Genomic DNA, 72,089 nt, shown 5'->3' with positions numbered 1-72,089 from the left:
CTTGATAAGATAGTGAAAATCCAAAATTTCATCACTGCCATGATCTAAGCGCATACGTGTAACGAATGACATTTAAGGATTATTAACATATTATTTATCGGCCATTTTTTAAAACATTAGAATAAGATTTGACATATTCCATCAACAATTACAACTTACAAGTATTCCAGTGGACAAATCAATTTAAATAAGAATCAAACTTTTAATCTGGTAAATTTGAATGTGATTATAACCTTATATTATACTTCACACGCACGCACACTAGTGCATTGAGACATGCGCATAAGGGTGTATACATCGAAATTTCTTAATAATAGATTTAGATCCAAATACTTTATGTAATTCTTGATACATTCACCGAAATTCACCGCTCATTAGGTGCTTTATTATCTTAAATTTTGGTATCAATTTTTTTAAGCATTGATTTATTTGTTTATTGTGTTTTTTATTTGGGTTTTTATTAGGGCTGTCATAACGTACAAAAATACCGAATTATAGTATTATATTGATATCGTACCAATTTTTTTTCGATATACATACATGTTTTGGTATATCGAATTTTTTCGGTATCTATAAAGTATCAATATGGATTTTTTCCATACAAAAATTTCGAAATTTTGGTATCAATACCGATATGAATTTTTTTATACCGATATTTTTGTTACGGTATACCAAAAAACCAACCATAGTTTTTATTGCTATTTGTTGGTGGAGCACTGGAGCTTGATGTCGGAGAAAATTGGGTTTTTGTGATTTCATTTTGATTTACTCGTTTTTGTTGCTATTTTTATCGCTTATTGTGCCATTTCTATTAAGCTATTCTATCCATCACAAATATATCAATAGACAAGTGTGTGTTTTTACACATATTAAAAGAGTGTTTGAGAAAGTAAATTTTAAAAATAAATTTCTCATTTTATCCTTATTTAATGAAGATTTTAATGAAAATTTTAAATTTGTCAAAAAAAAATAAGATTTTAATAGAATAAAATAATTATACAAATCATCAATGATATTAATTTAATATGGATACATTGGTAAAATAATAGGAGATATAACATTAAATATAAAAATTAATTATATATTTGGGACGAATGAAAAAGAAAACGTAGCTTAAATGTGTGGAACATAAGGATTATAATAATTGAATGTTCATGTTTTCTTCTTCTTGTTTTGGGACATTTATAACAAGTTTGTCTCTATAATAAGTGATTGTTTGAGAGCTTGATCTGTTTATCTTTCTGCGAAAAATTGGAATGCTTTTTACTAGGAAATATCTGTCGGGACATGGATAAGCGGAAAAAATTGAAGAATTTATCGAGTCTCGAATTGAGGCAATCGCATATTTGTTGTTGTTTGCACATAAAAATTGACGAATTTTGTGTGAATTGCAGGCGTGTCAGGCACGCGAGTGTCGAAATGAAATAAAAATGAACAATATAACATAAATTCTAAAATCAAGCGAATGTGAGCTCCGATTTCATCGTCGGTCTCAATTCCATCGGTTAAACGCCAAAGAACATAAGAAATTGTGAAGAAAAATTCATATTAGTCATAGAAACTCTAACTATGCTACTGAAAAATTCAAAATGACATAGGTTTGCCATAAAAACATAAATACATGGTGCTGGAATGTTCGAGGAACTCAGCAATATGAACTAAAATATACACTGTAAATTTATGAAAACATGAAACAAAGATGAAAGTATGAAAATATGCAGAAAAAGTACTGTAAAATCGAGAGCAACTTTTGGAGTTGTTTTGGATTTGTGTGATTGTTCCCTCTGTGTTATGCATGAATGCCCTTTTTATATGCTGATTCCCGAGTCAATTTCTCAACTGCTCATATCCATTAGCCCACTACCTGCAGCATTAACAACCTCACTAACAGCCCCACTAACTCTTAACTATTTTGACTTGGTCATCCTCTCTAGGGGTGACAAAAATTCCCAAAATCCCGACCCTTTTCGAATCCCATCACATTTTCGTCCCGAAAAAATCCCTACCCGATATTTTTCCTACCCGAACTTTTGGGATTTTTTCCGTTCCGATTAATATCGAAAGAGGGATCGAAAAAAAAATCTTGTCCCGACGGAATTCCCGACCCGTCTATAAATAAATATAATAAGATATTTTATTAATAATTTTATTAATATATGAAACTAAATATTATTATATTTCAACTCATATAACAATTAATTGTGGATTTAATTCACATAATTTTATTTTTGGAACGATAGAATCGTGAAATCACAAATTGACATTTTATTATTGTTATTTTTTTTAAAAAAACAAACTTATAATTTAATTAATTCATATTTATAATTATCTAATTAGAACAAATATGTAGAACAAGAGATCAATTTGACTATATATTTAACAAAATTTATTTACTAATTGTATCCGAATATTTTATTAATAATTACCCGATGCACTTATTTTTCTTACCAAAACCTTGAAGCATTATCCTGAATATATTCGGAATATTTTAATATTATATGTTTTAAGTTGAATATTTATTTTTTATTTAGAAATATAAGTTTTCAAATAATATTTTTTATAAAATAATCACAGTTTTTTTTTTAAAACGAAATCTTGAATTTGAAAAAAATAATTCGGAATTTCCTCTCCCTACCCGACGGGATCCCGAATGTTCGGGATCCCAAATATTTGGGTCCCGACATGTGTCGGGTACGGGATCGGGAGATAAAAATTTCCCCGATTCTTTTCGGGACGGGAGTTGGGTAGGAGAGTTACGGGATGGGTTCCGATCCTATTCCACCCCTAATCCCCTCTCTCATTCTCAGCTTGGTTCCTCGAGTGCCGAAGGTTCTCTGAGTGCCCAACTTCACCATCCCACTACTTGTAACTGTTTTGACTTGATCTTCTCATCTTTCTCTGCTTGATTCCTCGAGAGTCAATCCGGTTCTACGAGTGCAGTAGTGGGTCTTGGAAGTTGTTGACCAAATATTTGTAGTTCCTGTAGCTTTATGGGGCTTTAATTTAACGAAGTCTATCATTAAAATTCTTAATTGATTAAATGATAAATTAATTATACAAATTAAATTATGGGTCAAACAAATGCCCCCAGCAGGCTTTTGGCCCAACGGGCCAATATGACTGGATATAATACCATGCATTGAGCTGAGTTTCCCGCAAGATTTTGGTCCAACCGACCAGCATGCTGGAGAAAACCTGTTATTTGATTTTGAAATGTTGTTCCTTTGCTGGTAAGTATTGCTTTGTGGCCCTCGGGGCATGGTTCCTACTCGTATATATGACCAATTCTTTGATGCCACATTTTCACAATGATATAAAATGTTCCTTGGCCCCTGGGCCATGGTTCCTTTAAGACGTGAGTGGTTCATTAGCCTTCGGATTTTGGTTCCTCCAGGACGTAACTGGTTCCTTGACCTTCGAGCCATGGTTTCCTGATACCTCTTGTACTTAATTTTGTACCTGTACATGAATTGTGTGATAACCAAAGGCTGAGGAAGATATGGTGCCCCTGAGCATTCATAGGATTATTTGCTCGGTTGATGGTTCCACGTAATCCTGCAGAACACTTTTGGTTAATGACAAAAAAATGTTGAAAAACTGGAATCTTATTATTGTACTTCAAATTTTAAGGAGTTATTTTGCACACTTCCTCCTCTCTCTTGGGTGGTGAAGTGTATAGATCAGCATCATTCTCTTGATTGAGATTTACCAAGCGGAGGGTATCGCCTACTGGGGAACTTCCACTTGATTTGATCTTCCTCATCTCCTCCCTGGTTGTAAGGCCCGAGATTATTTAATTTTAATTCGAGAATATTTAATTTGAGAATTTTTGGAGTTTAGATTTAAATTCTAATATTCTTAAATTATTTAGGATTGAAATTGAATTAAAAGAAGTTTCAAGGGCCAAATTGTAACTATTGAAGAAATGAGGGGCCAAAGTGTAATTTTTAGAATTTGAGTGGGACACTTGGATTTTAATTGAGCATGTACGTGTATATACTTGCCCTTATCAGATTTCTACCATCTCCTCCAGCCAAGAACCGAGAACTCCATTGTCTTCTTTGAATTTTGATCTTAAAGCTTCAATATCTCAAGATCCGTCCGGTCGATTTTAATTCGGGCATAGTTCTATGATCCTCTATTCACAAGCTTCGATTTGATGTAAGTATTGATGAGATTCAGTAGATTTCAAAATTATGTGTGTGAAGAACTCAGAATTTGAGAATGAATATGTGTTCTTGAGATTCTATGTGTTGTATTATCGAACTCGGGTCGAAGATTGGATGTCGTTTCTATTTTTTATGAATTTTACAGGATGTATTTCGAAATTATAGCTTCTGATATGCTGGTATATTGATGTATTTTGTCTGGTATATCATGTATTTGAAGTAGATATGAATGATAGATTGGTTAGATTTCAGTTTCGGTTACCGATTCCGTACCGTTACGCCGTCGGTTTGAAAAATGATCAAGTTTGAGTTTAGATTGCTTCAGCTGGATATTGTCTGAGTTCTTGCTGATGTTCTTAGACACATTTGATGTATTTTCAGATTGAAAATAGGGGACTTCAAGTTAAGAATCTTGACTTCGAAACAGATTGACGAAAGAACAAGGTTTGTGACTTGTTAGCCTTGAAGATTGAGAAGAGTATGAGCAGATTTTTGATTGTGTTCTTGTTGTGCAGCTAAATCATATTTGAAGAGTGTGAAACCAAGATTGAAAGATATACGACAACCTTAGAACAAGGGCTTTGTATATTCAAGATAATTTTCTTGAATGCCCTTTTAAAACCAAATACTATGTGTTTATATGTGTTGTAATTGCATACTTACTTGCTTGTTTGAATTATCTTATTATTAGTTGGCTTTTATTATTATTCTTCTAGACTTTGATGCATTCATATTGAGCCAACAACTCTTTGAGATTTGAATGGCAGAATCATCAAAAAAATACGGGCGTTTGGATATATATCGAGTAACTTAGGAGATAGATCGACTTCTATTGCTAGAAACTCGATATAGTGTTTAAAGTCCGGGAAAAGAGCTCAACGCCACCCCGAAAGGGAGAGTAGGTGGGAGATTGGTTGTGTTCTTCTTCCCCGGGATCTCAAGAACCGATATAGAACTTGATAGCAGATTTTACACTCATGCATTGCATTAGATTGGTTTAATGCTTGTTGAGATGTTTATATTCTTATGTTATTAAATGCTATGTTATGCATGATATAGTTGTTTTATACTGGGATTCAATTCTCACCGTAGATATCCGGCTATTGCATTGTTTGTATGTGTATGGCAATAGGTGGGGCAGGAACGAGTCAGGGACGCCCATAAAAGAACGAGATCAAGCTAGATGTGGTGACTTCGGGTTAGAATGGTAGAAGATGAAGCCAAGAACTTATGTTTAGGTTCTAGATATATGCTTGTATGAGCCTTAACAAGAATTTATGTATGGCTTTTGTATAGCTTGAATAATGTCAAATCCTTTAGCATGAGTTGAGATAAAAACTTGTACTGTTTGGAGCCTTAAACACCTTATGATATTCGATGTTTTTTTTCTAGATTTTGATGTTGAATTCATGTCATATATATTAGATGATGTTAGAGGATTCAAGAAGGGGCAAAAATCCAGATTTTTAGATGTGTTGGGTGGATTTTCGTAGGCGTGGCGCGCCTGCGCCTAAGTCTCGCACCATGGGTATGTATAAAAAAAAATTTGGATTGCTTCTTATCTTGTTGCCCTGACTTGAATTAACATAGATTTTATGTTATGAAATTAGATTAGCACCCGAGGTCCCCACACTGGTGTAACTCATAGTGGTTAACATAATTTCACTCGCCTCTAGCATGCGTCCCATGGTATTCAAAATTATTTCATCGTCTCCAATTTCTCAGTGTTGATGAAATCGAGATGAACTGAACAGATCCTCGCACTTTTTGATCCATAATTTTCTGGTGGTTCCTGAGACTCTTTTTCCTGTGCAAAATAATCGTCACCACTTTCGCTAGTGCTTCATTTGGTCTTCGACGACATTGGTCCCACTGGACGTGCCAAAATTATGTTTGCACATAAAAATTGGCAAATTTTGTATGAATTGCAGGCGTGCCAGGTACGTGAGTGCCAAAATAAAATAAAAATGAACAATATAATCTAATTTCTAAAATCAAGCAAATGTGAGCTCCGGTTTCATCGTCGGTCTCAATTCCACCGGTTAAACGCCAAAGAACATAAGAAATTGTGAAGAAAAATTCTTAATAGCCATAGAAACTCTAACTATGCTACTGAAAAATTCAAAATGACAAAGGTTTGCCATAAAAACATAAATACCTAGTGCTGGAATGTTCGAGGAACTCAGCAATATGAACTAAAATGTACACCGTAAATTTATGAAAACATGAAATAAAGATGAAAGTATGAAAATATGCAGAAAAAGTACTGTAAAATCGAGAGAAAATTTTGGAGTTGTTTTGGATTTGTGTGATTGTTCCCTCTGTGTTATGCATAAATGCCCTTTTTATATACTGATTTCCGAGTCAGTTTCTCAACTGCTTATCTCCATTAGCCCACTACCTGCAGCACTAACAGCCTCACTAACTCTTAAATATTTTGACTTGGTCTTCCTCTCTCTATTTCTCGGCATGGTTTCTCGAGTGCCGAAGGTTCCCCGAGTGCCCAACTTCACCATCCCACTACTTGTAACTCTTTTGACTTGGTCTTCTCCTCTTTCTCTGCTTGGTTTCTCGTGAGTCAATCCGGTTTTTCGAGTGCAGTAGTGGGTCTTGGAAGTTGTTGACCAAATCTTTGTAGTTTCTGTAGCTTTATTGGGCTTTAATTCACCGATGCCTATCATTAAATTCTTAATTGATTAAATGATAAATTAATGACACAAATTAATTTATGGGTCAAATAGTTGTCAAAGAATCTGGAAATTCATAACTTGAAGATTTGGGTAATAAGAGGAAAAGGAAACAATTGTAATGAACTATATGAAGGCTTAGCCCTTGAAAATGATGTAGAGGAAGATCTGAATTATATTCAATCACGGGCGGATCTACCTCCCCGAACGAAAGTTTTTAAAAATGTTGTTATTGTTATTTAGGATATATATCATTTGGCCCCCTCAAATTAAAACATCTACATTTGTTTTGATGGTTGAGCCCTTTTAAGTTTTTAGCACCTGTCAGGTTCGATTCTTCCACTAGTCATATTTTTAGTTTTCATTCTCCTCTTATCACATTTTTATGGGAACATAGCTAAAAGCCTAAAATGGTCTTGCAAGTTTTCTCATTTTGTGTTTTGATCTTATAATTATTCAATTTTGGGTTTTGGTCCTATAAGTTAAATTATATTTTGGATTTTCGTCCATTTTTAATGCAGCGTTGGCATGTCATCAGAAAATGCTGATGTGACAACTAAAAATGCTTACGTGGTACTGAGAAATGATGATGTGTCAGTTGTCACGTCAGCACTCAAAATAAAAATGACCAAAATCCAAATTTAATACTTACAGGACTAAAATAAAAAATTTAATACTTACATGAATAAAACACAAAATAAGCAAACTTACATGACTATTTTGACTATTATTCTTATTTTTATCGGGCTGTTACAAACAAAATACCCACTCATCCTAACTTTTCTTATCACATTTTTTGTGGGCTTTGATAAACAATCAGTTTATGTGATGAATACCTTGAAAACAAGGCTTCAAAGTAAAATTTAAAATGATTTTATCTTCATTAATGATATATATTGAGAAAAAAAATTATAAATGTGAACATCAAAACTATTACTGAAGACTTCGAAAATTTAGAAGAACATCAAAGTATTTTTAGTTGGAAAATTGTATTTGATTCTTAATTGAATATATCATTCAAGGAATTTTTGGCATTTCTCTTTTGATAATATACTAATATTAACTCTGGTAATCTATTTGTTTTTTTTTTAATTATTGCATTCTTGTTATTAAAGTTATATGCAATCATATATTAATAATTATTTTCGTCACTTTGTATGTCGACAAAGCCTCCCCAAACATAATATATTGGATTTGCGCCTAGATTCGAGGCAATGAAAGTGGTGATGGCTTTCCAATCATGCATTCTCGACATCGTATTATGACTAATCATGATTTAGTAATGACGTTTGTGGAAGAAGTGACTCTTCTACGACAAGAAGTGGCCAAATTACGTGACTGTAGTAACCCGTATCCTAAATTAATGATTAAAAGATAATGAATCGAATGATCATGTTTAGATTAAGTAAAATATGATTAAGAGATTCCCAAAAGGATCTAAGGAGTTCAAAAATGAATTCAGAACACTCGAAAATGGTCGGGAAGGTTCTGAGGGTTCGGATGCTCCGAACCAGGTTTGAAGGGTCCGAACCTAGAACAGAGCCAATACCTAAAGAACGGACGCTCTGATGAGTTCGTAGGCTCTGAACTCAGATCGGAGGCTCCAATCTTGCATGGCCAGTTTTTCGGAAATAATTCGTCAATGATGATGTCACTAAGAGGACTTCGGACGCTCTGAAGATGGATCGGACGCTCCGAAATAGTGTCGACAGACGTCCTGTAGAAGCTAGACGCATGGTTGGCTGGAAGAGTTTGATCGCAGCAATCGGACACTCCGATCGGGATCGGAGGCTCCGAACGTGGGATCGGACGCTCCGATCTCCGTCTATATAAGGGGCTGCCGAGCTCATTTTCAAAGTGCACCTTTTCCCCTTTCCTCTCTTCTTCTTATTGTATTTTAGCTTTTTAGTGTCTTTCTAGTCGTCCTATTGGCGAACCGGAAGTGGCTAGGCGCTACGGGGCTAGTACCGAAGCTGTGCCTAAGTTTTGAAAAAAATCGCCATCAGCAGATTGACGACGGACGCATGTATAGCTTTTGCTTACTAAAAATATTTAGGAGTATGCAATAGCTTAGTTAAGGCTTTTAGAGCTTAAATATTGATACATGAGTATTTGCATTGTAGAACTGATTATAGGATTGAGAACCTAGAGCGGGACTGCTAGGACTACCTTTAGTAAGGTACGTAAGTACTGACTGAGATGGCGAACATGATATATGATATATATGTTGTATGAGTATGTTCTATGCATTTTATCGTGTTTTACTGCTTTAGCACATGCATGTTTTTATATACTGGACTGCATCCCGTGAGATGTGAGTCATGACAATTTTCATTGGTGATGAGTTACTCCTTATGGATTCGTGTTTGGGAGGCTCAGTCCCTGGTTTTGCTATCACTAGGAGAGACCACGACGGTGCAGTAGACGCTATAGTCGATAGATGAATATACGAGTGCCACGCGGACTAGCTATCCAGCACGACGTTGTATATTCATGGCTCCCTTGAGCAGACTGTTTTACCAGGATTTTAAAGTCATTTATGTGTTGCATATATTTTATATATCATTGCTTCCGTATTGAGCGTAGTCGCTCACGTCCAGTATTTTCTGTATGTCTAAACACCCCATTCGACGGGGCAGGTGTAGGAGCAGATAATGCGCCCAGTAGCTTGGAGAAGTCATTGACCAGTGAAAACAACAAGAGTAGTTGTAGGTAGGGGTGCAAACGAACCGAATCGAGCCGAATAATGATAAAATTTTAAGGCTCGAATTCGGATCGATAAGAGTATATTCGAGTTCGAGCTCGATTCGAAGTTCGATAATTTCAAATATTTTGGCTCGAGCTTGGCTCGAAATGAAGTTCGAGTTCGAGTTCGAGTTCGGATCGAAATATTTGAACGTATTCGTGAACTATTCGGATATTATGGTTCGAAAAGCTCGAAATGTTCGAAAAATTTCGAAATGTATATATATTTATTATATTATTATATTATATTAATTAAATATTAAGGCTCGCGAACTATTCGCGAACTATCGAACATAATAATTTCGGCTTGAGCTCGGCTCGAAAAAAAGTTCGAACATGTTCGAATTCGGCTTGAGTTCGATAACCTCGAATACGAATCAAATATTTATCAAGCGGGCTCGTAAAGCTCACGAACAGGTTTGGTTCGTTTGCACCCCTAGTTGTAGGTCTTATTTATTCGATTGAGTTGTATAATCAAATTTATTTAACCGGTTGTATTCTGCCGGTCTGCATGCATTTAAGTTTTCCGCAGCGTATTTTTGATTAGTGATAATTGCATGCTTAATTTATCTCTAAACTCTGATTATTAGAGGATCCGGGTTGGATTTCTACATTTATTGGTATCAGAGCGCATGCAAAGAGACTTTTGGATATAGTACTAAGAATTTAGTAATCTTTGTAGGAATGATGAGAACTTAAAAGAGATGATGATGAGTCAATTAGGTTGCCCGAAGACTATCATCGTCGGCAGGATTTTTAAAGATTTTACATATGAGATTTCAGCAAGTGCGGACAGGAGCGAAGGATCGTGTCCGAGTTATAGAAATTTCAACTTATGTCGATCCTAGCTTTGGATCAAGTACCAGACTTCGGAGGCAGTGGCAGAGGATTGGTTGGGACACACTTGATGTTTGCGTCCGTTCCACTCAGCCAAAATAGCACTCCTTTAAAGATTCTCCACAAGCAGTTGAAGAGATTGTCATAAGGACCTTGACCAGGGAATTCCTCGAGTAATCAAGGCATGACTGGTAAAATTGCGTAAGGTCTTTAACCTCAGGTAGAAGTTAATCCTGTCAGTATGCTTGTATTGATGCTTTCAGTAGGCAGACGGAAAAATTCATGTTCAAAACATGTGATGGAAGCAAACAAATGAAATCTTGTGCAGAGAAGGTCTGCTGACATGCATTGATACAGAGCATAGCTGGAGGGCTAGTAAAGGAACACAAATCATTTTGCAGGAAGATCTCCCCGAAGGTCCTTGCAGGAGATTGTGCGGAAGAGATTGGTTAGCATGCTAGTGTTGATGCTTGGACAGATGAGAAGCTTCATGCTCAAGATCAAGATGTGCATTACAAACCAGACATGTTTAAATAATGTGTTAAGATTGGTTGTAAACAATATTTCAGTTGTAAGTAATGAATCATCAGACTCTCGTTGTATCATTTCAAGTTATTGGTTGTACATTTTTCAGTGTATTTGAATTCTCGAGATTTTTTATTACATGAAATTGTAATAAAGAAATTGTACATAACTTGAAACACTGATACATGTATTATTTTGAGATTTATTCAGCAATTGTGGATCAGTATTCGACTGCAGTGATTTTGCTAAGGTTTAGCATGGTTCTAGTTGATTAGTGTTCAAATGTTGTAACTTATAAGTTTTGAGTGATCCAATTGTAACTACTCGCCATGTGGTTAGTCTAGGTGTTTTCCTAGGATGACCTAGTTAGTCGTTTGACTATGGTTGGTGTCAGGGATGAGGTGATTTATCAGAGGCATGAGTATTGTTCTAAAGATGTTTCCTTAGAACAGTAGTCTGTTTGACCTTCTTAGGTTGAGACCTTGTGATGATAGGTTTTTCATCAAGAAACCAGCTCGAGTATATACCGAGAGTTTTGAAATATTACCAGGAGTAGACGTGAGGAAGCGCGACCCTATGCTTGTGTACCTGGGAGCCTTTGTGCTTCAGGAGGTGGCAGTGGGAAGGCTACTCCGTCTAGGGATTTGGTAACAGTCACGACGAGGTATGACCTTGGTGTGGATAGGTGCCGAGTTGGGTATCAGTGGTTTAGTTATCGTCTAGCTTTTGTCAGAGATATTGGTTTGGGTTTTCTGCTGTCAGAACCGGTCTTGTAGGGATTTACTTGACGAGTGAATGCTTTGAGCAGGTAGGTTTTGACCTACGAGATATTTCTAAACGAGTGGATCTAGTAGGTTGCCGGATTTCTACCAGTGTTGGCGCGGAGTGTCGTCTGATGTCTTCAGAGATTAAGCGTAGGATTTTTCCATGAGATGGAAATGATCTAGGTTAATAGATCGAGGAGAATTCCTTGGGTTTAGTTTGCCTTGGTGTTTGCTTTGGGTGAACGGAGCAACGGTTAGTAGTTCAAAAATGGCGCAAGATGAGTGCCAATAACTACTAATAGCTATTGCTTGATGCTGTCAAGTATAGATGTGTTGAATCCAACGTGATTCTTGTTATTCCATGGGTTTGGGAATAATAGACTTGTGGCTACTGAGTCAAGGTTATTGATCAAGCCATGTAGGTTTCGAGGATCAGTGGTTGTCTGATTTGATCGACACTGACAAGTCAAGTGCAAGCCACAGTAGATCGACATAGTCGGTAAGTGAGTCCAATCAGTGATGGTTTGGATGTAGTAGATTGAGAAGTACTTGGGATAACATTTTGTCGCCTTGTGCTTAGGAGATTGGTACTTGGTACAGTCTTAAAGCAGTTGGAGATTCGGGTATATCTTGAATCTCTAGGAATGCCAAAGACAGAGCCTTTGGGTTGATACTAATAGGGTATGATTGCAAGTTGACTCGTGTAGTCAAGTTTCGGTGATAACTTAGTTATCAGCAGTAATAAGAACATACAGGAGGAATTGGTAGTTCTACGGAATGATATCTTTGTAAGAAGAGGCGAATTTGATCCGAGTATTGCTTAGTATTAGCAATAAAGAACTCAGGATGAGTGATTAGGATCAAGTGATTGCTCCATGTCGTTAATAGACGAAAATCTCGAGGGATGTTAGCCGAATTCTTTGCTAAGATATTCAGTAAGAATATTTGATTTTTTCGTTGAAAGGAGATCCAACCAGTATTGTGGATTCTAATGGGCATTATCAAGCAAACATTAGTTGCCGAGTTGAGAGATGTGACATTAGCTAAGATCTAGTTCTCGGGATCTAGTAGGTAGGGATGTAAATAAGCCAAACAGTTCGCGAGTTATTCGGGTCTCGGCTCGTTAAAAGCTCGTTCGAGCTCGTTTAATGAGGCTCGTTAAAGCAAATGAACCAAGCTCGATCTTTACAATATTCGGCTCGTTAGCTCATGAACATGCTCGTTAACAAGCTCGTAAGTCATCTCTTAGACGAAAAAATAATAGAATTGATATTTAATTTATAAATTTACACTTTAATTATGAAAAATATTGAAAAATCTATAAAAATTAATTTATTAGAATAAAATTACAAATTTTAATAATAATATTATATTTTTTTTCAAATATATAATTTAGTTTTTAATTAATTTAATGAATATTTAAATTTATAGTTTAAATATATTAAGCTCGTTTAGGCTCGATAAAAGCTTGAATAAGCTCGTGAGCCATGAATATATTCATTAAATAAGCTCGGGCTCGGCTCGGTTATAAATGAATCGAACTTGAACATTCAAAAACTCGGCTCGGCTCGGCTCGGCTCATTTACATCCCTACTAGTAGGGTAGTTGTCACTTTTAAGACCCGAAAATATTAAGTTATTAATTACGAAATTTGAGATTTAAATTCCGAATATTAGAAAATATTACTTTGAGAATTTACGGAAGTAGAGATTTAAATATCGGGTCGAAAATATTTAATTTGAGAATTTACGAATTTTAAGATTTTAATATCCAAAATTCTTAAATTAAAAGATTAGACTATTTGAATTGATTATTTATGGGATTTAAAATTTAAATTCTGAGTTTCGGGAATTAAAGAAGATTTAATTAGAAGATAAAACTCGCGCATGAATCGAATTGAAATTATCAAAGTTTCAAGGGTAAGACCCGAGATTATTTAATTTTAATAAGAGAATATTTAATTTAAGAATTTTTAGAGTTTAGAATTAAATCCTAATATTCTTAAATTATTGAGGATTGAAATTGAATTAAAAAGATTGGTCAGGGACTGATTTGCAATTATGCCAAAGTTCAGGGACTAAACTGCAATTTGGCTAATATATATCACATTATCCACTTGTTCATTACCCGATTCACGTGTAACCATCATAAGAGGAAGGGGAATTTCAGAAACCCATTGAACACCATTTTCATCTTTCTTAAAGCTCCGATAAAAATTGATCCACTCGGTAGAATTTTTGATCGATCGTATATTTGCGATCATAACTCCGAGTGCTACGTTTTGACGTAATTTTTATGAAGTTCTACCATTTTTGAATTTTATGATGTTGTTAGAATTAAGATTTGATTGTTTAAATATGTGTTAGTATATACGACGATAGCATATTTAAGACGAATCGAGAAAAGATCGTCGTTTAAACATGTTTTCGAATTTTGAAAAGATTTTCAGAATTCTGAATTTTGGTGACTGTTTTGTACGTGTATATGCTGCTGAATTGGTGATGAGTATTGGCTTAGATGGTTGAATTAATGATGATGCCTTTAGAAAGACCGACTTCAAACCGTTTCGCTGCCGGTTTGCGTTTTGATATGATATCAGCTATAGATCGAACTTAGCAATGAATATCAGATTTGAGAATGTTATTAAGCATGTTGTGAACTTCATTTCGTTGGGAATTGAAGTTATCGAAGTCGAGTCGTCGAGTTTGAGCCGTTTGAATACTGAATCAGAAATGAGAGCAACTAAGAGCCTGAGTTATCAAGATTGAGAAGATTAGAATTTTGACAGCTTGTGTTTGATTCAAAATTTCTAGAGTTTCAACTACTTGAATCAGAATAAAGGTATGAATAGATATTAGATAAGATGGAAAGAATATCTCGAAGTCGGTTATGATTATCGAGTTTCCTAAAATCACATACTTAAATGTTTATGTGTTCTTATGTGATTTAATTGTTATTGTTGCTTTGAATGATTATGTGATTACATGTTCAAGATGTTTTATAGTATTGTATGATTTAATGCATCAAGATTATGTTTCATTCATCTTGAACCCTACCTTGAAAAGCATAGAGAGTTGATTGGCCTAGATTGCGAAATGACGTTTGGAGGGCTATAGATGAGTGACATGGATTGTAGATTCACTTCCAGAGCTAGATGACTCACTATAGTTGTACCCAAGTCAGGGAAAATAAGATACTTGACGCCACCTCGATTGGGAGAGTCGGTGGTTGGTTTGAGATTTTATTTCTCGGGATCCTAAGAACCTAGATTTTATTTTTATCAGATTTGATAGCCTATTCCTTGAAACATGCATTGCATTTATGCATTAACCTAGAGATTTTTATGGTTTAGAATATGCGTTATAAATTCTAGCATGTTATTATATGTCATTCAAGATGTGAATGTGTTTATATGCTTGATATGAGGTTGCCATAGATGAATAGTTATGCTTGAAATTAAGAATCGATTATGCTTCTATGATTTAAATGTTATTACATGTTTTGTGAAGAATATTATGACATATAGATTTAATATGCTTAAATGATGTATATGCATGTCTTTCATACTGAGATTTATTCTCACCGGAGTTATCCGGTTGTTGATTTGTTTGTATGTGTGCATTGAATTAGGTTGGGGCATGAACGAGTCAGACGTGGCTTCGATAGCTCGAGAAGAAGTCATAGACGTGGAGATTTCGGGTTAAGAATTAGATGTTTGCTGTCAATTTGTGTTTATAAGATTCTAGATTGATTTAAGAATGAAAATAACTAGACTAGAATGATTTGTATCTCATTATTAAAATCATGTATGAGGTTAAGATGTATTGAGTACTATGATTACCTTTGAATTATGTGTTAGAGCAATCCTAGCATGTTTATGAGGTGTTTGTAGATTGAGAAACATCATAAATGCATCTTTGACAGCAAAAGATCAGAATTCAAGTTTCGGGAAGCACAGGGCTAGCTCGAGCGCACGAACCTACGCTCGAGCGAGACCAGGATGAGCTCGGCCAGATCATGGCTCGCTCGAGCGCCTCTAGGCTCGCTCGAGCGAGGTCCTTTTAAATTTTTTTTTTGTTTATTCTTTTGATTACTTAATCAAATTGATTAATTTTTAATTCATGTTGTTTAATAGCAGATTGATATTAATTATGTTAAGAATATGAAATTAGCACCCGAGGTCCCCACATCACTAATCTTCCAGCGTGTGATGCGCGATGCCATTGAGATGATTGAATCATTCGATGATCGACTTAGTTTCCAACAATATTGCCGTTGGGATTGAAGACTTCATAAGATCACGATGAAGCAACTTTGTTCTTTCCAGTCAGCGAGTCACATCAAGTGCAGATTGATTGTCAAGGTTATTGCGTTTCAGCAATGGACAATAGTAGAGAATGTGATGTGTAGCAAGTAACTTCAAGCATGGAGTATTCCTAAGAGTAACTTGGTAACTAGTGGCTCGTGATAGTTACAGGGATGACGTGTTTGTCAGGAATCTCTGTATTCTAGTGGGCTGTCAGGACTGATGCATTTCAGCATGAACATGAGTTAGTAAAAATGTTGAAATCGTTGGGACTAGCTTTCTTTTAGATCAGATGATCAGATCTCGTAAGGATAGAATTAACGATGATGGTGTCAACAGAGACTCCGAGATAAGTTATACAAGGTGAAAATGACTGTCGAGTTTTGAGACGGGATAGGAAGCGTTTCCATATGCCGGTGTACTGTGGAATGTTTGTTCCATTCGAGCATTTTGGTGGAATATTGTCTTAGTCTTGATGTGTGTACAGTGATTGCAAATATGTATAACTATCAGGGGGATGTCCAAAGATAACTGAATCCTGTAGAGAGATTTGACTATCCTATCGATTGAAATTCATGGGTGAGTAGTCTGTGGTCGAGACGATGTAGTTCATCAGAGATGCGATGATAACCATAACGGAGTATGTGTATGGATTCGCAGACCAATGGTTAAAGGAGGACATTGTGACATGATTGTCATGTGATGAGAGTTTCATCATGGCACAATGTTGAGTTATACTATGAAACGTGAACTATGATTTGCACTAGACATGGTGTTTTGAGTTCCCAGTATTGCCTATGAAGCTTGTTTTGCTTCAGGGGAGCATGTGAAGGATGAACCAGTCTGGAAATCGTGTTAAGCAGTTACATTGAAGTATAGCTTTGTGTCAACTGAATTCTCTTGAAGAGAGATTCATGAGTTGCTATATCAGGAAGGTGTTGGGATGGGTATTCTGCACCGAGAAATTTTGGAACCAGTAGATGGTTGGACCTGGTTAGTGATTCGATGAATGTCGCGAACCAGATAAGTTTCGACGTGGGTTTCGTCTGTATAAGAATTTTTCCTTGGGATGGTGATCTTGAGCAAACAGGTGTTTGTATTCTATTTGCTCGTGGCCAATTGGTACAAGATCAGTGCCCAAAAGTTGAGAGTGTTAGCTCGGCAGAAAAATCTCGAAGAGATGCGTTTTAAGGACAAAAAATATATCAGTGTTGTGATACATTAGTGCCAAGGAAGTTTTACTTTCGTGAAGTAGCACAGTAGCTTTTCAGTTTCTGCAAGAGCCAAACTGAGGAGTTTGGGGAGTGCTAAAAGTGGTTCAAAATTAATGGAGCTTGCAGGGATTGTGACAAGAGTCTGAGTGTGTCGAAAGCTATTCGACCAGACATGCAATAAGGGTCTTTAGTACGCTCTCGGTATCTACCATAGATTTTGAGGACGAAATCTTTTAAGGGGGAGAGAATGTAGTAACCCATATCCTAAAATAATGATTAATGGATAATTAATCGAGTGATATTTTTTTATATTAAGTAAAACATGATTAAGAGATTCCCAAAACGATCTAAGGAGTTCAAAAATGGATCCAGAACACTCGAAAATGGTCGGGAAGGTTCCGAGGGTTCGGAGGGATCGGATGCTCCGAACCAGGTTCGAAGGGTCCAAACCTAGAAGAGAGCCAATACCTAAAGAACGGACGCTCTGATGAGTTTGGAGGCTCCGATCTTGCATGGCCAATTGTCCGAAAATAATTCTTCACTGATGACATCATTGAGAGGACTTCGGACGCTCCGAAGATGGATCGGAGGCTCCGAACTAGTGTCGACAGGCGTCCTCTAGAAGCTAAACACGTGGTTAGCTGAGAGAGTTTGGACGCAGCGATCGGAAGCTCCGATCGGGATCGGAGGCTCCGAACGTGGGATCGAACGCTCCGATCTCCGTCTATATAAGGGGGTGCCGAGCTCATTTTCAAAGTGCACATTTTCTTCTTTCCTCTCTTCTTCTTGTAGTCTTTAGCTTTTTAGGGGAATTCTAGTCGTCCTATTGGCAAACCGGAAGTGGTTAGGTGCTATGGGGCTAGTAGCGGAGCTGTGCCTAAGTTTTGGAATAAATCTCCATCAACGGGCTGACGACGGACGCAGGTATAACTTTTGCTTCCTAAAAATATTTAGGAGTATGCAATAGCTTAGTTAAGGCTTTTAGAGCTTAAATATTGATGCATGAGTATTTGAATTGTAAAGCTGATGATAAGATTGAGAACCTAGAGTGGGACTGCTAGGACTGCCTTTAGTAAGGTACGTAAGTACTGACTGAGATGGCCAGCATGATATATGATATATGTGTTGCATGAGTATATGCTATGCGTTTTATCATGTTTTACTGCTTTAGAACATGCATGTTTTTATATACTGGAATGCATCCCGTGAGATGTGAGTCATGACAGTTTCCATCGATGATGAGTTACTCCTTATGGATTCGTGTCCGGGGAGGCTCAGCCTCTGGTTTTGCTATCACTAGGAGCGACCATGATGGTGGAGTAGACGCTATAGTCGATAGATGAATATACAAGTGCCCCGCGGACTAGTTATCCAACACGACGCTGTATATTCATGGCGCCTCTGAGCAGATTGTTTTGCCAGGATTTTAAAGTTATTTATGCGCTGCATATATTTTATATATCATTGCTTCTGTATTGAGCGTAGTCGCTCACATCTAGTATTTTTTGTATGTCTGGACACCCCATTCGACGGGACAGGTGAAAGAGCAGGTAGTGCACCCAGTAGCTTGGAGAAGCCAACGGCCAGTGAAGACAACAAGAGTGGTTGTAGGTATTTGTAGATGTTGGCTCACCAATGTGTGAATATGAATTAACCAAGAGGATACACCAGAATGTCTAGGGAATTGCTGCAGGTGATCAAGACTCATTGGTTTGTTGGTAACTGCTTATAACCGACGGATAAGCAGTGTACCAGCTGGAATAATGTAGCAACTTCGGTTGGCTCAAGATATATAGGTTGACAGACTATTTTGAGAGATATATAGATAGACTCGGTTGTATTGTTGCACTCTACACTTTGGAATTGAGTTGTAAAACTGCATTCTCTGTAACTCTGTAAACCTGTTCTTGGTTATAGTGAAAGATCTCTATGAAGGTCAAGAAGTGGATGTAGGATTTATCCGAGCCACTATAAAATCTTGGTGTTGATTGTGTTCTTCTCATGTTGTTATTTATTCTTTCATGTGTGATCGAATATCGTGTATGATTCTTGTAAACAAAGAGTGATTGTGTGCCGTGAATCACAACAAACTGGTATCAAAGCATTGGTTACGATCATCAATGGGTTCAACAAAGTTTGATATAGAGAAATTCACCGGGAAAAACGATTTCGGATTGTGGCGCTTGAAAATGAGAGCCCTACTGGTTCAACAAGGCATGGATGAGGCACTTCTTGGGGAAGAAAGGATGGCAGATTCTCTAAAAGAACCAGAGAAGAAAACCATTTTGGCAAAAACCCACAGTGCACTTATCTTGAGTCTTGGAGATAGAGTTCTGAGGGAAGTTTCGAAGGAGACAAGTGCTGCTGCGATTTGGATCAAGCTGGAGAGTTTGTACATGACAAAGTCCTTGGCAAATCGTCTCTTCTTGAAACAAAAACTATATACCTTCAAGATGCCAATCGGAAAGGAAATCGAAGATCATGTAGATGACTTTAACAAGATCATCTTAGATCTGGAGAACATTGATATCAAAATCGAGGATGAAGATCAGGCACTTCTCTTGTTACGATCTCTTCCAGACTCTTATGAACAATTAAGGGATACAATGATATATGGAAGAGAGGCTCTAACACTTTAAGAGGTACATGCTGCGCTAATGTCGAAAGAACTCAATAAGAAATCAAAGTTGATGAATGGAAATTCAACAGAGGGCCTATTTGTAAGGGGCCGCACTGAAAAAAGAGATTACAAGAACAATGATAGGCCTCGGTTCAGGTCTAAGTCAAGAACCAAAAGGAAGTGTTTTCTTTGTCACAAAGAGGGACACTTCAAGAGGGAATGTCCAGAACTCAAGAGAAAGAACAAGGACAAAGAAGTAGAATCTGGAGATGTTGCAATTGCAACAGATGGTTATGAAAGTGCAGATGTTCTTTCAGTTACAACAGAGAAATCTGAGAAAGAATGGATTCTAGATTCAGGATGTTCTTTCCATATGAGCCCAAATAAACACTGGTTTTGTGACCTCATTAAAGGAGATGGTGGACAGGTTCTCATGGGAAACAATGTGGCTTGTAAAGTAGAAGGTGTAGGGTCAATCAAGCTCAAACTTGTAGATGGTACTGTGAAAGTCCTTACTAATGTAAGGTTTGTTCCAGGACTAAAGAGAAATTTAATCTCTTTAGGGATGCTTGATCAACAAGGATACACTTTCAAAGCCAAAGATGGACTGCTCACTATATCGAAAGGGGCTTTGGTGTTCATGAAAGGATTAAGGCATAATGGATTATACACTTTGCAAGGCACAACTCACCAAAATTCTAATGCTCTCTCAGTTTCACCTACTGATGACAGAACTAGACTCTGGCACTTGAGGCTAGGACATATAAGTGAAAGAATATTGAGTGAGCTATGTAAGCAAGGAATTTTTGGAAATGATCAAATCAGTAAACTTGAGTTTTGCGAGCACTGTGTACTGGGAAAACAAACAAGACTCAAGTTTAATAAAGCAATCCATAGAACTAAGGGCACACTTGATTATATCCATTCAGATGTTTGGGGGCCATCAAGAACTGCCACACATGGTGGATCTATATATTTCATAATATTCATAGACGATTACTCTCGAAGGGTGTGGCTATACTTGATGAAACACAAGAATGAGGCCCTAAGTAAATTCATAGAATGGAAATCCTTGGTTGAGAATCAAACCAGCAGGAGAATCAAGCGTCTTAGAACTGATAATGGACTGGAATTCTTGGATCATAAGTTTACTGATCTGTGCAAGAAGAATGGGATTGCTAGGCAACTCACGGTGAGGCATACTCCTCAACAGAATGGTCTTGCAGAGCGAATGAATCTAACCTTACTGGAGAGAGTAAGATGCATGCTATCATGTGCTAAACTTCCTGCATCTTTCTGGGGAGAAGCTGTAAACACTGCATGTTATCTAGTTAATAGATCCCCCTCAACATCACTCAACTTTAGAACTCCTATGGAAGCATGGTCAGGAGAATTGGCTAGATATGAACACCTAAGGATATTTGGATGCACTGCATACATGCATGTTTCGAGTGGAATGTTGGAACTAAGAGCTAAGAAGGGAATCTTCTTAGGTTATCCTGAAGGAACCAAAGGTTACAGGATTTGGATCCAAGAGAATGGTGCTGAAAAATGCATCATCAGCAGGGATGTTACATTCAATGAGGACAATATCTTACAAACTGTGGAGACTTCAGATGTAAATGAAACTAAAGCTCTACAGAGTGATGAAGTTCAAGTTGAGGTGGAGCCTAGTGAGCAAACCACTGACACATCAGATAACTTGGAAAGTTATAAATTGGCTCGAGACAGGGCTAGAAGGGAAATAAAACCACCAAACAGGTTTGCTTATGCAGATTTAATTTCCTATGCTTTAAGTGCAGCAGAAATGTTAAATGATGAAGAACCACAGTCCTATAAAGAAGCAATATCCTGTAAGGAAAGGGATTATTGGCAATCTGCTATGCATGATGAGTTGGATTCATTGTATAAGAATGAAACATGGGATCTGGTGGAGCTTCCTAAAGGTAAAAGGACAGTGGGGTGCAAGTGGATTTACAAGAAAAAGGAAGGTATTCCAGGAGTAGAAAAAGCAAGGTACAAGGCAAGGTTGGTAGAAAAAGGGTTTACACAAAAGGAAGGAGTGGATTTTAATGAAATATTCTCCCCAGTTGTGAAACATACCTCTATAAGAATATTGTTGTCCATAACAACTAATCAAGACTTAGAACTTGAGCAAATGGATGTAAAAACAGCTTTTTTACATGGCCATCTTGAGGAAACAATATTCATGAAACAACCGGAAGGATTTGTCATTGTTGGGAAAGAACACATGGTATGTCAACTTAAGAAATCTCTTTATGGTCTCAAACAATCTCCGAGGCAGTGGTATAAAAGATTTGACAGCTTCATGTTAGAGAAGGAATTCAATAGGAGTAGCTTTGACACATGTGTTTACTTCAAAAGAATATCAGAAAATTGCATGATCTACTTGTTATTATATGTAGATGACATGCTTATTGCTTGTAAAGAAAGGGATAAAATCATGGAGCTTAAGGGTCTGTTGCAAAGAGAATTTGACATGAAGGATCTTGGCCCTGCTAAAAGAGTTCTGGGAATGGACATACTCAGGGACAGACACAAAGGAATAATGTATATCTCATAGCAAGATTACATTAGAAAAGTTATTAAGAAGTTTAGAATGGAGGATTCCAAACCAGTAAGGACTCCACTGGCTCCTCATTTTAGATTGTCTACTGAACAATGCCCAAAGAATGATGAAGAGCAGGGATACATGAACAAGGTCCCATACTCTTGTGCAACTGGCAGCCTTATGTATGCCATGGTGTATACACGTCCTGATTTAGCTCATGCTACCAGCTTGGTTAGTAGATTTATGGCAAAGCCATGAGCTGAACATTGGAATGCTGTGAAGTGGATTCTAAGGTATATGAAAGGAGCAGCATCATTAGGATTGGTGTTTGGAACTGATAGAGAAATGGGTGATACACTGGTGGGGTTCGTGGATGCAGACTTTGCTGGTGATCTTGATAAAAGGAGATCAACCACTGGATACATCTTCACTTATGGTGGAAACACAATCAGTTGGAAAGCAACACTACAACCTATTGTTGCTCTATCAACCACAGAATCAGAGTATGTTGCTGCAACTGAGGCAGTAAAAGAAGCCATTTGGCTGCAAGGGATCCTAAGTGAACTGCTAAATAAAAGTGTGGAAGCTACTGTATTTAGTGATAGCCAAAGTGCTTTGCATCTAACCAAATACCCGATGCACCACGAGAGGACTAAACACATTGATATAAGGATGCATTTTATTAGAAATGTGGTGGAGCAGGGGAAAGTGAGGATGGAAAAGATCTCAACTTTGGACAACCCCGCAGACATGCTGACAAAAGCACTTCCTGGTGTCAAGTTTAAGTACTGTTTAGACTTGGTTAACATTGGGAATTTGGATGCTTTCACAAAGTAAAGGGCTTTGATGGACCTGAGAGATCATCGGTGAACCAAGGTGGAGATTTGTAGATGTTGGCTCACCAATGTGTGGATATGCATTAACCAAGAGGATACACCAGAATGTCTAGGGAATTGCTGCAGGTGATCAAGACTCATTGGTTTGTTGGTAACTGCTTATAATCGACGGATAAGCAGTGTACCAGCTGGAATAATGTAGCAACTTCGGTTGGCTCAAGATATATAGGGTGAAAGACTATTTTGAGAGATATATAGATAGACTCGGTTGTATTGTTGCACTCTACACTTTGGAATTGAGTTGTAAAACTGCATTCTCTGTAACTCTGTAAACTTGTTCTTGGTTATAGTGAAAGATCTCTATGAAGGTCAAGAAGTGGATGTAGGATTTATCCGAACCACTATAAACTCTTGGTGTTGATTGTGTTCTTCTCATGGTGTTTATTATTCTTGCATGTGTGATCGAATATCGTGTGTGATTCTTGTAAACAAAGAGTGATTATGTGCCGTGAATCACAACAGTATTATTTATTCGATTGAGTTGTATAATAAAATTTAATTAACTGGTTGTATTATGTCGGTCAGCATTTATTTAAGTTTTTCGCGGCATATTTCTGATTAGTGATAATTGCATGCTTAATTTAGCTCTAAACTCTGATTAGTAGAGGATTCGGGTTGGGTCGCTACAGTGACCAACGAGACACTCACATTCCAACAGATGATGGCGGTGATGATGAAAATATGTTTATAAAACTCCAACGTAAGTCTTATAAATAATAAACCAGAGTCCTCCTTCAGCTGAAGAAGGAAAGACAAACCAATCCTAAATAATAAAATATAGATATATGAAACAAATTTAAAGATATTGATAAATTCTTCTAATAATTTAAGATAAAGATAAAGATAAATATATTATTTTATGTATGCATCATAATCTCATGGTCGAAAAGATTCGTCCTCGAATCAAGAGGGTTGTCGAGCTCCTTAATAGGACATATGGACCGGAAAAAAATTGGTGCGACTAACAATCAGGGCCTTCTTGATATCATAATAAAAATTTTCCGTTGCACGCAACTGTGCCGGGTCCAAATGAGGGTCAAATTTGTCAAAGTCAATTTGGACCTTGGTAGCCAAAAGGCTCTGCTTTGTCGAACTTGGACAAACAGAGACATGATGGACAATGGTACAAGTGGAGTGGAGCAAGTTGTGACCAACAATAGTGTGAAGGTGAAGGGCGAGGCTAGATTGTTGAACTTGAACAACTAGCGCATCCCCGACATCTTCCTCAACAATTTCCATCTCAATAAGCTCTGGTTGGTCCATCGGTGAGTCATAAGTGGGTTCCTCCTGAATTCTATGTATTAACAGACCACAACAGTCAACATCGGGGCAGACATAATCACAGTGGTTAGTGTTGGAAATTGTATTATTGAATGAATTACAATTGAAATGGGCTTGAAAGGCCTTGTCCAAAGTATTACAAAATTCAAAATTTTGGTGAAATAAATTGGAGGGAAATGGGGAAATGGTAGTCCCACATTGGAACAACTCTAATTTGTTGTTCACCTTAATTAGTCCAACATTGGACTATGGGATTGGGCCCTTAGGGCACCGGATGTTTTGTAAAGGGGCAAGACGCTAGTCGATGCAACAAACACACGCGCGCGCGGCCGGCCGGCTCGGTGTGGTGTGGTGTGGTGTGATGTGATCTTCTGATCCGATTATTCTTTTTGAATAAAATTTATTTAAAATAATATTTTATTATTTTATGGAGTAGGACCGAGCGGTAAAATATTACCGCGCGGGCGCAGCACCGCACATGCAAGACAGTGAGTTCAAAGCGACGTGCGCCCGCGCGGTTAAAAATTACCGCTCGAGCGCGGTACCAAAATGGCGAGGCAGTGTGTTGGCTTAAATTTGGGCGCTCGCGCGGTAGAAAATTACCGCCCGAGCGCACCTTCTGCAGAATGAACAGTCACAACTGTTTCTGGCATTTTTCTGTCATGGGTTGCATCCTTACGCCTTCAAACGTGTTGTTTCGTGTATAAGACTATATATATGGTGGTTATAATACAGAAAACAGATACATAGAAACATCTGATAACGTAGATTTCAGATTTCTGATTTCTCAAAATCTTTCCCTCACTTTCTCAAAATAAAAGTTAAAGCATATTTTCATTCGTTGAAGTTCGTGATATTTGCAGTGCTGCTATATCACGATCGAAAGTCGTTGTATCTTAGAGACGATTGCCGCTAACGTTTAGCACTTGGAACGGGCAATTTCGTCTTGCGGATAGAAAGTTTCTCTCGCCTCGACTGTGTTGATCATTTTCGTTGCTGTTGATTGCTTCCGACATTGAAGTTTTCAGAATTCAAAATACAACCTACTAACAGTTAGGTTCTCCATACATGAAACAACTAAGTCAACTCCACGACTCGCCGATGGGCCACAAGACTGGATAGAGAATTGGGTGCCAGAGGGTACTGAAGCGGTGGTGCGCGGGCGTGGTTGAGCGGCAGGCAGGGGAAGCCAATCCAGTAATTCATCTAATTGTACATCTTCAAAAGATGCAGGAGTCTCTACCTTGAAAATCATTTAATGTTTTAAGATAAAGATAAAAATAAATCTCTTATTTTATGTATGCATCACATAGTTAATTTGTCCATCTTTTATGACGTAATGATACTTCTTTATTACCAATGTGGAATAGAATATTTTTCATTATTATAAATCACATTTTATTTGTTCGGTTAACGAAATTAGCTTTATAAAATCAATTTTATTATTTTTTTATTTGAATACAAAATGATCAAATATTTTTTTTATATATGATTTTTTTATCAAATTATAATTTTTTTTATTGATATCCCAATTAAAATATTATAATAATTGGTAAGTTGAGTTAATTACCATTCTATCCATTCAATCTGAGACCAAATTGGATCCACATCAGAATACTGGAATACCAGAACTAAGGGGAAAAAACGAATATCGAAATACCATGGATTCGATTAACGGCCCAATAACATAATATTACAAAGATATTGGGCCTTTAGGATATATTACACGGACCCCTCTAATTTAGCCCAGCAGTTTTCCCCTTTTTACATCACGTACAGTGGGTTTACTGCACCAATCGTTAACGATAAGGCTTTGTTGGGTCGTATTTTTCGAGAATTTAGGGGCCTGTTTTCAAAAATGAGTTTTTGTGAAAATATATTGGAAATAAGTTGGTATGTTTTGAGAAGAACAAAAAATTATGAGATAAGGCTATCTTTAAAAATATGATATTGAAATGAGCTAGAATATTTAATTTCTCAAAAATTATTAACCATTTTACATTCATATTGAAGCGACTATTCCTTGGACAATCAAGAACTGCAGAATAATAATAATAATAATAATAATAATAATAATAATAATAATAATGATAATGATAAACACAATTCATTACTGTTAATGATAATCAAGGGAAAAAAAAAGGTGCTGAAACGTGGATTTAAGTGAAAAAATTGTTTTGACCCCCAAGAACAAAGGGCGCTGTACAGATTATATATTACTTCACACTTCACAATTTGAAAGAAAGTGTTCTCTCCCATTTCTGGGGTTGATAAGGGATGGGGCTAACAATTTTTACAGCCTGAGGTGAAGGCAGTTCACTGTGATGAGGGACTTTCTCGTGCCACACGAACTCATTTTCGTGCTGGTATTTTTGGAGCGACTCGGTCATGTCATCAAATACTTGCTTGTACACTTGTTTCCAAGAATCTTCTCTCGGTTGGTTGTTCTGTGAACTGGATAATGCCCTCTGAAGAACACCGATCGCCGTGCCAATTTTACCTTTGTTTTTAAGGCTTTCCGCAAGGTATTTGTAACTCTTTAACTCGTGCAAAGTCTTGCAACTCACGACAAAATCCTGCACAGAATAGAAACACCACGCAAATCAGACATAATTCCTCATATTTAACACAGTCATCGCCCCTCCACATCGCAATTCACGTGACGACTGCCATTTATGTGTGTAAAGACTTCAGACTACAAGTTAAAAAAGATTTTTGGGAGTTTAGGTTACATCATAGGCTTGAAGTAAAGTGCACACATACCATAAAGCGAGGCGAAATATCCTTGCATTCTTTGGTGAAAATTTGCAAGTTATCAATGGCATTAGCCATGAGATCTGTCACACCATAATGCAACTTCGCTAAAAGGCCACCAGTATTACCATTTTCTTCGGCCTTCCTAGCAGCTACAGCCTAAATATTTTCAACCAAGCATATTTCATTTAAGCCACCACAAGGGAAAGACAAAAGCTTTACAAGCGTAAGCGATCAAATAAACACAAGTAGGCAAACCTGGGCTTCGGCCAAGCAAATAAGACTCATCACAGAAGACACGTGAGGCAAAGCTTCAGGAGGCTTTTCTTGCGCACCAAATATGTGGTTAAAAACTTCTTCAGCCAAACAGGTATAAACTCCAGCAGCTTTTCGGAAAAGGGTAGTAGAATGCACAAGGTCTGCAACAAAAAAAATGGGAAAATAAGAAAAGCATCACAACCAGGGAGTGAATACAGGAATTTGGGAAACTTGCAGTTCTTCTAAAATTTTTTTATTAAACTTTAAAATAAAATTTGTTTATGGGGGCGATTCCCCCTGCAGGTTCCAACCCAGATCACCACATATCCTTTTGGAATACCAGTACAATGGAAAAGTTAACCTTGCCTGATGGTAGAACTTCCAAAGCTTGCTCACGAAGCATTGCACCGTATACAAATAATGTCATTCCAAGCTCAAAGTAAACATTATCAAACTGATAAAATTTTGGACCCATAAGGTTGAAGATAGATGATGAAGTGAGAACACTGCTCCATCTAATTTTAAGATCTGAAATCCAAGAAATCATTCGGCGATTGTGGTCCATCAAGTTGACGTGGTGAACGAGGTTCTCTAATAAAGGCAAATAATATTCCAGCTTCTGAATGTCCTGAAACAATAAACTTCGTTAACAATTCGAGTATCATACTGCCATGCAAAGTCACAACCAGATAATGATAGTTGTCGCACAAGTTGCAACTATAACTCCTCGATGATCTCAGGATTGAGCGTATGCCCTTATATCAAAAGTTATTATTGGTGATACTGGTCTAATTCAAAATTTTCATTTTATTCAGCAGCCTAAGTTCCACATTCTTACTTTTGCCAATAAAATTACAACATATGATACCAAAAGTAGTTTACCTGTTCACAACGGGAGGTAAGACCTCCGGACATTTCCCTCGCAATAGCGGCGGTAACAAGGCTTTTCTCATTGATGGACTCCTCCATTGCTCTACGTTTGGAGCTCATATCCTTAAGTTGTTCGAGTGTCATGGAATCACTTGCCAAAAAGACATTTTCGAACTCAATCTGGCAATCATCAACACGACATGTATAACATCAAATACGGCCAGTTCGAAAATACAAGTCATAGTATAGAAAACATTTTAATCAATCTTAGCTTTCTTAGTACATTTCATTAACATAGAAACAGTTTTCATGTTTGGACCCAGAGGGAAAAATGAGTACTTTTTTATTTTCTAAATGAGCAACTAACTTTGAAGTCTAGATGACATATTTTCTACCTTTTGTCGTAAGCATTGTATTTAAACATCACTCTTTCGAGAAAAAAAACCCTTTAAAAAGTATATTTTGTAGAGGAAAAAATTAACTTTTGGTATGATAGCATCTAAATACAGCCTCACTCACCAACCAAATGCAACTTTAGAAACAATTATTTCTCATAATACCCAAAATCTAGAAATTTTAGAAGTTTAATAAATACTGCACAAAGCCCACTATGACACAGCACTCACTGATTCACATTTGTTTGGCTGATATACCAATCCCACGATTTCTCACAATACAACACACAACATTTAGCAGCAAACATTCGATTTTTGTGAAAATATATGAATCAAAACCACTACTCCCACACACACCACCACCACCACCACCACCACCAAGAAAACGTAGAACGCATCCGTTCAAATTTCCAAGTATTGATTAAGTCCCATCTATTCCAAACAAAATCAATAATATTGATTGGAAAGTAACATAAAACTCAGGGGAGAAGCCATACCAGCTTGGTTCTCAACTTTGAAAGGCCTGGATAACTTATCATCATCTTCACACCTCAATACCCACCAAGAGACTTTCACAACTCTCGAACCCGATTTCTTGCTTTTTTTTTCTTCTTCTTTTTAAATAAATTTAAATTTATCAAAATCCAATCTTTCACGAAAAAGCGTGATCGTTTCGGATTCTCCCAAAACCCCACCTCGTACAAAAGACTTTCTTTCAAATTACTTGAGTATTCAACGCATCCCCCTCATCTATAAATGGATACAAACACTAACAATGTATAAATTTATATATAAATCGTTCGCAGATTCGAGCCATCATCCAAATGGCTCCTTTGATCACATGGATTTGTGGGCCGTGTTCCTTCTTAATTAAGAATTCTGATGATTTTTTTATTTATTTTATTATTTAATTTGTTGTTGAAGAAGTAATTGTGATCATTCCTCATTTCAATCCAGTGGCTAAAGCCTGAGTTGACCCTACAGGTCGACTACCGCGGGTCCACGTTTTTCTTGGGCTTTTATTTTATATATTTTAGGCCCATTTACTTCGTTATTTATTGTTTCTTTCTATTTATTTTCCGTCAATGCAAACATTATTTTTGGAGAGGAGTCAACGGTAAATTAATTATTTTTTTAGGCTCAATTTTATATTAAGTAATTAGACCAATCGATAAACTCCTCTCTCTTTTCCTCTCTGGGTTTTTTTTTTTTCAAACTAAATTGCTTGCTCTTTTCCTTCGAGGAGTTCGCGAAATTTCATGAAAATTATTTGAGTTTAAATATATCAAAAGATCGATATTGGGTTCGTGTTCGTGAAGTGATGAAAAAATATAGAATTTAGAAAATATATGTCGAGGTTAGATGGCATAAATGAATCGAATTTATTATTAGTTTTGAATAAAACAAAATATAATTCAATAACTAGTTTGTCTATTGTAATATGATTTCAAATGATCGATTTGATACACATTAATAATGAAAGATAATATTTTTAGCATAAAAATAATATTTTTGAATGAGTCATGTCGATCGTATATCTCATAAAATTGATATCCGAGACGATTTTTTGTGATAAAATAAAACATCTAATATCAATTGAAAAATTATTTTAACCTCAATATATTTAATATAAAAATTTAATTTTGTATACCGATTACGAGCAAAAATTTGCCAATATTTATCATAAATAAATACAATTGATATAACAAAAAAATTCTTATGAAAGATATTTTTATATTTCTTTTTAAATTTAATGAGTAAAAAAATATTATATCGTATGTCAAAAATATTATTTTTTGTTACGAAATTAGTAGAGACTAATTTTTAAAAATATAATAATATTATTTTAATATAAATTAAAATTAAAAATTACAAAATATTACAGACAACGTTGTTACTTGCGAAAGAACGAGACCAGAAGCAAGCAGGTAAAGGGGAGGCCAAGGGAGAAAAAGATTGGATTTTGGCTGAGAAAATTCTCAATTACATGGTGCCGAAACAGCTGATCGTGGCCGTTGAAGGCACGGCCGCCACCGGACCTTTCTGGCAAACCATCGTCTCCGATTACCTCGAGAAGATCGTCCGGTAATGTTACTAGGTCCCCCCTTGAACTGCGTTTGTGCGCTTTTTTGGAGCGCGGCCTTTATTTTTCCTCTAGGGATTATGTTTATTGGAGAGGTTTTCAGTTTACCCGAATGTAAATTGCTTGTTCGGGGGAGTAGATTTATCGATTCAACAGTTCCATTGGTCTCTTTTGAAGTAAATTGAGTTTTGAATTTGTTTTCTGATATTGACCAGTGCTTGTGTTGCGAAATTAGTTGCCTTGATTTGGAGGTTATTATTTACGAATATTGCCTTCCCTTGAGTGGGTGGAGGTGGGGTGTACTTTTTGTGGGGGAGGGGGAGTGAGGGGCGACCTTGCTTACGGTGTGATTTAGCACATGCACTTAATTAATCCTCTTTGGAGTCTCTAAATATCATGACTGGTGGCGATCATGTTTCTCGCTCGTCAATTGTTATTTTTATACACTTTTTTTTGGTTTGCATGATAATCAAGACTGTTCCTTTTAAAATTGTTGTTGTATAATGCTATGGAAGGGATATTCGTTTTGTATTAATATTTTACTCCCACAAGAAATCTTGTGAATATTCCGGACATCAAGAGTTCACCTTTATTTTGTGAAAGGATCTTGTGAATATTCCGGACATCAAGAGTTCACCTTTATTTTGTGAAAGGACGATGCTTTGCTATTAATGTGGAATTTGCGTGCTAGAATATCCATACAACTTCACAAAGAAAAGCAGAAAGTTGAGTTTTGATCAGAACAAGCCAACCCATTATATTACCAGGCGTGATGGCTAAGAGTTTCTGTGCAAGTGATGTGTCCTAAGAAATAGCTGTTCCTTCATCTAATTTGCCATCTTTTCTGAAATAAAAACCGTTTCATTGTACTTTTCAAAATATTGGATTGGAAAATCTTTCCAGTCTACTTGGCACAAGCAATGGTTGCATTCTGCGTACTGTTTAGATCTATAAATCAATACATTTCACCATCATTGACAGTGTTTTACTGTAATAACTTGATCCTGTCGATCTTTGATCATGTATGGGTTATTAATAAATTTTGAGTTTTATGACAATCCATGCAGATCTTTTTGTGGAAACGAGACAACAAGTCAGGTAGATATAACTGGCATGTCTTATACTTTAGCTATCTATATTTTTATTTTAAATACCAAGGACGAGATTTTTGTGCTACCAGAAGAGTATTTATTGATGTTTTTCTGTTTGACGTGCAGCATTCGAACCTTTTGATAGTTATTCATTTATTCCATCTTTTTTTCAGAAGCCATCTACTCCCCACGTCGAGCTATCGCTAGTTATGTTCAATGCTCATGGATCTTATAGTGGTGTGTGCTTTTATTCTTCTTCGTGTTTTTCCCCTGTTTTTGGAGACTGCGGCATTTCTATTTTCTCACTTTCAGATCAAATGGTACCATTTGAAAAAAAGTCTTACATTTCCAAGTAATTTATTGTGGAAGACATTGTAGAGGAGGGTTTGAATACAGTATTGGTCTTTCGCTCTTTGTTCAGTTAGCATCTAATTTTTCAAAATTTAAATATGGTGGTTAAAAATTAAATTGACATAGAATACCAGTTAAGTTTCATACTTCATTTTTCACCTAGTCGTAAGTAAGGAAAGTTTTGTATGTCGCTGAGATCTCCCATGCATCTGGTTTAATCTATAGAATAAGTGCTTAGAGAAGTTTTTGAAAATTTTCTTAAACCTGCCTATTTATTTGTGGTGATATTGTAGCATTCTGTTGACATATGGTTTGGAGCCTATTTATTTGTGGTGATATTATAGCATTCTGTTGACATGTGGTTTGGAGTTGTGTATTTGGGTATTTAAGGTAGTGCGAGACAACCAAATCTTGTTTTCTTTAGTTAAAGTATTTTTAAAAAAAATTGAATTAAATTAAGATACGTCACCACTTAATTATTTTGGCTTGCCTTATGTATTACCTGTTCTTTGTCTGTTCTTTCTATAACATATTTTATCTGTTCAGCTTTCCTCGTGCAAAGGAGTGGCTGGACCAGAGACATGGATATTTTCTTTCAATGGCTCTCAGCCATACCGTTTGGAGGTGGTGGATTCAGTGACGCTGCTATTGCAGAAGGGCTTGCAGAAGCTTTAATGGTCTGTGATGATGTCAATTCTTTCTGTTAACCACTTGTATTTTACTTCACTTTTATCGATGCGGTATTTCATTGTGAATTCATAATTGTAGTTGCTGCACCTGTGATATACGTTATGGATTTAAGGTGAAATGTAATACCGTTGTAATCTTTATCTGTTTGTACATTAACAAATTTTGGTTATCCATTGAAGCTCAATTGTTCAAGATTACATATTAGATGCTATAACTAAATTGCAGAAATTTCTTCATGGATCTTATTTTAACTAATTAGAATTTGCAAACCTTGTTGAAAAGTCATCTCTGCAGTACAGATGTTTGTCCTTGGCAACTAAATCATTTGTAAAATGGATTTGGTGCAACTAGTCTCCTTTGTAGAAATGGCCACTGGACTTGTTCATCAATTTACTTCAATAAAATGAATCTATACCACCCTGGTGACTTGAAATTGTTACAAAAGTTTTCTTTTTTTCTATTCGAATGATTGACAAGACTTTCAATATTATTATTTTCATAAACTTGTTTTCTAAGAATCGTTTTACTTTTTAAGTAGATGTTCTCTTACCCAAGTGGCAACCAAAATCAAAATATGGATGGACAAAGACATTGCATTCTTGTTGCTGCAAGCAATCCTTGCCCATTGCCCACACCAGTATATCGACCACAGCCACAGAATCTTGATCAGAACGATGCATCTGAAAAGCAACCAGATAGTCATCTATCTGACGCAGAGACATTGGCAAAATCATTTGCTCAGGTACTGGTTAAAGTAACTTTTGCCGTTGCCATCTGATCTCGAAATCCATTTTACATCACTGAATAGCTAAATAAATATGCTTCTTTGGCAGGGTTCCATTTCTTTGTCCGTAGTTTGTCCAAAACAGCTTCCCAAACTTAGGGCAATTTATAATGCGGTAATGATGTGTTTTTACATGTTACTCATTCTTTAACTCTTGTTGAAATTAATGATATTTGCGTACGATTTTCTCATTTGAATTCTAATTATAAGTTGGTATCTGTGTGAGCATTTTTGAGTCCTCACCCATTTGGCCTTGTTATTGAGTTTTTAATTCCTTGATTCTACTGGCTAACAGATTTTATCATTTGATTGACCACTACTAGGATTTGTAGTTATGCATTATTATATCATTTCCTATGATGCCATTCGTACGATATAAAGTAAAATTACTTCAACACTGGATTGCTCGGGATCAGATATTCCTCCACCAAACCCTGTGGCTGTGCTAGATATCTCAGAACCAACTGGACTTAGTTAGTTTCTTAATTTGGCCTAGTTCTGTATAATGTTCAAATTACTGTCAAGAGTCTGCTTGTTTGCAGAAGTCTATGCACTTTGGATGATTTGGATATCCACTTCGACTGAAAATAAATTGAAAACCCTCCGTCCAGTTGACTCATAGGATTTGATTATCAAATACTCTTCGAGTTAATACATAACTTCTGATGGTCTCTCGAAAATATTAGAAAATATGGTAAAATGTATAATTTTAACTCTAAATTCTAAAATGAAAGCAAAATTAGGAATTCACAATTGAAATGTGAGTCTTGCACTTTCAGAAGCATGACTAATTATTATAGTTTCCCCACATTATAAATCTTTTTAAATTTGGGTTTCTGCATTCTACTCTTCAAACCCCACAGTTCTGAATGGCCTTTTGGAGAGATGGAAAATATGATCATGTAACTGAGAACTTTTTTCGAGTTTCTGTGCCCGATGGGTATTTTGTGCATTAAGTTTTTAGTTAGAATATTTTTCATTAAATCTGGACCTCTGGAAAGAATAGATAGCTGAATATTTCCTTTTTATAAAAGCCATCAAGGGCATTCAAAAATGTTAAAAAAAAATTCTCGTGGCTTGCAAATTATAGGTAAATCCTTCTTGAAATCGCTTGAGTACCATCCAATTTATTATTTGCTTTTAGTTGATTTAGAAAATTGATTCAGATAAATGAGTAATATATGTCGTTTCTTAATTGGGTCAGTGAAATAAAAACCTTTCCTGATGTTGATTGTAGATTCGTTTGTTTACATCGTCTATCTGGTATTTCGCTTGACTTATGAATTTCACCAGAATTAATTTATATTTTTATATGCATTTTCTTTTCCATTTATATTGGCCATTTTCAGTATTACATGGTCCTATTAAATTTTGATCTAAGTAGAATATTTGCAAACAAAAATCAGAGATATCTGAAATACTAATCTCTTCTCTTTATCCATTTATCTTTTGAAAAGGTAGATTTTGACAACACTGACATTACCATCAATGTATTGATTAGGGAAAACGTAATCCACGAGCTGCAGATCCTTTGATAGACAATGCCAAGAATCCTCATTTCCTTGTCCTCATCTCAGAAAATTTTGTGGAGGCCCGTGCTGCTTTAATTCGGCCAGGAATGACCAATTTGCCATCCAATCAAAGCCCTGTAAAGATGGATGCAACACCTGTTCCACCCGTATCTGCTACACCTTCGATTTCTGTCCCATCTGGTGATTTTCGAAACTTGAATTCTATGCCAATTTTATCTTCCTCCTTGTTGCTGTGGTCTATAGTTGAATGTACTGAACAACCCTGTGAGTTGCTAGGTTATTTCCTTTTATGTGTTTACTTGCAGAATGAAACTAGACTATATTCCCGTCTGTTGTGCAAAAATTGATATGTGCCTTTAGGAATGATCCCTTTTTCCCATGGCTATGGATAACAATCTTTATTTGTAGTTTTTTGAGTGGCGAGTGCTGGAGCTTTTGTCCTTCAACTATATGATTGGAAGTTGATTAAAATGGCAGATAGATCTGTAATGCAGTATATTAATATGATATTGAAGAAATTCTGAAGATAGAAATTTTATTTCTTACGTGCAAAGATAATTATACAATCTTTTATACCCGCTAGAATACTACCAACTGTAAAAGAAAAGATAGCTACAAATCAAAGAGAATATTCAGCAAATGTAATTTAGTAAGTAGATCAAATCAATCCCTAAATATCAGGGTGTAAATCTCGTAGATCTGCAAGGATTTCAACACTCCCCCTCCTCAAGCTAGGTTGTAGATGTTGAGCAACCTAGCTTGGATTTTAGATCCTCAAGTTGTTTTCTAGGCAATACTTTTGTCAAGATATCTGCAGTTTGATGACTTTTTGGGATATAATGAAGAGAGATGATTCCTCCTTCAAGTTTTTCGTTTACAAAGTGTGTCAATCTACACATGTTTAGTTCGATCATGACACACTGGATTTTTGCTTTGCTGATGGTAGACCAATTATCACAGAATAATTTTACAGACATCAATCGTTTTATCCATATTCCCTCACGCATGTCTTGTGATAATGCTCTAAATCCAGCTTCTGCACTACTCCGGGACACTACCGGTTGCTTTTTGCTACACCAAGTAACCAACCAAATTTCCCCAAAGATAGGTGCAATACCCTGAAGTTGATCTTCTATAGATCCAGCTCAATCAGCTTCAGTAAATATCTCAACCTCCTTGTTTTATGTCCTTTTGAAGAATAAACCTTGACCCAAGGTTCTAAAATTCTCCAGGCACTAGTCGGACGCCAGATCAGGTGGGGACTAGGCGCCGCCAGGCGAATTCCTCGATATAACATAATAAATCAGATATTATAACTCCAACACGATAACATCAAATTTAAAATGAGTTAAAAATTACATAATTAATAAAATTTCACAATTTGCTCTACTTATTCTCCATAAATTTCTCTACTTATTATTCTCCATATTTTTCTTCTCTTCTCTTTGGAAACGATGGTGAAAGGGTTTTTGTGGAAGAGTAATAAAATTTTTCTGTCAGTTTTTTACTGGGCTTATGATTTAAAACTTAAAAGCCAAAAAAAAAATTTCATTTCTGCCTAGGTCCGCCTAGGACGCCTAGGCTGGCCGACTAGCACTACTTTGGTGCGGTCGGCCGGCGTCTAGCGCCTAGGCGCCACCTAGGCCGTTTTGTAGAACACTGTCTTGACCATGAGTTCTTTTTAAACACCTTAAGATTCTATAAACTGCCTCCATGTGTTCTTCAGTTCGTTTATTCATGTGCTGGCTTACAACACTGATAGCAAAGCTAATGTCTGGTCTAGTATGTGATAGGTTATAGGTAGATGAGTTTTCCAATCAATCTTTGATATCTTCCATTGTCGATTTCCACAGTGTTTTCTGTAGTTCTTAGTTTTGAATTTTGGTCCCATGGGTGTATCGGCTGGTTTACATCCAAGGATCCAAGTCTCCAATATTTCCGTTGTGAAACTAAGATTTCCTTGTTCGATCTAGCCACCTTCATGCCCAGAAAGTACCTGAGGTTCCCCAAGTTCTTAATTTCAAATTCTTTGGCTAGGAAGCTTTTGAGTTTGTTGAGTTCAGCAAATCATCTCCAGTTAGGATCCTTTGATTTGAGGAGGACTGTTTGACAAACATGGTATGATCTGCTTGGCTTTGACTATACCCGAATTGGTTCACAGCTTTTGTAAATCTGTCAAACCAAGCGTTTGGTGATTGTTTAAGACCATATAAATATTTCTTGAGTTTGCAAACACTGTTGGGACTTGTGAGATAATCAAATCCAGGAGGTACCTCCATGTATACTTCTTCCTCGAGATCACCGCTTAGAAAAGCATTCTTTACATCTAGTTGGTGCAATGGCCAGTTAAGATTCGATGCAAGAGATAACAACACTCTGACAGTGTTAAGTTTTGCAACTGGAGCGATGTTCTTGGCAGTCTATGCCATATGATTAAGTGAATCCTTTTGCAACAAGTCGTGATTTGTACCTGTTAATGCTGCCTTCAATAATCTGTTTAACTGTTAAAATCCACTTGCAATCCACTGGTTGTTTTCCAGCTGGTAACTTTGATATTTCCCAAGTACCAGCTTGCTCCAATGCTTGTGTTCCTCCCAAACAGCAGCTTTCCATTCTGGTTTCTTAAGAGCTTCATGAATAGACTTTGGAATCTGTATGCTGTCAAGATTACTAACAAATGCATGATAATTTGGTGATAGAGCATTGAATGAGACAAACTTTTGAATAGGATGATCAGTGCATGATCTCTTCCCTTTTCTTAAAGCAATAGGTTCATCATCATCTATCGCATTGACTGGGGGAGAACAGGGACTAGTGTTACCTGGTGAATTGCTTGGATTTGGAGTTGGATTGGATTCATGGCAATGATTCAATGTCTCAAGTTCCTTTTCTTTTTGATTTCTTTTTCTCCTCGAATAGACTCGAATCTCGGCATTTGGTTCAGGCTGCAAAGTGTTACTAGGTGCTGGTTGATTACTTGAAATTGGTTGAGATGATTCAAACAGATCAGTAGAGTTTGGGAATGGATTTAGGTATGAATCTATAGCATTCGGTATGAATGTATCAGAGTTCCATGACTGAACTTCTTGTGAGGCAGTTTCATTAGAAATTTCTGACGTATAGTAAGGTTGTTCTTCAAAGAATGATACATCCCAATGATCCCATAGAGTTGTAGAACTTTTGAGTGATAGGAGAATAAAAATAACCCTTTTGATGAGATGAGTACCCAACAAACATGCACTTAACAGCTTTTGGGTCAAGCTTACACCTAAGATGATCATGAATATGAACAAAACAAGTTCACCCAAAGACCTTAGAGGACTGCTGGATATGATCCTACAGCTTGGGAAAGACTGAAGAAGGAGTTACACGGAGTCTTGAAGTTTAAAGTCCGAGAAGGCATCCTATTTATAAGATAGTTTGCTGTGAGGATTGCTTCACCCCAAAGGAACTTAGGAACACGAGTCGAAAACATCAAGGATCGAGCAACTTCAAGAATGTGCCTATTTTTTCTTTCTGAATCCTATTTTGTTGGGGTGTATCAACACAAGAACTCAAATGGATAATTCCTTGATTTTCAAGATATTTATCCAGATTTGTTTCAAAATACTCTTTCGCATTATCAGTTTTTATCACTCGTATTTTAGTTTGAAATTGTGTTTGAATCATAGTATTGAATTTTTGGAACAGTGCTCCCACTTTAGATTTTGATTTCACAAGGAACAACCATGTGACTCTAGTGTGGTCACAAATGACACAAACCATCTAGTTCCAGTCACATTTTTTTTTTTGGATGACCCCCACACATCGCTATGGAAAAAGGTGAGGAAGCTTTATATGGTGTACGGTGTTAAGAACTACGAGAATGTTTAGAGTACTGACACACCTCACATTGAAACAGTCGAGAACTTTTATTACTAAACAAGGATGGGAACAATCTTTGGAGATACAAGAAATTCGGGTGACCTAGACGATAGTGCCACAACATAACTTCACTATCCTTATTATTATTTTCACAAGAAACTGAACCTTTTGAAGGAACACACACAACATTAGAATTCTGGCCTCTAACATAATCTTCATTCTTGAGAAGAAAAAGTCCAGAGCACATCTTAGCATTGCCAATCGTCCTCCCCGAATCCAAATCCTGAAATTCAGAGATATTTGAGAAAAATTTAGCAACACTTTTATGTTCTTGAGTAAATTTGCTGACTGACAAGAGATTACAATCAAGATTTGGCACATGGAGGACCGAGGATAAAGATATATTCTCAGAAATAATTATGGAACCTGTTCCTGCCACCTTGGACAAGGATCCATCAGCAATTTTCACAGTCAAATCTTCTCTGCATGGATAGTATTTGTGGAAAAGAGTAGCATCTCCGGTCATGATCAGATGCTCCCGAGTCCACTATCCATGGGCTGTTTTTCCTTGAATGTTCAGTGAGGGCACTTAAGAAATTACCTTTTTGTGCCACAATTCCTGTCCCCACCATGTTATTATTCTGCGGTGAGAACAATTTTTGCAATAACTCGAATTGCTCCTTGCTGAATAAGCTGGAATCAGATGTTGAAGACCCTTCATTGACTGAAGCATTACTGCCTTGGCTCTCCTTGCCACGAGTTGAATGTGTAGGCTTCCAATTTGTGGGTTTTCCATGAATTTTCCAGCAGGTGTCCAAGTTGTAAGTAGGCTTCTTGCACTTTTCACACCATAACTTCCCTTTTCTTTGTCGAGTGTCACTATTGACTTGTTGAGTGCCTCGTGCTGCCAAAGCTGAGTTCTCTGTAGAATAGTCGGTGGTTTGTGCCCCCTGCATCACCTTTTTCCTGCTTTCTTCTCTGCGGAGTTCAGAGAACACTTCTCGAATATTCAGAAGTGGTTTCATTCCTAATATTCTCCCTCGAACTTCATCTAGGTTCCTGGTAAGAGGCCCATCAGAAACTTGAATATTATTTTCCTTTCAATGATTTCACGAAATTTCTTTGCATCTTCTGGACAGCTCCACTGGTTTTCTTCAAACACATCCAATCGCTGCCAGTGGCGTGTGAGTATATTGTAGTATTGAGTGATACTGAGATCTCCTTGTTGGAGATCATGGTGTGGTTTCTATTTTGAAGATCTCAGATGTGTTTTCCTTAGTGGAATAAAATTCCTTGGCAGCATCCCATATTTCATGTGCTTGTGCTGTAGAGAAGGAAATTTTTGCCGATCTCGTTTGTCATCGAGTTGACAAGCCAGGACATCACCATATTGTTATCGATCTTCCAGGTTTTGAACTTCGGGTCGTGTTTTTGGAGCGGTGATTTTTCCAGTAAGATAATCATCCAAACCTTTGCCGCAAATGTACATCATCACATATTGTGACAATTGAAGGTAGTTTTGCCCATTCAATTTGAGTCCTATGACAGGATGTGAACTACTTTCCACATAGCCATGATGGTTGTGAGGTTGATCCTCGAATCTGATAAAAAGATCCTCGTGAGGATCTTTTTTATCAGATTCCGAAGTCATTCCGTATTTGGTCATCGGAATATATCAGAGGTTTAAGACCCTCTCTGATACCATGAAGAAATTCTGATGAAATTTTATTTCTTACGGGAAAAGAGAATTATACAATCTTTTATACAACTAGAATACCAACAACTATAAAAGAAAAAGATAGCTAAAAATCAAAGATAATATTCAGCAGGTTTAATTTAGTGAGTAGATCAAATCAACCCCTAAATATCAGGGTGTAAATCTCGTAGATCTGCAAGGATTTCAACAGATATCAATTGTGAAGGATGCGAGATTTTAGTTCCTAGAAAATTATATTTTTCACCTGGTCATTGATATTCACGTGGAATCAGAGTAGGTCGCTCCGTTCCATGTGGCGAACAACAGTGACATCCACCAGAGTGTGTGTTGGAGTTGGTTTGGGGGTTTGGGTGGGTGGGTGGGTTGGGGGGGGGGTCCGGTTCTTGCTGAGGGATTCCCTTGTGCACCATTGAGGGATTCCCTTGTGCATGTGGTGCTTCATCACTCTGTCTTTGCAATGTTATTGATTAATGCTGATAGAATATGGCGAGAGTTTTTACCTTGAAAATCCTTGTCATTATTTTCTTTCATTTGGATAACTTGTTTGAGTTCGCGCACGCATACAAATTAGTAATACCACACAGGTATACACAACAGTAACCATGAGCCTTTGTTTTAGAACTCTTTCATAGTACTCAGTTGAGATGTAAGATTGATGTTGATTGTGTGCCTTTTTCTCTTCAGCAAATGGATCTGTAATGGGTCGACAACCAGTGGCTGTTGGAAGTATGCCCATGCCCCCTGCAACAATAAAAGTGGTAAAGTTCATATTTAATGTTTCTAAACTCCTCTGTTGGGAAAATTTGTTGATTCCTTTCTGTTCAATATTTTTGCTTGTCTTTGGTACTATAATCCTGCTAAATTTGTTCAGGAGCCAACCACTGTGACTTCCGCCGCTTCTGTCTCTTCTGTCCCTTCTCTGCCTTCTGTGACAACGCCTGCATTTCCACATATGCCATCTGTTCCTCGAGCTGCTTCTCAAGCGATTCCTTCCTTGCAGACATCTTCGCCTATGTCGGCATCTCAGGAAATGATTCCAAATAATGAAATTGTACCAGATACGAAACCTCTGGTAAATAACATGACACCCTCATTACGTCCAGTTGGCGGTCCTGCAGCAAATGTGAGAATTTTGAATCATGTCGCTCAAGCACGTCAGGCCCTTGCTGGAGGTGGGCTGCCTTCTATTGGGGGTTCACCTATGATCTCAAACACGGTATCCAGTGGAATGAATTCGATCCCTCCTGCCACAAATGTGATATCCACTGGCACTTCAAGTGTCACATCAATTTCCGGGCCATTACCAATGGCAGCGACAGTCCAAGTTGCACAAAATTCTGCTGCTGCCTCATTTACTTCCACAGCTTCTAATATGCCTGTAAATTCGAGCCTTGGGATGTCTCAACCTTTGAGTAATCTTCAAAGTGTTAGCATGGGGCAAACAATCCCTGGCATGGGCCAAGGAAATCTTCCTGTCACTCAAATGGTACAAACAGGGATGAGTATGAGTCAGAACGTTATGAGCAGCAATGGTGCATCTGGTATGCCTTCTGGAACTGGTGCCATGATTCCTACTCCTGGAATAGGTCAACAAATGCAACCAGGAATGCAGTCCGTTGGTGTAAATGGAAACAGCACTGTGACAAATATGCCCTTGAATCAGCAGACAGCAAATGCAATGCAATCAGCACAATCAAAATATGTCAAAGTCTGGGAGGTATTTATAATTATGAGTATGACAATGGCCATTTTTATGATGTTCCCGATATTTTTATTTTGACCTGAATTAACATTATTGTACGCAACTTGCTCGGTTATAACATCTGGTTCTGTGGTAGACCTGTGTGAAAAAGTTCTTTCAAACTTGAGGTGACTTAAGTATGCTGTCTTATTTTATTGGATGAAATGTATTGCAACCCTCAACTTGAGCATCTCCGCACAATCACATATATAGTTGTAGATTTTTATGGACTCATAATGTTGTCTACTGGAAACTGCATTGTTAAAGTATCATCTTATTACCGAGTAATAGAAATGGGAAAGAAGTCAGTATTGGTGATTAGGCAAATTGAGTTTTAGTGAGACCATCTTCACTAAGTTTGGTTTCTTCCTCATGTAGCAGTTTTAATCAAGTTGGAGGTACATAATTGTTTAGCCATACAATTTATTACCCAAAAATGGCAGTCTTTGGTCCACTGCCCACTACTTTGATGTATGCACGTGAGGTTGATTAAATTGTTGAAGGACACCAGGTCAAAAGGTCTTGCCTGAATTTTTTCATGAACAAACCTAGGATGCACAAATAACATGACTATAGTAAATGCTAAGATGCTAACAGCTGTGAGCAACTAGCCTTTTTTAACAGATTAGTTTATTCCAAGTGTTTGTGATGATGGATACAGGGAAGCTTATCTGGACAGAGGCAAGGTCAACCTGTTTTCATCACCAAATTGGAGGTACACCTTTCCCATGTGTAAAGTAGCTGTCCTATCATGAATAATGTCATGCTTAATTTTAGATGATAATATTTTAGGAGGGTAAATCTTGATTCAAAATGCCCCTCCAGTATTCATATTGTCAAATCATTTGGGATACTGTGTATGCTATTCTCTGGTATTAGCTTCTTCTGTATTAGAACCCTCAACTTACTTCCATTACTAACATCCTGGGTTACTTGTGCCAGGGATACCGGAGTGCCTCAGCTTCTGAGACGTAAGACTCCTCTGATGTTTTATTTTGTTACCAGTTGCCAGTTTTTCATGTATTTCATTGTGGTTCTGAAGGTTTGATTAGATCGTGATAATCTGTTATGATGGTAATTAAATTGATCTAACATTTAAAAGCTGGGCGTTTGATAAATTCTCTCTAATGAATTTATGGTTTTAGGAGGTGGATCTAATCAGATATACCAGATTAACCAAGTCACGATTCCTTGAAATAATTAGTCAGAGTAATCTTTCAAGAACCAACTTTGTTACTTTCCATTGAATTTATCTGGTAGTCTTTCAAGATCAAATTATAGCATCACATCACATTTACCCGTTTATGATTGGCTGTTCATTTATCTGTCAGCACAATCACTGTTTATGCAGAAATAAGTAATCCCCTCAGGTTTGGGCCTTTAAAAACCAATACTTTTGAAGGCATGATTGTAAAATATATCCTTTTCAATTTTGGGGAACACCCTTTAAATGTTTCCAACGTGTGACATTTTGGCATATTACCTATATACCAGACGTGGCTCAATTTGAATTCTGTTGACATTTTGTTTCTTTCAGGCTTGCTTCGAATTGGCCTGGAACAATGCAGATAGTTCGCCTGATATCGCAGGATCACATGAATAACAAGTAATTTCCTTAGTCGACTGGTACCTAATGTGCGCAGTATGAATAAATTGGCAATCCGTGGTTGTGTTCATTTTTCAACATTATGCCAGGCAATATGTTGGGAAGGCTGATTTTCTAGTTTTCCGGGCGATGAATCAACATGGGTTTCTTGGGCAGCTTCAAGAAAAGAAGCTTGTAAGTATTGTCCATACCAACCATATCTTCCCTTCGGCATCGTCTAAAACTCATGACGATAATCTCACTCATCGTGTAATTACGCAGTGTGCAGTAATACAGCTACCGTCCCAAACATTGCTGCTTTCAGTATCTGACAAAGCGTATCGCTTGATTGGAATGCTTTTCCCTGGGGTAACATTAGCCTTACCGTAGCATCTGTATTCCAAAATATCACACTAATCTTCTAGAGTTCGTATCTTTTAATCATATTTCTTTACCAGGATATGGTTGTGTTTAAGCCGCAACCATCGAATCAACAGCAATTACAGGCACAACAGCTGCAGCAGCAGCATCATCTTCAGCAGCTGCAGCAGCAACAGCCTCTTCCTCTTGTGCAGCAGCATCAGCAACAGTCACTCCCACAGTTGCAACAGCAGCAGCAGCAGCAACAGCAACAGCAGTCACTTCCACAGATGCAACAGCAGCCCCAACCGCAGCAGCTTACACAGATGCAGCAGCAACCACTTGGGCAGCTTCAGCAACAGCCACAGCTTATGCAGCTGCAGCCACAACAGCAGCAAATCCAGCAATTACAACAGCAGCCTCAACAGATGGTGGGGGCGGGAATGAATCAAGGTTATATTCAAGGGGCTGGACGGCCGCAGTTACTGTCTCAGGGACAGGTTTCAGCACAAGGAGCAACAAATCTGCCTGGGGGAGCTTTTATGAACTAATATAGTTGTGATCCATTTCATCTCTTGTAAATTTTTGTCTCAGCTAGTGTTCTCTAGCGGGGTTAGTGGATTTAATGTGCTGCTCTGTCACTCATGATAACAATTCTTCTAATTTAAATATTTTACCGTGAAATGATTTTTAAGAATTTATTTTCACGTCGGACAGGCAACTTCACAAGTACTTTCATATGATGAAAAAGATTCTTCTTCAACAATTCATCTAAGGGAGCGTTTGGTTTATTGGATTAGAGTAGATAGATTAGTTAAATTATGTTTCTCTCGTTTCAGGTAAGTTAGATCCTTCCTATACAGGCACTGCCTTGACATAAATCTAACGATGTACATTTATTAATAAATGTGGGGTTAATTATTTTTTAGTGGACCTCGCATATATTGATAAATGAGGACCCTTAGATCTATCATGGGCTAGATTTATCATGGGGTAATGCTTGTTAAGATAGGTTGAAATGAACCCTCGTGTTTCTTTACATTTACCCCAAATTCCACATCCCCCATCCCATCCCGGGAAAGTCTATGCTGGCTTAAGGGCACTGCCCTAAGCCAGCCAATGAGCGACACGTGTCATTCAGTTTTTAATTATTTTTTTAAAAAAAACAAAAATAGGCTTGCCTTTGTGTCGTCATCTTGCGTTAGAACAAAAAAATTTGATTTCTCGCGCGCGCTCTCATCTCTCCAACCCACCCGCCGAAAATTCCAAAATTTTGTTCTCCCGCGATCAACCTACCGTCATCATCTCTCGGACCCAAAACTTACAGAAAACCCCTTTCCTGTTTGCGTTCAGATTTTGCGGCCATCGTCTTCACCAAAAAAATTTCATCCTCCATGGAATCTGTCAGGTTGAAAATTCAAACCTCATAATGAGGTAGTGGGTGGAATGTCAATTATGGTCAATACATTTGTAAATAAAGGTGGGCGGATTTAATTGAAGCAGAAGCCACCGAGAATTTTCTCATGATTATACCGTGTGTTCAGACGACCGAGATGCTCTATAAATAGAGCTCTCATCTCGGCATTTCAGATTATCCCTCAGCCTCAAGCATTTTTCTGTTCTTGAGTGAATTTATTCTCTCCCTAGTTATTTCTATATATTTGTGAGATAGGTTTTCTCTTGTATTAAGAGGGTGAGTGTCTCTTTGGAAACACAGAGAGAGGTTGTAATTCTCCAAATATTATAGTGGAATCTTTTGGTCTTGCCCGTGGTTTTTACCCTAATAATTTTTGGGGGTTTTCCACGTAAATCTCGTTGTCTATTTATTTTTCAATTTACATAGTTTCTATCTCGTTATGCCGCACCTGGGACCAACAAGTGGTATCAAAGCCTTGACATAAAATTTAAAATTTTGAGTATGCTCTGTGGTTGCAGCTTTGACTGATCTTCCACATCAGAAAAGATTTTTTGAAGATTTTATAAGGCAGAAATCTTGTAGTCAAGATGACGGCAAAATACGAGATAGAAAAGTTCAACGGGAGCAATTTTTTGCTGTGAAAATTGAAGGTGCAAGCAATTCTAACAAAGGAGCGTTGCTTGGCAGCTATTTAAGATAGACCGGTGGATGTCACGAACGATCAAAAGTGGAACGAGATGAATCACAATGTTGTTGCCAATTTGCACTTGGCTATAACGGAAGAAGTTTTGTCAAGTATCTCTGAAATAAAAAGCGCAAAAGTTATTTGGGATACTTTGACAAAATTGTACGAGGTCAAGTCACTACACAACAAGATTTTCCTAAAGAGAAAGCTTTATACTCTTCGGATGGCGGAATCCTCATCGATGACCGACCATATCAACACATTGAATACTCTATTTTCTCGGCTCACTTCTATGGGGCATAAAATAGAGGAAAAAGAACGTGCGGAGCTTCTACTTCAGAGTCTACCAGATTCATACGATCAGCTCATCATCAATGTTACCAACAATGTTCTTTCGGATAATTTAAATTTTGACGACGTCTTAACTGCGGTTCTTGGAGAAGATAGTCGTCGAAGGAACAAGGAAGATAGGTTGGCAACATCGAAGCAAGCAGAGGCTTTACCGATGACGAGAGGAAGATTGACGGAGCGTGACTCCAGTGGGAGCCACAGATATGGTAGATCCAAGTCAAGAAGTAAGAAGAAGAATATTTACTGCTTTAAATGTGGCGGTAAAGGGCACTTCAAGAGAGAGTGTACGAAGAGCATCGATAAGGGATCTTAAGGAAATGTGGCCAGTACTTCAGGCGATGGTGAAATATTATTCAGCGAAGCAGCAACAGTTGCGGAAGGCAGACACAAATTTTGTGATGCATGGATTATGGATTCAGGAGCGACATGGCATATGACGTCAAGGAGAGAATGGTTCGACCAGTATGAACCAGTCTCGGGAGGATCTGTATTCATGGAAAATGATCATGCCTTGGAAATCGCTGGGGTCGGTACCATTAAAATCAAAATATTTGATGGTACTATTCGCACCATACAGGAGGTACGACATGTGAAGGGTCTGACAAAAAATCTTTTGTCTTTGGGGCAATTGGATGATATTGGGTGCAAAACCCGTATCGAGAAAGGGATCATGAAAATTGTGAAAGGCGCGCTTGTGGTTATGAAGGCGGAAAAGGTTGCTGCAAATCTGTATGTATTGTTGGGGGAAACACACAAAGAGGCGGAACTAGCTGTTGCATCAATTGGTTCGGGAGAAGAATCAACAGTGTTGTGGCATAGAAAGCTTGGACATATGTCAGAACGAGGAATGAAGATTCTCTCTGAACGAAAGCTGTTGTTAGGGCTTACAAAAGTAACTACCATTTTGTGAGCATTGTGTTACCAGTAAACAGCACAGATTGAAGTTTGGAACATCTACTGCCAAAAGCAAAGGCATATTGGAGCTGATTCATTCTGATGTTTGGCAAGTATCGATGGTGTCCCTAGGAGGAGCGAGATACTTTGTCTCATTTATTGATGATTTCTCTAGGAGATGTTGGGTGTGTCCAATAAAAAAGAAGTCAGATGTTTTTGAAGTCTTCAAAGTTTTCAAAGCGCGGGTTGAACTTGATTCTGACAAGAAAATCAAGTGTTTGAGGACTGACAATGGAGGAGAATATACCAGTGATGAGTTTGATGCATTTTGTCAGCATGAGGGCATCAAAAGACAGTTCACGACGGCGTACATGCCTCAGCAGAATGGAGTGGCAGAGCGGATGAACAGAACTTTGTTGGACAGAATAAGGGCCATGTTGAGTACTGCGGGTCTACCAAAGTTATTTTGGGCAGAAGCAGTTAAAACCGCTTCTTACATCATCAATCGTTCTCCTTCAGTGCGCGATTGATTTGAAGACTCTGATGGAGGTGTGGACTGGCAAGCCAGCTGATTATTCTCGGTTACATACATTTGGAAGTCCGGTGTACGTGTTGTACAATGAACAAGAAAGATCAAAGTTGGATTCCAAATCCAGAAAGTGCATCTTCTTGGGCTATGCTGATGGAGTAAAGGGGTTTCGCTTGTGGGATCCTACTTTCCACAAGCTTATCATCAGCAGAGATGTTATCTTTGAGGAAGATAAAGTGAAGGGAGACAAAGGCACACTGAATTCAGAAACTACTATCATTCAGGTGGAAAATAAGACAGACAAAGATCAAGTTTCTTGTGAAGCAGTACCAGAGCACGAGAAACAAGAACCAGTTGAGTCAGAGGTTTCCAAAGTGAGGCAGTCAACTCGAGAGAGAAGACCACCAGGTTGGCTTTCAGATTATGTCACTGAAAGTAACATTGCATATTGTCTGTTAACAGAGGATGGTGAGCCATCGAGTTTCCATGAGGCTACTCAAAGCTCGGATGTATCCCTGTGGATGACAGCGATGCAGGAAGAATTGGAAGCATTGGACAGAAACAAAACTTGGGATCTTGTTACACTACCACGAGGAAGGAAAGCTATAGGTAACAGATGGGTCTATAAGATCAAGCGTGATTGCAATAACCAAGTGGAGCGGTATCGTGCGAGATTGGTTGTCAAAGGGTATGCTTAGAAAGAAGGTATTGACTTCAATGAGATATTTTCTCCTGTGGTTCGACTTTCAACAGTCAGAGTAGTATTGGCATTGTGTGCTGTGTTTGACCTATATTTGGAACAGCTAGATGTGAAAACAGCATTTCTTCATGGCGATCTTGAAGAAGAAATCTATATGCTCCAGTCAGAAGGTTTTACAGAAAAAGGCAAAGAGAACTTGGTTTGCAGGTTGAATAAATCTCTGTACGGTCTCAAACAGGTGCCGAGGTGTTGGTACAAGAGATTTGATTCCTATATCATGAGCCTTGGGTACAACAGACTCAGTGCAGACCCTTGTACGTATTTCAAGAGGTCTGGTGATGATGATTATATCATTTTGCTGTTGTACGTGGATGACATGTTGGTAGCAGGCTCCAACAAAGATAGAGTCCAAGAATTGAAGGCACAGTTGGCTAGGGAATTTGATATGAAGGACTTGGGACCAGCAAACAAGATTCTAGGGATGCAAGTTCACCGAGACAGAAGCAATAGGAAGATTTGGCTTTCCCAGAAAAATTATTTGAAGAAAGTCTTGCAGCGCTTCAACATGCAAGATAGTAAGCCAGTTTCAACCCCTTTTCCTATTAACTTCAAGTTATCTTCTGAGATGTGTCCTAGCAGTGAAACAGAGAATATGGAGATGTCTCGAGTACCGTATGCATCAGCAGTGGGAAGTTTAATGTTCGTCATGATTTGTACAAGACCAGACATTGCACAAGCAGTGGGAGCAGTCAGTCGATATATGGCGAATCCTGGACAAGAGCATTGGAGCACGGTTAAGATGATCCTTAGATACATTAAGGGTACCTCGGATGCTGCATTATGTTTTGGAGGATCAGATTTTAGACTCAGGGGCTATGTGGATTCAGACTATGCGTGTGATCCAGATAAAAAAAAATCTACTACTGGTTATGTGTTTACAATTGCAGGAGGTGCAGTCAGCTGGGTTTCAAAACTGCAAACAGTTGTGGCGTTATCTACAACGGAGGCAGAATACATGGCAGCTACTCAAGCTTGCAAGGAGGCAATATGGATTAAAAGGTTATTGGAGGAACTTGGGCACAAACAAGAAAAAATTTCTTTGTTTTGTGACGGTCAGAGTGCCTTGCACATTGCAAGGAATCCAGCCTTTCATTCCAATACTAAACACATTGGTGTTCAATTTCACTTTGTACGAGAGGTAGTAGAGGAAGGAAGTGTGGATATGCAGAAAATCCATACGAAGGATAACATTGCTGATATTCTGACAAAGCCAGTGAACACGGAGAAGTTTGAATGGTGTAAATCCTCAAGTGGCCTCGCAGAAACGTAAGCAACAGGAATGACAAGATTGAAAGGATGTGTGGAGATGTGTTTGATTTTCAATCAAATATCCAAGTGGGAGAAATTTCAGGTTGAAAATTCAAACCTCATAATGAGGTAGTGGGTGGAATGTCAATTATGGTCAATACATTTGTAAACAAAGGTGGGCGGATTTAATTGAAGCAGAAGCCACCGAGAATTTTCTCATGATTATACCGTGTGTTCAGACGACCGAGATGCTCTATAAATAGAGCTCTCATCTCGGCATTTCAGATTATCCCTCAGCCTCAAGCATTCTTCTGTTCTTGAGTGAATTTATTTTCTCCCTAGTTATTTCTATATATTTGTGAGATGGGTTTTCTCCTGTATTAAGAGGATGAGTGTCTCTTTGGAAACACAGAGAGAGATTGTAATTCTTCAAATATTATAGTGGAATCTTTTGGTCTTGCCCGTAGTTTTTACCCTAATAATTTTTTGGGGTTTTCCACGTAAATCTTGTTGTCTATTTATTTTTCAATTTACATAGTTTCTATCTCGTGATGCCGCACCTGGGACCAACAGAATCGATATCAGCTTCGCCCGATACATATATCGAATCACGACCCTTGGTTGAGGAGGATCCAGCGTCGTGGGTAAAATACTAATTCCTCTCTTAGAGAGAAGGTTTCCAGTGTTATTATTTCGTTAAATCTTGTGATTTCCTTTTTTTTTTTATCGATTTCCGTTATTCTAAAGGTAAATCAGCAAATGATTGTCGGATTTCATGGTTTAAGATGCCGTTCAGGTTTTAATTCAAGTTTCATTCTTGATTCCGTGGTTGTGTATATCGACTGGAAATCAAGGGAGGTGTTGATTGAATGGGTTACTGTTTTCTTTGGTATGAATTGATTTAAAAGTCCTCGTTTGAATACTCACCTAATTCTTGAACTGGTCCACAAAAATAGGCTTACTCTTGTCATCTTGCAAATCATAGTCAGAAGAAAAAAATTTGATTTCTCGCGCTCTCTCGATGACTACAATTTTGTAATGCTTGCAAATTGATTTAGAATGGACGCTTTGGCAGGGTAATTTGTGGGACGTAGAGATGAATTTGGCCTTGGGGAAATTATTGTTCGTGGACTAATGAAAAAAAATGACGGACTCGTTTCATTTTTAGGATATTGGTGTGTATATGGATGATCGAATGATTTTTTTATTTTTAGGATATTGGTGTGTATTTGGTTTGTGCCTCTGTTCATAGAAACCTTAGCATTCATGCTTCCATTTCTGTGTATAAGTAGTTAGAAAGAAAAGATGGCTGCCTACGAAGGTTCTATACTTTGTTGAATTTGTTTGTGACTTTATTCTATTTGTTCCTTTTATTTTACTGCTTTTGGGACTTGAGTTGTGACTAAATTTTTAGATCCTTGTTTATTTTTATTTACATTTGAATCATTTTTTTAATTGTAGACTTGATGGGAGGTTGAAGTTGCAAGTAAGTTGTAAATTGATCTTTTGTATGAGTTTTGTTCTTTTATTTTTAATTTTTTATTTTATGTGATATAGATGCAAAAGGAAAAAAAAAAAGGCGAAGGCCAAAGTTCACAACCCTCTCAAAGCTCGAAGTGCCAACAACATCAAAATCCTACTGTCCCACCATCACAAATCAATATTAATCATCCATTTGATTTTGTATCAATTGGATCTCAATTTCATGTCAACCAACCATATCATTGGGATATTACTAACTTTTTCCATTGGATTAATATATACCGATAATTCTCTCATCATCTTACATTTATTTGTGTACGTATGTTAAATGCAGGAATGTGATACAAATTTATATTCACATGGTCAGATGAATTTATTCTCATATCAGTTTGAGAATCCGTAAGGAAAATTTTTAAAGAATGTTAAAATTGTTTACAAATTTATCTCTCACTTTCTTTAATATTTTTAGGGACATGATGATAGTAACCGTAATAGCTCGATATAAGAGCTGCGCGCTGTCTCGACTTCTCGAGGTAAATTTTTTACTCCTTTCTTTTGTATTAGTCTAAAATAATCAAGATGAGGTGGTGTAAAATTTTGTCTTTGTTGTGTTGTATTTTCAGGATTATTTTGGTAGCGATAGTTTTGTTGGTTTCGTTAATTCTGTTTATTTTAGGAGAAGAGATTTGAAACAACTTATGTGACTTTGTTTCCTCTGTATTGATCCTTCGTTTGCTATGTTGGTCTTTTTAGAATTTTTTTAGTTGCTAGAGTTTTGTTGGAATTAGTCGGCTTTGTTAATTTTGTTTTTTTAGGAGAAGAGATTTGAAACAAATTATGTGACTTTGTTTCCTCTCATTCGCTATGTTAATCTTTTCCGAATTGTTATAATTGAGAGTTTTTTTGGAACTAGGCGGTTTCGTGAATTTTGGTTTTTTGGAGACAATGGAGATGTTGGCAGTTGGTAGGAGAGCTGATCCAGGAGCAAGAAGAAAGAACAAGGGTGCCAACCATAGGAAATATTTTGTATAGCAAGACTGCAAGGGCATTTTTGTATGCTTACTAGAGAAGTATTTGCATTACTAATTCAACTTCTATTATGCTTACTGGAGAAGTATTTGCATAGGAAATATTTTGTGTAGAAAGAACAGGGGCCGCCAACCATTGGAAGTATTTTGTGTAGCAACAACGTTTTTGTATGCATTACTAATTCAACTTCTATTATGAAACCTTCCAAATTGTATTTTCTTAATAAGTATTTGCACACGCAAAGAGCACAATTAAAAGATCAATATCGCATAACATTTAAGCCTAAAATATTAATTAAAACTTGATAGAATTCTAACATGTTTGCATCTTGAAACGGAAAATAGGACAGCAACTTCTTTTTACGATCGTATGAAATTTTCAAATAAATGCCGAGTTTAAATCTTTGAAAAAATTGCCAAATCAACACACATTTATGATAATCTAAAATCTTCGTATAATTGCCAAATCAATACATACCCGTTTACGATAGTCTAAAATCTTCTAACAAACACCAAATCGATACAAATTAATGATCGTCTAAAATTTTCGAACTCATAACAAATCTACAAACAAGGAAAAATTACGATACATGTCTTCAACTTTCTAACCATTGCGATTCAACTGTATATCTTGAAACAGTTGTTTAAGCTTATCTATTTTCTTCTCAACCCGCAATGCATGATTTCGATTCTCATTTTCTAAATCTAAAAGTGTTGTGAGCTTGCGCTAGAAGTTGTACCCGAACTTTCTTTGCCACTAGCTTGAAAAGAAGCACTTGGATGCTATTAATGTGCATAATTTTTTTATGTTAATATATTTCAACAAAAATATGCATAATTTTATTCAACTACTGTTTTTTTAAAAAAAAATATCACTTTTTATTTTATTTTTTTAAAAATCAAAACGTCTAGGCTGTTTGTTACCCGCCTAGATGATCGATTTATCATCATCGACTGGGGCCACCAAGTTTTTAAAACTCGGGGCGGTGGGTCACCTAGACGGTCCTACGCGGCGATTTTTAGAATATAACTTGCTGATTTTTTTTAATAAGCAAGACGATATTATTAAATAGCCAAATCAGAAACAAGTACATTAGAAATTACAGTAGTAGGAGTGATACTTTCTACTAGATCAGACATAGAAGAAGTCCCCTCTAGGTAAAGCGTGAGCAGTCTAGTTCGTTGATCTTCTGGCAAAAACAAAGTATAAGAAGAGACATCCTGAACGAGGAGTTTATAATCTTCAATGATAAGATATAAAATAGAGTGATCTGGAATAGTGCGATGAAGAGCTTCAATGACCATTAAAGCATCAGATTCCACAATGATTGGAGATAATTGAAGATTCTTCATCCATTTGAGAGCTTCTCGGATTGCCAGAGCCTCTGCTGTTGTTGGATTTTAATTGCCAAGATTTGAGATCTTATATGAGTTAACTAAGAGTTCCGATTTAGACAGTGTACAAGTACTAAAGTTTGTGTGTGTTGTATACAAATGCTGTATAAACCAAACTCTTCTAAGACATTCCTTCCCAAGTGGAAGAAGAGGAACATATAAGGATTTTACATTCGAACTTTCATATATATTGTGTCCTTTCCTTCTGCTTTTACTTATCTTGTGGATAACAGTGACTGTGTTGAGTAAAAAAGACTCGCTAAAAATTTTCAAGCCATTTTCGCACTATTTATTGTTTGATCATTTTTACGTGTTGAGATATTTGGTCTAATTTGGTTAACACCTAACTCGACCGGCTGCAAAACTAGGGCATTTTTTGTACAAAGTTTAAAGTATGTGTATTCATTCACCCTCCCTCCCACTACACAAAAAACCGATCCCGGCATATTGCTTTCAAAAATTCATAGGCGATAAATTTGTCTTAAAAAAAATCATAATTTGTTGTAACTACTTTCCACACACAAACAAAACTTGAAATATACGTCGAATTTCTAAATGTTTGACCAAATAACCTATGATCACAAGCATCAACAACTCCTATAAATATATTAATATGATGCACCATGAATTTTACTCCACGTACAAAACCATCTCTTGGATTCACTTAGATCTCGCATGAAATTATGTGAAGTCCATTGATCCAAAAACTATTTCTACACCGAATAACACACCCAATAAAGCATAATATCTACCACTATCTTCTAATCAATGACAAGAACAAACACACACAACCAATCATATACAACTTCACCAACACAACTCATTAGGTCCACCATATGTACTCACGTCTCACAGACACAAAAAGCAAACCTAATCAAAACAATCGGTACAATTCTTTTGTGCAAGTTCATCATGATCACTTAAAACCAGTCTTCTTGTCTCCCTCACCACCCTTTGTTCTTTTCTCTCTCAAACTTATATTTATAACCGCTAATTCAATTCAAGAATGCATGAATCTCTAATAAGTCCCCTTAGGCCATGTACAGTTAGCGTCGAAGTTCAATGAGGAAGTGGGCTTTCTCGTCCATTTAATTACGAAGGAATCGAGAAAATAGCACGAGGATTACTCCTCATGCAATAAAGCAGGCAAGCCTCGTGTGGAATCCTTCCATACGGTGAAGAGTGTGTCTGCTCTTTTATATATACTAGTATCCAGCTGCACACATACATTTCGTTTTTTTAATAAAAAAAATAATAAAAAATAAATTATAAAATTAAAAAATAATAAAAATATAACGTTTTCTTAGCTAAACAAATATTTTATAAAATGAGTGTCATATTCGTAAATAAAATAATATCAAATGACACAAAATGAGCTTTTAATGACTAAAAAAAAAGAAACCTTATAAAATGACTATTTTGCTCAATAATTTTGGTTATATTGAAAATTAAGTTAGAAGATAATGATAATTTTAAATCAAGTTTAACAATTAATTAAAAGCTTATTAATTAGAGGGTTTTTACTTTAATAAGATAGTAAGATCGATATATATATATATATATATATATATATATATATATATATATATATATATATATATATATATATATATATATATATATATATATATTTATGAAATCAAAATTTTGAACGATCAGATTAAATTTGAACCTTCATCCAATTTGGCCTGTCCAATATTTTAAAATTAATTTTTTTTAAAAAAAATATAAATCAATGGTGGTGAATAATGAGATGAATAATTAATTATGTATGTTTTTTTAATTATATGTGTTTTTTAAATTGATGTATGTAATTTAAAATTATGAGTTATTTTAATTATTTTTTTTAAAATTATGTGTAAGCTTTTAAATTTTAATTGAGTGTAATTTTTTTCCCAATTATATATAATTTTATTTTGTTTTTAAATATTCATTTATTTTATGAAATAAAAATTAATCTTTTAAAATAAAAAAATTAATATTTAGTCTTTAAAAAAAATAATATTTAGCTATCATCTAACTCTTACAAAACTATAAGATAAAGTTATAATCGCTCACGTCAACATACAATTAAGTAAAATTATCAATTTCATCAACGTCACCTCACACAATTGAACATGTTCTTGGATGTAATAATTTCCCGTACATGAGGAATAAAAGTGATGACAAAAAGGCACACTTCCAACACCCCATAACCCCATTCATCTCGTGATGGTCATAAAAAGTCTTCAATGTTTGCCAACCAATCACCCCCACACACCACTCCACAATCAATGGTCAAAAGCTTTCAATTAAACTCAAAAATCATATTCATATATAATCACACTTGACCAAATATGTTTACAATATGATAATATTAACCAACTACGCAGACTCTTTTCATGACGTGACTGAACTAATAGCAGAATCTAATCTAACTAATTAAACATTTGGAATATAAGATATTAAAAAAAAAACAATATTAATGTCGGAGAAACCATACATTCAAAGCTTGTCTCTCTTCTCTGTCTTCTGCGACTCTTCCTTTGGAGGTTCATATATAAAATCAAAGTTACTGGATTTTACTACACTGCGATGGAGAAAATGGGACTTCTTCTTGCAGTTTACATTTCATTTCTCTCCATTTTCTCCTCTCCGGTGCTGTCAAGAACACTCAAATCCAGCTCAAAATCTGTGGTTCTTGATGTATCTTCTACACTGACGACAACCCAAGATTTATTGTCGCTGGATTCCCAAAATTTGGTGCATGTAAAACACCAGAAACCCATTGTTTCTTCGGGTTCGTCTCTGAGTTTTCAGCTGCATTCTCGCTTGGGCATCCGTACAAGTTCCGATAAAGACTACAGAGAACTCACATTGGCCCGAATCAACCGTGACTCGGCCCGAGTCAAAGCGCTTCAGACCCGGCTGGATCTGTTGAGTTTAGGCATAAAGAGAGCAGATCTAACGCCACTGGAAGAAGAATTGGAGGATGAGAAGATTGAAGTTCCGGTAATTTCGGGGACAAGCCAAGGCAGTGGCGAGTACTTCTGCCGTGTCGGAGTTGGCAACCCGCCGACCGAATCTTACATGGTGCTGGACACCGGAAGCGACGTCAATTGGGTGCAATGCGCCCCTTGCGCAGACTGTTATCAGCAAGCCGACCCGATTTTCGACCCGGTCCAGTCCACCTCCTTCTCCACCCTCACATGCGACACCCAGCAATGCAGGTCGCTCGATGTCTCCGAGTGCCGTAACGACACGTGTCTCTACGAGGTTTCCTACGGCGACGGCTCTTACACCGTCGGCGATTTCGTGAAGGAGTCCTTCACTTTCGGAAACTCCGCGGCGGTGAACAACCTAGCCATCGGTTGCGGCCATAACAACGAAGGATTATTCGTCGGAGCCGCCGGCTTGATCGGATTAGGCGGCGGCTCTTTGTCTTTTCCTTCGCAAATCAACGCTTCCTCCTTCTCTTACTGCCTCGTGGACCGCGATTCTGATTCCGCTTCAACTCTCGATTTCAACACATCACCCCCGCCTGACGCCATTACAGCTCCATTACTCCGAAACTCCAAGCTGGACACCTTTTACTATGTAGATTTGACGGGAATCGGTGTCTCCGGTGAGCTATTAGCAATCCCGCCGGCGAATTTTCAGATAAACGAGAACGGAGACGGCGGGGTCATAGTTGATTCGGGAACGGCCGTTACTAGATTGCAAACGGCGGCGTACGACTCCCTGCGAGATGCATTTAAGGCGGGGACGCGAGACTTGCCGTTAACTAACGGCGTTGCTCTATTCGACACGTGCTATGATTTGAGCTCGAGGCAAAGCGTGGAGGTCCCAACGGTGTCGTTTCATTTCTCGAACGGTAAAGAGTTGAGTCTACCGGCTAAGAATTACCTGATACCGGTTGACTCATCGGGGACTTTCTGCCTCGCCTTTGCTCCGACGACGTCCTCCCTCGGGATAATCGGTAATGTCCAGCAACAGGGGACACGTGTCAGTTACGACTTGGCTAATTCTTTAATTGCGTTTTCACCCAATAAATGCTGAAATCGCGTTCGGAGTCCTTTCTTTCTAATTTTAGTCCTGGGATTTTGGAGTCTGATTAGTTTTGCGAGTGTTTAGAAGAAAAAGGGTTGTGTGGGCCTGGGCTCGGTAACCGTGATCCAATAGGGTTGGCCCGGCCCACAGCATGTTTGTTGTTACTATTATGTTTCCACTTTTGTGGTTGTGGCTCTGTTTTATATTGCAGGTTTTGATGTAAAAATTAGTTGTAAGTTAATATTCTCGATTTTCCGAATAGTTTACCATTAGTACTGACCAGAATGAATTAGGGAAGTTTTGATATATTTTAATTAACTTTCAAAATCATCCTTGTTAATAAATATGCTAAATTTCAAAATCTTTTGGAATCCATGCAAGAATCTACGTCATCTCAAATGCAATCTCTACTCTATGGCCATGTGATCATTATTTGGACTGTGTGGATAATCTTTTCGGTGATATGTCATAAGATGGATTTGATATTTCAACAAAGATCTGCGATTCAGTAATCAAACCATATGCATGTAATGTTCCTCTTACCAATAATCAATTTTCAACTACTGCATAATACATTTATTTTAATAATTACAAAATATTACAACGCTAAATCTGATGTGATTATATATATCATAACTAAAGCAAGTACTTAAAGATAAAATATATCACACGTGTTTGTAAATTACATATGCAACATGCGTGCCCACAACTCCTAGTTATTATTATTATTATCGACTAGAATCATTATTTTTATTTAACAAACCAAAGCAATGGCAAATAAATGGCAACGTACACTGTAAACAGTGAAGGATTCACATATATACATCCCTCACACACAAATGTCTTTATTGAAGAAGGCTATAAGCACGAACAGCGTGTCAAAGATCGAAAAACAAAGCAGCAGTTCAGCTCAACATCACACCGAATCACATGAAATGCATATACTCCAAAAAAATGCGAAGACGGACCATATTTTAGTACTGAGACTGGATTTGAGGTGGATGGCTCCACCATTCCCCAGTTCAGCATCCATCTACACAAAGTAAAGAGTACATGATATGAGAAGAGGCGTGTGAATGTAGCAGAACATATGTGGATTCTGCCGCAGGCAAGAACGAAAATTTCCTGTTACCTTCCAAAGTAGAACTTTTCAGCTCATTCATTGATATGGAGGATAGATAGAGAGCTTAAATCCTCCGCCCCTGGCGATTTGCATCTGGTTGGGCTTTTCTGTTATTTTTTTCTCAATCTCCTTAGCAGTCAAAGCCGCATTTTTTGTTGTACAATACATGTCCACAAGCCGGAGGCTCGAAATGTCTGCGAAAGCTATTGGGAGTGCTGAAAGGCTACTGCAGTGTCTAAGATAAAGATGTTTAAGTCTTGGAAAGTGATGAGCTGCAGATCTCCAGGTGACCAGATCTGTCCTTCCAATATGCAATACTTTCAGAGCGCGGAAACCACCATCTTTCGAATCCCACCAATCCCCTTTAAACGCATTGTTTTTCAACTTTAGAATCTCCAAGTTCTCCAACATTCCCAACGTAGACATGTCTTTCCAGTCGAGTAGTGTATCTGACAACGTTAGCTTCTTCAGCTTCGGTGGGAATTTATACGTTTGAGGAAGACTGTCTAATTTTCCTTCAGAAGGTGGACGAGGAAATACATCATTCAACAACTTCAAATTTTCAAGATAATCCAATTTTCCCAAACTATCAAAAGGAATGTTTCCGCTCTTGCTATCTAGAAGCTTAGCCAATTGACCCCGGATGCCCAAATTCTTCAGGTTAGGTGTCCTTAAAAACATATCTTCTGTACAACTTTCAGGTGATATGGTTGAAAGTGTTTGTAGGTTCCCAAGCATCAAAACTTCATCTTTACCTTTTCTACCTTTTGAGAGAGGCCCTGGCAAAGTTGTGGATGCATTTGTTTTCACGTGCCTTAGTTGAATCATCTTCCATAGATCTGCTTTAATGTCAAAAGTGCGTGAAGATGTTTCAACCACAAAAGTTTGAATGTTCCAAAGGCTAGACATGGCAGCAGGAAGAATCTTGAAATTACAAGAGAGAGCAATAAACCTCAAATGAACCAGTTGGATTAGGTCAGTAGGAAAGCGACTAAATATGATGGACCGAGCATGCAATACTCTGAGCAGCTTAAATGCTCCAGTAATGGATGAGATATATTCAGCAGGTAAGTTAATCTCTTCATTGGAGAAGCACACAAAAGAACGCACGCGTGTACCAACTGGTTTCGATGAGATGTAATTCAAGACACGAGTATGAATGCAAAGACGGCGATAAGTTTGCAAGTTAAGGTTGGACGATACATAGGTTCCTTGATCGAACCGCTTTATTTCTCGAAAAAAATTTTCTTCTGCAGCTACTCTTTTGCAAAACTCATGAAGCATGTCATGAACACGACATGTTTTGTGTTTTCCATTAGATCTCCGGACTCCTGCCATCACTAAATTTCTGCTGACAAGATCGTCCAAGTACTCCTCTCCAATATCCTCCAAGCTCATTCCGTCTTTTGACTGTATGAATCCTTCAGCAATCCATAACCGAATAAGTTTCCATACGGGGATCTCAAAATCTTCCGGAAACATTCCAAAGTAAATAAAGCATGCTTTCAAGTGGTAAGGTAAGTGATTGTAACTTAATTCAATCAAATTGTCCACGCGGTTACTCTGTTCCATTGCCATATATGCATCCACACTTTTACCAACCGTTTCCCACCAATCTGTACCTTTCTCTAACAGAATTCCTCCAATGACCACAATTGCGAGTGGCAGTCCTTGACATTGTGTGGCTATACGGGTTCCATCTTTTATCAATTCTTCAGGGCAATCCTCTGATCCCAGCGCCTTAATCTTTAGTAACTTCCAACTCTCTTCATTTGTTAGAAAACGCAAATCGTGAGGATCCCTGTTTGGGTTAGCATGTTGCGCTACTTTTCTTATACGGCTAGTTATCAATATCCTACTCTTCTTGTTGTTCTTAGGGAAACCGATTTTGAGATCATTCCAAGCCTGCTGAGTCCAAACATCGTCCATAACAACCAAATATTTTCCTTTCTCCAAAATCTTACAAAGTTCTTTGGCCAGATTTTCATCATTCATCTTCTGCATATCAACAGTCACCTGAGTGAAATGTCCAAGAATGCTGAGGAATACTTCTTTCCTGCTATAGTCTTGAGAAACATAAACCCATGCTCGGTTGTAGAACTCGTACTCGATACGAGGATCGCGATAAATCATTTTGGCCAATGTAGTCTTGCCAAGTCCTGCCATGCCAACAATTGAGTTTACTTCTAGTTCATCCGCTCCCCCAGTGAGAAGAGCGATGACCGTTTCTGCCTCATCCTCAAATCCCACCACATTGTCTTCTTCAACAATAGGAGGCTGTGTAGAAGGTTTCAAATCAGTACAATTAAGGCCGATGACTTATGTCTTTTAGTAAACGAACATCCAATAAGAAATTTACTTAATTCCTCACTAGTTCTTATGCCAATGAACTGACAAAAGTAATAAGAGAAAAATAAATGTAACAATTCAAATCCAACTATTGCTCCATATTCATTCCAAATCTAATCAAACAAGAGCAGGAATATAGCAAAATAGGAAGAAGATAGATCCCAGCAGTGAAAGTGGAAACCATGAAAGATTCACCTTTTTCTCTTTCGAGCTTCCCTCGGCCCCGTCCCCTGTCTGAAGCGAATCGAACCCGAATTGCTTGTTTCTATAAATATCATCGACCCTTCGTCGGATCTCCTCGATCCGTACCCCCACTTTGCGAAGCTTCTCCGCGTAACCTGGAGTGTGGAAAGCCTTCCTGACGACGCCACGCGCCTTGTGCGCCGCCGCTTCGGCGACGAAAGCGTCGATCACATCTTCAGCCTCGTACACCACGTTCCTGATCTGCTTCACCAGCTCTTTCAGCACCTCATTCTTGCTGCGCTTTTCTGTGGAATCCTTGAGGAAAGCTTTGAACAGACCCAGATCGTTGTACAGACGCTCCACCTGGTTCTTCACGTCAGAGATCAGTCCCACGTTGTACACGAGCAGCTGTTTCAGGTTCTCCAACAGGAACTCCACGGCGGCGTCCGCCATCTCCGTCGAACACCCGACTGCCGGTTCTTGAACGAAGCTAACACCTAGTTCACGATGATGCAGCTAAGTTATCCAATCGACTACTGGAATTGGTAAATCATTGCCATGGATTAAGATTTAAAAAGCAAGCTCAAGCTGATTGCCTGTTCATATTTGTGCGAGTTGACTTCACTGATATTCATGTCCCATTCGTGTCGACGCGTTGTTTATGGGTCGGATCTCGTTTCTCAATTTTGTTGGGCCGTATCCTACTCGGACCAATTCGATTGGGCTCCGATCTGGCCCAATCACAATCAAGTCATTCTGTCACCCCTATTTTTATATTTTTCATATATTTCAGTCTACCAAGATCTCAAACATATACCACTTCATCATGGCCTTGAATCGTTAAGAAAACGAATATTGGAAATAAAAACATTACTCTTTATTGTCCTCACACAAAACTACTACCGCTCTCAAAACGAAATCATCTTGTTGGGTTGGTTCGCCCTGTTCAATAAATAGATGAGTTGATTTGACAATTTTTCATCTCACCTAATCTCAAATTATAATGGAATGCAAGTCGGTCTACCAAATATATTAAAAAAGTATTTGATAGAACTTCTAGGAAGCACTTCTCAGCTTAAATGATGGTGTGCCCTGTCTCGCCCACCAAATAACGGCTTGTGGGCAAGTCATACCCACTAGCCACGTTTTATTACTCTAATTGCATGATTGTTTTATACACACACTGGCTTAGCAATTATACCTTTAATTGAACATCTTGCCATATAAGGTAGAGATGATAAATTGATGATAAAAATAACATAACTATTTATAATACTCAATTTATTGTAAACTTTGATCTAAATACGAGATGATATAAGGACATTTTAATATCATCATTCATATCAAACAATGTTTTTTTTATATATAAATATTATAGGACTATTTATTAACTAATCAAAATCTCAAATCTTTGTTCTCAATCCTTTGGTTGATGGATTATACCTCACACTTTTATGGTTTATTAAATATACTTGTTGATGATACATAAAAAATTTGGGGTAAACATAGGGGTGGACATGGTCTGAGTTATTCGGGTTTCGGGTAGTTCGATTATGGAAAGTTCGGGTTTCAATTTTTATTTTTATATCCGAACCATGCCCAAGATAATTGGGGTATTCATATTCAGGTTTAGGTACTACTCGATTTATATATATATTAATATATATATATATATATATAAAGTTTATTAAATTATATTTATAGTTTTTTGTCAATTAAAAATATACTTAAACTGAAAAAATACAAATACATTAGTATATTTGCATCATTTACTAAAATATAATAGTGATCGGCATACACAATGCATGTGTTATGCAATTTTTTATGACGTGAAAACCGCAGCTGTTATCTTTTGTTAAGCATTGGATAAACTCTCGGCTAACGTAATAACCTATAAACTATGCTAACCAGGTAGATCGGACTGTTAATATAGTAACCCAACTCCTAATTAAGTTAATCAACTGAATAAACTTGATTAAGAGTTACTAAATAGGTTTAAGGAGTTGAAATACGGATTCAGAATGATAAAAAATGGTTCTAAAGGCTTCAAGTTAGTAGACAGTTTGGAAGCTCCGAAAAGTAGTTTGGAAGCCAAAGTTGAAGATCAATGTACCAAGCAGTTCGGAAGCTCCGAACTACGAATCGAAAGCTCCAATCTCTTTGCAGTCAAACATGGTACGAGTTTTGATTGGTGATTGGAATTAAGAGAGTTCGGATGCTCCGGACTAGAGTTCGAAAGGTCCGAACTGCGTCGACAACAGTGTGTTGTCCAATCAGGGACACGTTTTCCGTAGTGAGAGATCGGAAGGACGATCGGATGCTTCGAAGAGCGTTCGGAGGCTCCGAATAAGAGATCAGACATTTCGATAGTGGTTTATAAATAGGGACCGAGAGCTTCACTTTTCTTGCACATTTCTCAGCTTTCTCTCTCGTTTCTTGTTGACTTTTGTGCAACTTTATGCGTCGTTTCAAAGGCCGGACAATGGCAAGGCGCTACCGAGATCATCGCGAAGTTGTGTCTAGGTTTTGAGTAGAGCTGTCAGACGGGCTAACCCATGACGGGGCGAGTTAAGCGGGCCGGCCCGCTGGTTGGCTCACTACAAATAAAAATAAATAAATAATAAATTAAAATTATTATAATTAATTATAAATTTCATTTCATAAATAAGTATTAATAGACACATATTAATAAAAAAAATTAATTATTGATTTCATATATGTAAATTTTGTATAAAGTAATTAATATAAAAAAAATTCACAACTTTCATTAAAAAATATATATTTCACAATAAAAGTAAAAAAATAATAATAATTCTCCAGGCTTGCGGGCCAACCCAGACCCACCGCGGGCTGACCCGCCTAGTACCACGAACTGCGCGATTTGGCCAACCTAGGCCCACCTTTAGTTGGGTTGAAAAAATTTCAACCCAATTCACTTAAATTGTGTGGCGGGACGGGCCGACCCGGTGGGCCTAACCCAATTGACAGCTCTAGTTTTGAGGTCATTGCATCAAAGAGCTAACGACGGATGCATGTATAAGACTAGTTTCTGCTTAGCTTCTGTGTGTAGCTATTAGTCTATTTAAGACTTTTAGTAGACAATAAGTGATATGTTGATTATGTGCTTATAGGCTTAGACTAAAGAACCAGTGTTGCTAGGTTGCCTGTGTTGCTTAATAGAGGTACGAATGAACTATCCAAAATATCCTGGTTGAGTATGCATGTTCTATGTTTGCATGGTTTATATGGCTTGTCTTATGTGCATTTATTGTGCCACGGTTATTATTGCCACATGCATTATCATGTTGAGTCTATACATTGATAATATCGGTAGAGGGATTTGCTCAGCACCGAGTTATTTGCGGATGAATTAGGTGGATTTGGGTCCAGTTACTTTAGTCCACTTATTCTTATGGTACGAGAGTACCTTCTGATACGACGGCCCAGTGTGCTACTGTAGTGACCCGCACCGTGATCACCTACTAATTAAAAGATTAAGCATACTTAAACAATAAGTAATCTTAATCAGAGTAAATGCGGAAACTTAAATAAGTTAATACCAGAAAATTATAATCTAGTGGTCAACCCTGCAATCTTGCATGGGTCACCACCTAACCTCCAAATCCTCAGGAAATCTACCTGCAACTGCCACATCGAATGGGGCATCCAGACACAGAAAATAACCGAACGTGAGCATAAAACACTCAGTATGAGAGTATGAGTATACAATGATTATATGAGCATGTATGCAAGTGTACTGGATACCAAGACACAAGGGTCAAGAAAACAAGCTCGCAAGACGGGCCCAGGGTATATAACACGCTGCACCATCGCATCAGGAGGTGGCTCCTATACCCAGTGAATAATGATGACCTGATACTAGTACTAGTGTCCAACCATAACGATGACCTGACATAAGACCTACGTATCCAATCATCCACTACTCGTAGGGTGAGCGCCCTACTATATGATATCTCAAGAATAAATGATCAATATGCTCATGGATGCAGCATAATATCATGACACGTATATGCAGATAAAACCATGCCATATAATCAAATAAACCATGCAAACACATAATACATGCATACTCAGTCTGGATATCTCAAACAATACTTTCGTACCTTTATATGGCAGATCCTAGAAGCTCCCATCTAGGTTCCAAGCCTACCATGCAGTACTTCAATACAAAATAACCATGCATTATCTAACATGCCAAACATCATCTATCATGCTCTAAAAGCCTTAATTAAACTAGAATACTCCCTATTTATTATAAGGAGCTAGAGCTATAGCTTCGTCCGTCGTCAACCCGCTGATGTCAAATGCCCAGAGCTTGGGCACAACCTTGCTATGACCCCTGGACACCTCTTCAAACCTCCGCTGCTTGGCCACTACTACGGACACTGTCCCTTAACTATAAAAATTATACTTCTTACTCCAACTCTTAAAGAAAGAGTCCCGACGCCCTTAAAATAGAGCCATTATGGGAGAGGAAAGGATTCTGAACGAAAACAAATGAGCTTCTCACACCCCTATTTATGGACCTCGATCGGATGCTCCGATCCCTAGATCGGACACTCCGATCTACGCATGCATGCCACATTCCGATCGGTCAGGATCGGACGCTCCGATTGTTGGAAAAACTGGCGGTCAGATCAATCACGATTGATACCCGGTGCAGCGGAAGTTTAAAAATTTTGTTATGGAACAATTCCATAGTATGGGTATCAACCGTTTAACGATTAAATTACGTGTGTGTGTAAAATTTAAATAACAATTAAATAAATTTTACCTCAAATCTCGCAACGAGATTAATGGACACCAACAGAACAATTCTGCTCTTGTTGTCTCTCCCTGGAACCGATGAACGCCTTCAATCAGGTCCACGAACAGAGGTTTAATCCCTCTGATAGATTGCACTAGAAAATCTATCAGAAGTTTTCTGCGAAGAGAATAAACGAATCTGATTCGTTATTCCTTACTGCGATTCAAAATCACAGACCGGAATTTCTCTGTGACAGAGCAAGGGGGCGGCCGAAATATTATTTGAGAGGAACTAGGGTTTTCGATTTTTGCTCTCAAAAATTATGACCTATTGTGTGTAATTTCTGTACTGAAATAACTTATTTATAATGCAGGCCACTAACACCTTAGGGCCCATTAGTCATAAGCTGGGGCCCGACAAGCAAAGCCCGCTCGTTCAGAAATTAATATAAAATTCATCGTGACTCCGATTGATGAACTGATTTCACCAATGTGCACAGAAACCATTTCTGCACATTTTAAAGTCAAAATAAATTTTCCTGAATCCGAATTCAGTGGTTTCCAAAAATGTCCATCCCTATGTCATTTTAGGAAATCCTACTCCCTTACTCTTATTTAAGAAGTCCAACTCCTTAGTTCATTAAATTTAACTCTTTAAATTTAACTATCTCAACGGGGATTAAAACTCCATTACACTGTGTGACCCTCAATGGTTCAGGGATACAGCTAGCCGTGGGCTCACAACTCCTTGTGACTCGGAACAACACTTTCCGACTTGCCCAACGAATCATGGTAAAGCGCCTAGCAACATCGCCCCATGATTCCCTAGGTATCACTGATAGTGCCTACAAGAACCAGTAGATTTTGGTTAGCGTACAGTACTGTCCCTTCATCCATATATCCCGATCGAATCAACAACCATTGGTATATCGAGAGTCGCTCAAGATTCGATAACTATGCAATGCATCTTGAAGATCAAATTAGTGACATCGCATGTGCTACTAAGAAACCATTTCTTAAATCACATCAAGTACTCTGGCCAGAGATTTGTCACACTAATATCTCCTCAGATCGCATAGGATATCCACACTCGCAAGTATGTGGTGAATCCTTGACAACAATGCATTGACTCCTATATGTGTCGTAACTGTACCCAATCTCGACACCTGATGACCCCCTCAGAGTCGGTAAACGAGTCAAAGCACAGTACTAGCATATAGAGTCTCCATGATGTTTCAAGTCATAAGGACTAATGGTGTACAACCAAAACCGCGGACTTTATCCACTCGATAAGTGATAACCACTTGGAAAGTCCGGATAGGGTAGTTCGACTATTCATCCTATGAATATCCATTTGCATGCTTCGAACATCTCTATGTTCCCTACCAATGAAACGTGGTACTCCGCATCGCAAATGCTAGTCTCAAACTCGAGCGATCCTTATCCTTATTATCGGACGGCTCAATCGACTAGGAACGGTTTTAGAATATACAGTGACTATAAGATGTATTTCATGATAGACATCTCCATGTTCTACCACATCTTACATACACTATAGTATATTCAAGGTCTTTATCAAAACAACAATAGTATATCACAATATAACAATATGAAGTAATATAAAGTCATTGCCATAAAAGTGTAAATATTATTAAACAAAAGATTGTTTATACAAAGAGTCAACAAAGCCCATAGCCACACAGTTGGCTCACTGGGCACCCACTCTTACAATCTCCCACTTGCCCTATAGCCAACTAGTCATACTACGTAGACCCATTGCTTCGCGATGTTTGTCAAACAATGGTCCTGGCAAAGGCTTAGTAAGTGGATCAGCGATATTGTCTGCAGAGGCCACTCGTTCGACACTGATGTCTCCTCTTTCCACAATCTCCCGGATTATGTGGTATTTCCTCAGTACGTGTTTGGATCTTTGATGAGACCTTGGTTCCTTTGCTTGAGCAACGGCACCCGTGTTGTCGCAGTACACCGGGACTGGACCAACAAATTCAGGAATGACGCCCAACTCTTGGACGAAATTCCTCATCCAAACGGCCTCTTTAGCAGCAGCTGATGCTGCAATGTATTCAGCCTCAGTGGTGGAATCCGCTGTGGTGTCCTGCTTGGAAATCTTCCAAGAGACAGCACCGCCATTGAGCATGAACACAAATCCAGAGGTTGACTTCGAGTCATCCACATCACTTTGGAAGCTAGAGTCGGTATAGCCTTCCAGTTTGAGTTCTCGTCCTCCATAAACCATGAACATATTCTTAGTCCTTCGCAAGTACTTAAGAATGTCCTTCACGGCTTTCCAATGCATCTGACCAGGATTAGACTGATATCTGCTCGTGACACTCAGAGCAAATGCTACATCCGGTCTGGTAGATATCATCCCATACATGATACTACCTATAGCTGACGCATATGGTACATGTGTCATATTCTCTATTTCTGCATCAGTCTTGGGACACATAGACTTGGATAGAGAAACTCCATGACACATGGGTAGATGTCCTCTCTTGGACCCATCCATTGAAAACCATTTCAATATGGTATCGATGTAGGTTGATTGAGTGAGTCCTATCATTCTCTTAGATCTATCTCTATAGATCTGAATCCCTAGAATGTAGGATGCCTCACCCAAATCCTTCATCGAAAATCTACCTGATAACCATATCTTCGTTGACTGCAACATCCCTACATCATTCCCAATGAGTAGGATGTCATCAACATAAAGTACTAAGAATGTCACCGCATCCTTAACTACTTTCTTGTACACGCAAGGTTCCTCCGGGTTCTTGATGAAACCAAAATCTTTAATTGTTTCATCAAATTTCTGGTTCCAACTTCTTGATGCTTGTTTTAGACCATAAATTGATCTCTGAAGCTTGCATACCTTATGCTCGCTTCCCATGGATGTGAACCCCTCAGGCTGCTTCATATAGATTTCTTCCTTAATGTCTCCATTAAGAAAAGCAGTCTTCACATCCATTTGCCATATCTCATAGTCATACCATGCAGCTATGGCAATAAGGATTCTTATGGACTTGAACATAGCAACTGGTGAAAAGGTTTCATCATAGTCAACTCCTTGCCTTTGAGTATAACCTTTCGCCACCAATCGCGCCTTGTAGGTCAATACCTTACCATCAGGTCCAAGCTTTCTTTTGTAGATCCATTTACACCCTATTGGAACAATTCCATCGGGAGGATCCACTAAAGACCAGACTTGGTTAGTATGCATCGAATCCAATTCAGACTGCATAGCTTCAAGCCATAAATTCGAATCCGCATCAGAAATTGCTTCCTTGAAGCTTCTTGGATCACATCCAATGTCGTGTTCATCTTGACCCTCTTCAAGAAGAAGACCATATCGAACTGGAGGTCTAGAAGTCCTCTCGGATCTTCTAGGTGCAGGCGTGTCCAGCAATGGTTCCTGAGGTGTGGGATCGTTATTTTGTATTTCGGGTTCTTCTCGAACTTCTTCGAGTTCCATCATCTCGCCTTTCTTATCCAATAAGAACTCCTTCTCCAAGAAGGTGGCATTCCGTGAAACAAACACCTTTGTTTCAGCAGGATAATAGAAATAATATCCGATTGAATTCTTCGGATACCCCACAAAATAACACAAGCTGGATCGACTATCCAACTTATCTCCCACTGTCCGCTTCACGTAAGCAGGACATCCCCAAATCCTCAAGTACGAATACTTAGGAGCTTTGCCATTCCATAACTCGTATGGTGTTTTGTCCACTGCTTTAGTGTGGACGTTATTCAACAACAATACCGCCGTTTCAAGCGCATAGCCCCAAAACGAAGGTGGAAGCTCAGTGAAGCTCATCATGGATCGAACCATGTCCAACAAAGTTCGATTACGACGCTCCGATACACCATTAAGCTGTGGTGTCATAGGAGGAGTCCACTGAGAGAGAATCCCATTCTCTTTTAGATAGTCCAAAAAACTCGGTACTCAAGTATTCTCCACCTCGATCCGATCGAAGTGCTTTAATACTTTTACCTAGCTTGTTTTCTACTTCAGCCTTGAATTCTTTGAACTTTTCAAATGCTTCAGACTTATATTTCATTAAATATAAATACCCATACCTAGAATAATCATCAGTAAAGGTAATGAAGTAGGTGTGGCCATGTTGAGTCCCTACTCTAAATGGACCACAAACATCTGTATGGATCAAATCCAACAGATTTTGACTACGCTCAGGCTTCCCCTTAAAAGGAGATTTAGTCATTTTCCCTTTTAGGCAGGATTCACAAGTAGGTAGAGAGTTAATATCAGACATATCAAACATGCCCTCTCCCACTAGCTTGTTCATCCTCCTTGAGGAAATATGACCTAGTCTAGCGTGCCATAGGTTTGCCGGGTTTTGACTATCGATTTTCCTTTTGTTTGTTGACGCCGGTTTGTCAATACAATTCACTGGAACGTCTTTTAGTTTTAAATTGTATAGATCGTTTTCAAGTTGTCCATTTCCAATTAAACATTCATTCTTGTAAATATTGCAAATCTCATTCACAAAATTGCAAGAATAACCATCTCTATCTAGCATAGAAACAGAAATAATGTTTTAATTAAATCTGGAACAAATAAAACATCTATCAAAAGTAACTTAAAACCGTTCTGCAAAAAATAAATATTTCCCATAGCTATGGATTTAACTCTGGAACCATTCCCGAGCCTTGATTGGGTCTCACCCATCCTTAGCCTATTACTTCTTATCATCATTTGCAACTCATTGCAAATATGAGATCTACATCTGGTATCCAATACCCAAGAAGTAGTATTAAAAATATTTATTTCAATGTATAACATACCCTTTGCAGTTCGCAACTGCTCGAGGTATTCCTTGCAGTTACGTTTCCAATAACCGGGTTTCTTGCAGTGATGGCAAACTTGTTTAGACTTGTCCAATTTTGTATGTAACATTTTGCCTTGAGATCATGGTCCAACCATTTCTCTAGTTACATCAGCCGGGGCTGTTTTCGGAGAAGCCTTTTCTAACACTTAGAAAATCTTTTTCCGAACTTAGGACAATCTTAACTTATGGAATCATTCTGTATTGTTTGCGTCAATAAGTTTGTTTTGTTGGAGAACAGAAACATGTGGATTACTGAGATAAAACAGACAATTATCGATGATTGTTTA

General features: G+C 37.7%; 4 protein-coding genes across 5 annotated transcripts; 2 read left to right on the top strand and 2 right to left on the bottom strand.

Moving 5' to 3' along the window:
• Positions 1 to 26,680: 26,680 nt before the first annotated feature.
• LOC140872574 (uncharacterized) lies at positions 26,681 to 29,758 on the bottom strand. The gene is made up of 6 exons (XM_073275457.1): positions 29,391 to 29,758; positions 28,511 to 28,678; positions 27,995 to 28,256; positions 27,629 to 27,789; positions 27,380 to 27,529; positions 26,681 to 27,192 (listed from the first exon to the last, which is right to left on the bottom strand). Exons 1-6 carry the CDS (start codon positions 29,433 to 29,435, stop codon positions 26,845 to 26,847), a joined length of 1,134 nt encoding a protein of 377 aa, XP_073131558.1. The 5' UTR covers positions 29,436 to 29,758; the 3' UTR covers positions 26,681 to 26,844.
• Positions 29,759 to 30,791: 1,033 nt separating this feature from the next.
• LOC140872481 (mediator of RNA polymerase II transcription subunit 25) lies at positions 30,792 to 45,398 on the top strand. 2 transcript variants are annotated; one of them, XM_073275328.1, is made up of 15 exons: positions 30,792 to 30,978; positions 32,044 to 32,074; positions 32,241 to 32,304; positions 32,965 to 33,095; positions 33,647 to 33,850; positions 33,942 to 34,007; positions 35,394 to 35,604; positions 41,690 to 41,763; positions 41,877 to 42,722; positions 43,408 to 43,461; positions 43,689 to 43,717; positions 44,284 to 44,352; positions 44,442 to 44,526; positions 44,614 to 44,700; positions 44,790 to 45,398. In XM_073275328.1, the coding sequence occupies exons 1-15, from the start codon at positions 30,881 to 30,883 to the stop codon at positions 45,240 to 45,242; spliced, it is 2,502 nt and encodes an 833-aa protein (XP_073131429.1). In that variant the 5' UTR covers positions 30,792 to 30,880; the 3' UTR covers positions 45,243 to 45,398. The 2 variants fall into 2 exon arrangements, with proteins under 2 accessions (XP_073131429.1, XP_073131430.1); XM_073275329.1 differs by lacking the exon at positions 32,044 to 32,074 and having other exon boundaries at positions 30,839 to 30,978.
• Positions 45,399 to 56,843: 11,445 nt separating this feature from the next.
• LOC140872551 (protein ASPARTIC PROTEASE IN GUARD CELL 1) lies at positions 56,844 to 58,759 on the top strand. Its single transcript, XM_073275419.1, has one exon. It carries the CDS (start codon positions 57,055 to 57,057, stop codon positions 58,516 to 58,518), a length of 1,464 nt encoding a protein of 487 aa, XP_073131520.1. The 5' UTR covers positions 56,844 to 57,054; the 3' UTR covers positions 58,519 to 58,759.
• Positions 58,760 to 59,117: 358 nt separating this feature from the next.
• LOC140872443 (putative late blight resistance protein homolog R1B-17) lies at positions 59,118 to 62,761 on the bottom strand. Its single transcript, XM_073275268.1, has 3 exons — positions 62,177 to 62,761; positions 59,642 to 61,909; positions 59,118 to 59,542 (listed from the first exon to the last, which is right to left on the bottom strand). Exons 1-2 carry the CDS (start codon positions 62,615 to 62,617, stop codon positions 59,669 to 59,671), a joined length of 2,682 nt encoding a protein of 893 aa, XP_073131369.1. The 5' UTR covers positions 62,618 to 62,761; the 3' UTR covers positions 59,118 to 59,542; positions 59,642 to 59,668.
• Between the last annotated feature and the right edge of the window lie 9,328 nt (positions 62,762 to 72,089).

The sequence above is a fragment of the Henckelia pumila genome, unplaced genomic scaffold, assembly GCF_033568475.1.
Source record: "Henckelia pumila isolate YLH828 unplaced genomic scaffold, ASM3356847v2 CTG_466, whole genome shotgun sequence".
Taxonomy (NCBI): domain Eukaryota; kingdom Viridiplantae; phylum Streptophyta; class Magnoliopsida; order Lamiales; family Gesneriaceae; genus Henckelia; species Henckelia pumila.
The sequence above is the reverse complement of the archived record's forward strand: the minus strand, read 5'-3'. Positions and strand labels throughout refer to the sequence as shown.

What these genes read in the sequence shown, in the direction of transcription:
- LOC140872574 (XM_073275457.1), bottom strand. Translation starts at nt 29,435, where the DNA reads ATGATGATAAGTTATCCAGGCCTTTCAAAGTTGAGAACCAAGCTG. An exon ending in CAAAGTTGAGAACCAAGCTG is followed by an intron (nt 28,679 to 29,390) that starts GTATGGCTTCTC and finishes GATGATTGCCAG; the next exon opens with ATTGAGTTCGAAAATGTCTT. An exon ending in TTTGGAAGTTCTACCATCAG is followed by an intron (nt 27,790 to 27,994) that starts GCAAGGTTAACT and finishes TTTTTGTTGCAG; the next exon opens with ACCTTGTGCATTCTACTACC.
- LOC140872481 (XM_073275328.1), top strand. Translation starts at nt 30,881, where the DNA reads ATGGTGCCGAAACAGCTGATCGTGGCCGTTGAAGGCACGGCCGCCACC. An exon ending in TACCTCGAGAAGATCGTCCG is followed by an intron (nt 30,979 to 32,043) that starts GTAATGTTACTA and finishes CAATCCATGCAG; the next exon opens with ATCTTTTTGTGGAAACGAGA. An exon ending in AGCTTCAAGAAAAGAAGCTT is followed by an intron (nt 44,527 to 44,613) that starts GTAAGTATTGTC and finishes GTAATTACGCAG; the next exon opens with TGTGCAGTAATACAGCTACC.
- LOC140872551 (XM_073275419.1), top strand. Translation starts at nt 57,055, where the DNA reads ATGGAGAAAATGGGACTTCTTCTTGCAGTTTACATTTCATTTCTCTCC.
- LOC140872443 (XM_073275268.1), bottom strand. Translation starts at nt 62,617, where the DNA reads ATGGCGGACGCCGCCGTGGAGTTCCTGTTGGAGAACCTGAAACAGCTG. An exon ending in GAAGCTCGAAAGAGAAAAAG is followed by an intron (nt 61,910 to 62,176) that starts GTGAATCTTTCA and finishes CCTTCTACACAG; the next exon opens with CCTCCTATTGTTGAAGAAGA.